The 72,089-nt window shown below is 35.7% G+C and overlaps 1 long non-coding RNA gene across 2 annotated transcripts; it reads right to left on the reverse strand.

Moving 5' to 3' along the window:
* Positions 1–1,278: 1,278 nt before the first annotated feature.
* On the reverse strand, positions 1,279–48,589 carry LOC136038742 (uncharacterized). 2 transcript variants are annotated; one of them, XR_010620285.1, is made up of 3 exons: positions 47,797–48,589; positions 24,569–24,775; positions 1,279–1,406 (listed from the first exon to the last, which is right to left on the reverse strand). It is a non-coding gene; the product is annotated as an uncharacterized LOC136038742 (long non-coding RNA). The 2 variants fall into 2 exon arrangements; XR_010620284.1 differs by lacking the exon at positions 1,279–1,406 and adding an exon at positions 13,104–13,319.
* Positions 48,590–72,089: the final 23,500 nt, after the last annotated feature.

Raw genomic sequence — 72,089 nt, forward strand, 5'->3', positions numbered from 1 at the left:
ACCCATCCAAGGTATGATGGTGGCTAATGACCCATGAGCCATCGCTACTTGTTGTTAAATTTTATGGTTCGATATTTGTAAATAGATTGGTAGCAGCTTAGATTAGTAGCGTAAAAATTTACTTGAGGATTAACACAATTTCTCTGGAAATTAATTCCTTTTGTGAAGTAATAAGTGACTAAAGCGATCAACTACAATTGTCAAGAAAATGAATAGTAAGATATTATCTAGGATAAATCCGAAACTGAATTTAATGCGCAAATGAAAGAAACCGTTTTTTTTAGATAATCGTCAAAGCATTGGCGTTTATTTAGTAAACAGCGAAGTGCCACCCATGTCTGTTTCTTTTTTTTTCTTTTTTCCCTGGCCGTTCCCTGTGGAAGGAACAGTCGTAAAAACTTGGGAGGGGGTTACTTCGATTGGAAATTGGGAGTATTTTTAAAGGGCCTTTTAGAAAGGCTGAAAGTAATTGTCAGGGAACCAGTCCTCTCTCACACGCTTTTTCCTTGGTTATCCCAGGGAACCGTGATGATTTTGGATCAAAACTTTGAGATAGCTATTTCGTTCGGAAAAGTCAAAGGACTAATACCTACACTTACGGGATTGGAATGACCCCTGCCTTCCCAGAAGCAATTACCGTATATTTAGATTATGAATTGTACTATTGTGTCTTATTAGAAAACATAGGTGCGGTTTATTTTGGCTGTCCGATCAGCTTAGAGTTCTGAAGGATCGTTCCCTTGGGCACGTTTTTCCGAGAATATACTCCTGAATTCCACAAATTTTACTGAGCACACATGTAACTTATTGCGTGATTTTTGAATTCCTTGTTCGCGTGACAACAAGTTTTCAGGTGACAAACAATTTAGATATGACAGTAGAATCAGCTCCCAGCCCGTCACCAGGGTTGCCAGGGTTGCCACCCCTAGTGATCTATCACTATTTCTAGTATTTTTTTTGGAGCCTAGTGATTTTCTTCTAGCTAGTGATTTATAATGATTTTTGTTTTTAAACTAGTGATTTTTCCTAAATCTAGCAAATTTTCACAATATAGCGTGTAGATTCATGATTCAATCGAATAAGTTTATACAGGATGCTAATTAATAAAAAACACAAAATAGTGATTTACTATAGTTCCTAATACGTTCCAGATTAGCATTTATGGAAATATACCGCCTTCAAAACTTCTAATTTCCCACCATATGTGGATATCAGATATAGACCCCAGAGCGTTATCATCAAGATATCAGGTGAACCTAGTTAATCGCAAAATTGCCAAAATATTCTATACTTTTTCTATTTCACAAAATTTGCTCAGTAATCTATTAGTTCTAAATTAGATTTTCTTCTGTTAAAACATCTGAAAGTGGAGTGAAGGGTGGACATGAATACATCCTCTACTACATCTGTAAATAGAACAGAAATGGATATTTTTCTAAATGAAAAAATAAATCATTGAAAAAGCAAATAGGACTTTGTGTTTTTTATAATAAACTAGATAGATTAAATCGATTGAAGTTTGATGATTGAAGTCTGTCGGGAATAAGGGGCTCTGGGGATTGTGTAACGATTAAAATTTTTACTTCTAATATATAATCAAAACCCCAATAATTCTCCAAGTTTTCTTATATGTAATTAAACACCTCATAAGTACAAATAACGTCCTATTCTTTAAGTTTTTGGATTTATGTGCTAACATATCACGCAGTTTGTGGTAACCAACTGTAAGAATGGAGCAGTAAGGCTGAATAGTAACCGAAACTCTAGAAACTAATTTTGATATCAATCGATACATCATTGACTTGTTATGTTGATTCCAAATATATAAGATTCATTAATTTTAGCTTTACCCATAACAGGCCAAGAAACTAATAATTTGCCTGATTTTCGAAAGAGGAAGGAAACACCACTAAAAGTCAAAGAATTCTAATTAAAATCAAACCATTAGATTCGGTGTATTAGAGAACCCTACCGTAGAGAATTATAGCCCGTATCTGCGAAAGTGTTGAATTTTGTGTTATTTGCCAGAAGAAAAATCACGGATGCTTGCTAATTTTTTTTCCAGGAGTTATCGTATCGAACCAACGGTCCTAGAACAGCGAGAGAGGCTCATTTAAATGGAAGTTAAAATTTCTGGTGTCTCTTTGATTTGATCAAAAATTAAATTAATCTTTAATTTAATTTTGTTTTAAATTAATCTTTAATTTAATTAATTAAAGTTTTAGTTATTAATTTAGTTTTAAATTATTAATTTAATTATTAATTTAGTTTTAATTAATTATTAAAACTTTAATTATTAATTTAGTTTTAAATTAATCTTTACTTTAATTAATTTTTAATTAATCTTTAATTTTGATCAAAAATATTTTACGGCTACTAGCCCCTCTCTAGCGTTTTTTTTCCCAAAAAATTGTCCGATCGAAAGTTTGAGATAGCCAATATGTTTAGCATAGTTAAATGGTTGCAAAACTATACCTTTCGATTTAACATGACCCAAGCAGCCCCCAAGGATAGATTTGGAGATGAAAATATGCTAAGGATGATTTTATACGGATAATAAGGATAAATTACTATCTATGAAAACCAGTTTCATTGCCACAAAGACTAATGACGGGTGAAAAATAACAAATACAAAAATACACAAATAATAAAATAGACAAATAGCAAATAACACAATGCATTGAACTTGTATAACTTGGGCTATATGTTGGCACATTAGGGTGGGGGGGGGTGTTAGTAAGGTTAGGCTAGGTTACTTTGCCCCTACACTCCCCAAATGTGAAAACTTATAGCCCAAAGTAGATTAAAATATATCCTAAAGAATTATATTTTCATCATATTTTGACATATTTCATTAGGATTAAAATAACTTTACTTCTAGGGTGTGTTCTGTATAACTATCAAGAACCTATTTTATTTTTATTAAGGAAGTAATAAGAATGATTCTTATCGAAATTTGTGAAGGATGGGGACGCATTTTTACCATGAAAATATGAAAAGGCCATTTTCAAAATTAGCTGGTGTCCCAGTAATTATACTAGCTCAACTAGAATAAAAAGAAATAGTTTCAATATTTTTTTTGGGAAAAAAACTGGAGTCTTGGATCAACAAGAAATTAAAAAAGAGTCAAATGTTTCGATTAGATCACCGATAACCAATTTTCAGTGATCGGGGCATAAACCAATGGTGGTTTTTCGAGAAAATACAGGGAGGAAGCAAAGGTTTTCTATATACTACGGTTTCTTTATTTTTAATACCTGTTGTCCAACAGGATGTACTGCTAGTAGTCAATATCTAAACTGCCTATTAAAGGTTTTCTAATAACCTGAACCTAAAATACATTTGTTCGATTACTACCGATAGTATTTTATGTTCTCGATTTTGTTTGCTCTGGTTTGGGACCCTTAAAGCTAATTTATTATCGATACATTCGTGGAATCTCGGATGATGGAGTCTTTTGATTACTTCATCAGTATTTAAAAGAATGGCTACAGCTGATAACATCGAAAAACTATATCAGAAAAATTGCTTGGCTGTATATAATTGAAATTAACTTTGTTATAGATAAAATCAAGTACCTGGTTTAAATTGATATAGGTTAGTTATTGAAAATTGCTTTCATATGCCATATGTTACTTAAACGCACATTAAAAGCACAATTATTATTTATACAGCCTTTTGAAAATCAACTCTGTCGGTTTAGCTACAAGAATGGTATATAGTGCATGGCAGTAAGAATCAAAAGTGGTCAAATGGGGACTAGCCCCCAGCCCACTGTTGTATTCCCTATGCCCATCCAATAAAAATCTGAGATAGCAATTTTGTTAAAAGTAGTTCAAACATCAATAATAAAAACTCCGGGATCGTCAAAATCCCCTAAGACCCAAGGCAGGCGTTGTAAGTTATGCCTCAGGGGCATATGTGGTTTTTAATAAAGGGGATACTCGTATAAACTTCAGGGAGGGTTTATTTTTTTGGAAACTGAAAGTTTCAGTTCACTTTTAAGGAGTCCAAAGAGATCAGAGGGCAAGTAGCCTCCCCACGCCCATTTTCCCAAATACATCCCATGAAATTTGAGATAGTTATTTTCTTAAAAACAGTTGATAGATCATTTAACTCCTGGGTTGAAAAAACCCCCCAGGGCCTGGGGCAGGTGTTGTGGCCCTTTGGGTATATGTGGTTCTTATAGAAGGATTGCTTGTATAAAGTTCAGAGAGGGCTCATTTGATTGGAAATTGAAAGTTCTAGTTCACTTTGAAAGAGTCAAAAGAAACCAAAGGCCAATTAGCCACCCCCACACCCTTCTTCCCCCAAACCCATCCGATAATAACTTTCAGATAGCTATTTTGTTAAAAAAAATACTTCAAAAATCAGATAAGAAAAACTTTGGAGTCGACACAAACCCCCAGAGCCCGGGGGCAAGTGATTAAGTTATGTCCCAAGGGTATATCAGGTTTTTATGTAAGGGAAGGTCGTATAAACTTCAGAGGTGGATCATTTGATTGTAAATTGAAAGTTTTACTTACTTTTTTATTATTCAAAAGGGATCGGAGGGTATTTACCCCCCCCCCCCCCCACACACACATACCCTTTTTTATGCAAATTTATTCGATCAAAATTTTGAGATGGCCACTTTGTTCGAAATAGTCCAAAGATCAGATAACAAAAATTCCGGGGTCAACACACCCCTCCCCCCTAAAGACCAAGGAAAGGGTCGTAAATTATGCCCTGGGGCATATAAATTTTTTATGGAATAAGTGATCGTATAAAAATCGGGGGGGGGGGGGAACTCAAACGATTAGGAATTGAAAGATCTAATTCCGTTTTAAGAGTAAAAAATAATCCGATTGCAACTAGTCCCCTTCCGCCTCCGCCAACATTCTTTTCCCCAAATGCGTCCGATATAATTTCTTATATGGCCATTTTGTCCAAAATTGACCAAAGATCATATAACAAAGACTCCAGGGATAACATAGCCAACCAAAACCTGGGGGCAAGCGTTGTAAATTATGCCTGGGGGCATATAAGGTTTATATGGAAGGGATGGTAGTAAACTTCGGAGGCAGTTCATTGGATGGTAAATCGGAATTTTTAGAGCCTTTTTTAAGAGTCAAAAGTTATCGGAGGGCAACTAGCCCCCCCCCTTTCCTCCAAATGCATCTTACGAAAATTTTGAGGCATCTATTTTTTTTCAAATTAGTTCAAATATGAAATAATGAAAACTCAAGGGTCAACACAGCCCCCCAGAGCCCGGGGGAAGTGTTGTAAGTTTTGCACTAGGGGCAGATACGGTGTTTTATAAGGGGTGGTCTAATAAGCATCAGAAGTGGCTCTTTTTATTGGAAATTAAAACTTCTATTTACCTTTTCAAGTCATCAAAAGGGATTGGCGGGCATATATCCCCCCCACCCACCCTGTTTTCCCAATCTATCCGATCAAATTTTGAGGTAGTCATTTCGTTTGAAATATTTCAACGATCAGATGAATAGACTTCGGGATTCAAATACCCCCTCCCCCCGAAACCTGAGGAAAGGGTTGTAACTTATACCCCAGGAAATATGAAGTTTTTACGGAAAAGGTGGTCGTATAAACTTCGGAAGGGATTCAAATAATTAGAAATTGGAGGTTCTAGTTCCTTTTTTAAGAGTCAAAAGTGACCCGATAGCAACTAGCTTCCCCCACCAACCCCAAGGAGACAAGTCTCCAGTTTTTTCTCCAGAGACCCTTCATATGCAAGGGGTGGCCTTATAAACGTCGCAGGCGGGTCATTCAATTGAAAATAATAATTTCTAGTGCCCCTTTTAAGAGTCAAGCGTGGTTGAAGGGAATAAAGCCCTCTTCCCTCTTTCCACGCCCTCTTTTCCCCAAACTTATCCAATCAAAATTTTAAAATGGCCATAATTTCCGAAATAGTCAAGAAGGACTGTAAGTTATGCAAGCATTCCCTTGTTCATACATAAGGTTTTTATTAAAGGGGTAATCATATAGACTTTGGAAAAAACTCCTTTGATTTAAATTGAAAGTTCTACCTCCTTTTTAAAAGTCAAGGGCAATCAGACGATAGGAGCCCTCCCACCCCCTCACGCCCTTTTTCTAAATGCTTTCCATCAAAATTTCAAGTTAGTAATTTTTTTCAAAATCTTCCAAATGTCAAATAGCTACGGTTCCGGGTTTAAGCCCCCCAGCCCTGGGGGAAAGGACTATACGTTATACTAGTAGCCCATCGTTAACATATAAAGCTTCTACTCAAGGCTTAGTGATATAAACTTCGGAGGAAGTTTATTCGATCGGAAATGGAAATTTATTGTGCCCTTTTTAAGAATCGCAAATAATCAAAAAGTAACAAGGCCCCCCCCCCTCCCCATGTGTTTTTCCCCCAAAGGTTTTTTATAAAATTTGAAATAGCCATTTTATCAGAAATAGCCCGAAAATCAAATAAATTAGGGGTTGAGATATCCTTCATAGCCCCTAGGGGAAGGATGGTAACTTATGTAAGTTGCCTATTATCAGAATATAAGTTATTTTGTGGAAGGGATGGTTATATTAACTTTGGAGGTGGTTTATTTCATCGGAAATTGTAACTTTTAGTTCTTTGCTTAAGAGTAAAAAGCGATCAAAGGGCAATTAGCCCACGCCCTTTTCCCAAAGGGCGTTCGGTCAAAATTTTAAGATAGACATTTTGTTCAAAATAGTTACAGGCTAAATAAATGTGCTTCTGAGTTTGAAACCCCCCAGCCCCGAGTAAATGGCTCTGAGTGACAGAACTTGCTTATTATTGCGTTGATACTTTGTTTAATTTGATACCTTGTTTACCTAGATGCTTTCTTTACTTTGATACTTTGGTTCTTTGATACTAGTTTTTATACCTTGATGAAAGTTTCACGTTGAAAAAAATGATTTTGAAATAAGACATTTTCTAAAAACTTGAACTTTTTGTAATAAAAAATGAACTAAAATTAATTTTAAAAACTTTTTGAAAAAGAAGTTTTTCAAAGAAAAGTAAAGACCATATTAAACTCAAGGTCAGCACATACAAATACCTGTTAAAATTCGAACTAGAAACGACAAAAAATTACTATAAAAAAATAAATGAAACCCAAAACCAACAGGCATTAAAGAAACAATCATTGCAATAAAAGATACAAGTTCTAATATGAAAGAATAAATTGCAAGATATTACTAATAAAAAAAAAATTAACCCAAAACAAACAGAAACTAAATAAACAATCACAGCAAACAAACTTACAGTAGATACTAATATAAATGAATAAATAAACCTTAAAACCAGTGAAACTTAAATTGAATATGCAAATCGAGCTTGAAACGAACAAAAATCACTACAAACAAGAGTTTAAATTTTGCCTCCTACTCTCACTGTAAAAGTCTAAACCTATTTCGTCATTAGAGCTTAACTGAAAACTATATATTTATCTTCAACAGTCTTGGAAAGTACAAATAAAAGCAAACAGAATATTGGATATGCAGTGATATCAATTATTGGAAGATATTCAGTTCAATATTTTATTTCGCTCTAATTTTTATTTTCATTTTCAATGCTGTAATAACTGGAAAAGAAAATATTTGTAATAACGGAGTAGGCTTTAGACTTTTAGCTGTATCTATCTTGAACAGCCTATATATATATATATATATATATATATATATATATATATATATATATATATATATATATATATATATATATATATAAGAACTATATAAGAATATATATAAGAACTTCGACATTTCCCCTTCCCTATAAATAAGTTTTACTTTCTTCCAAGTGCGTTTCTAACTGTAACTGATTTTTTTTTTAAGTAAAATATATTTATGGTAGTTCTTGTCAATCTTTCTTAAATACATAGGCAAAATATACCATGGTAAAAAGAACATTCTCAGGTATTAATTGAAGATTAATTATCTTAAACTGCTAATGCTTTACCCAAACTTCACGTTATTGAATTTTACGCGTTACGCTAAGTGTGAATTTAATGGGTGCCGTAAATAACTACTGCGGTTGAATAGTCCTTAGTACAGTGAGTGGTCAACCACACAAAGCAACATAAATGAAATGTAAGCAAGAGTGTTATATGTTTGTCGCAGGTGGGACACCTTTTCCCCCCTATATAACTAATTTCAGCCTATTATTAGTAAGTGTTTGGAGACCAACTTCTTTTACAACGGTTTTTGCAGAAGGCTCGGTTATCAGGTCGGATTCAAAAATATAACCTTTATTTTTTGAAAACTGTATATAATTCTTGCCTTAGGCCAAAAAGGATGGTTTTTGCAATAATTGAGAAAAAACTTAGAGTGGGTGAACTGAAGCGCATTTTTATAGTCATTGTTGGAGAGGGCTCTCTCTGAAATTATACATCCCAGCTTTCTTTAAATTGAGCCATGTTTCTGTTTTTGACTGGAAAGCTAGTTTATAGCAGGACAGCAGACAGGCACCAGTTTCGAAGCAAAATGGGACCAACATCGGAAAGTGTATAAGTTGTGTAATTTTTACCTTGTCTAATCTTACGTAAAATTGGAGCTTTCCCTTTGCTTCTTTCTAAGTATTGACACTGTCAAAACTACACGAACAGACTGGGTCAACTGGGTCCGGAAATACACCAACTGTATATTTGCCAAAGCTACAAACAAGCACATGAGCGATTGCATAAGAAATTGTTCTTACTCTCTGTTTTTCCTCTGGAAATATGCTCTGTGACCCAAACGTTATGATGTGTTGGATTCTGTTTCTGGGAAAGATTTTAGGGAATAACACTAGCGCCGTGAGTTTGTATCTCCCCTTCCAATTTTAGTGCAGAACATACTGAAAAGCTTCGTCCCTGCCATCAGTGCTACATATAGTGATTTTGTTGTGTTGTGATGCATGGTTATCTCTGCTATACTGAAGTTGAAAAGACATTTTGCAAATGTAACATTTAGACATTTAGACATTTAGTAAATTTAGTAAGGGTACTGATGGCATCTGCGGGGCTGCTCTTGATTTTAGTTTTGATCTCCTGATTGACCACCTGAGCCTACTCTCATTTGCTACTTCTCATCTGGAACAGTACCGAAATAATTTTGTGAATGTAAACTGACCCCGTGCTAAAGCGGGGCAAATTTTCCCACTTTTGCAGTTCCTATAAACCTCTTACTGTGTCGAATATTTTTCGTAAGTTTTTCGAGTTGCTAACATGTGACGAAATTCGTTCAAAATGTTACGTTCCTTTACGGCAGTTTGGTTTCAGACAGGAGTAGGGTGCGGTCATGTCCTGCAGCTTTATGTGCTGTACTTTAAGATGCTGATGCAGTTAGTGAGTCGTTAATTCTTACTAGCCAAGATGTCCACCGTGCATTTGATTCACTTATCCATGAATATATTTTGTAATTTGCTTATAAGAAGGGGGTAAATCCTTTGGTGATAGGTGTGTATCGGGATTTCTATGGTAACCTCATGATCCGGATTTGCAATCCTGGTTAGAGTGATATTTATGTTTTATTACCTGTTTATAAGAGAGTAACACAGAGATAATATCATTTTGATATCATTTGACACTTGACATCATTTGACATCATAGATACACTTACTTTCTTTATATCTATTTAAATTGTAAAAGCAGAAGTAGTAAAAGTAGTAGCCCTAAAATTTTCAACCTAATTCCTCCAGTCGTTCTCGAGATATTGCTGAGGTGCCTTATTGGCATTCCCGAGTTAGTTAAGCGCTTTTGAAAACCGCGTATACGTAACGTGTTTTGATTTAGTTCAACAGTCCCTTCAACATTCTCTGAAAGACTCATCTGAATGTCCTTTGTCTTTTTGGAAAGTAATAATAATCTATATGGAAAGTCAGTAATATATCCTACATGTAAAAAATCAATGAACTGCCTAACTTAGAGCCCTTGCCCTGAGGGTTGTGGGGGTTGACATCTTTAAGAGCATAATTCTGGATCTTTTAATAATTATAAAGAAAATAGATGTCCCAAATTTTGATTGGATGTTGGATTTGGGAAACGACGGCCCTCAAATCACTGTTGACTCTTAAAAAGGGCCCCTATAACTTCTGATTTCAAAATCAAATATCCAATAAAAGTTTATGTGCCAGCCATTCCATATACATTTTTGCCCCAGGGATCTGTTGGGTTGCGTCAATCGTGGAGGCACTGTTTCTCGTCCTTTGGATCATTTTGAAGAAAATAACCATTTAACAATTTTGATCAAATGCGTTTGGGGACAAGAGGGCGTCGGGGGGGGGGAGGGGCAATGAAATTTAAATTTTCAATCAAAGGAACCTCCTCTAAAGTTTATACAACCACCCTACCATAAACACCTTATGTGCTCCTGGGAAATAAATTACAATCCTTGCCCCAAGGTTTTGAGTGGTTGTTTCAATCCCAAAGGGCTTGTTAGATGATCTTGAAACTATATTGAATAAAATGACTGTCTTAAAATTTCTCTCAGATGTATTTAGGGAAAAGAGGACGGGAGGGAGGGGGGCTAGTTGTCTTTCCATCACTTTGACAGTTAAAAAAACTACTGAAACTTCTGATTTCCATGCCCCCTCCGAATTTTATACAACCACCCTTTCCTTAAGAATCTTTTATGCCCCGAGGGCATAGCTTACAACCCTTACACTGAGGGCTGTGAATGTTGTCCTATTCAAGGACATAATTACTGGAACTTCCAACTACGCTGAACAAAATGGCCATCTCAAAATTTTGACTGGATGCATCAGTGGAAATGATGAGCGGGGGGGGGGGGCTGGTTACCCTCCGATCCTGCTTGACTATTGAAAAGGGCATTAGAACCTTCAACAGAGTATGCCCTTTCGAAACATATACGACCACCTTTTCTATAAAAACCTTATATGCTCCAGGGACATAATTTATAACCCTTACTCTGTGGGCTGTGGGTGGGGAGGTTTGTCATCCTTGAAGACATAATTACTAGACCTTTCAACTACGCTGAACGGAATAGCTATGTCAAAATTTTGATTGGACGTTTTTGAGGAAATGAAGAACGTGGGGGAGGGGGGCTGGTTGCCATCCAAACCCTTTTGTCTGTTAAAAAGGAAACTAGAGCTTGCAATTTCCAATGAGCTCTCTCCAAAGTCTATACGATCAACCTTTCTATAAAAACCTCTTACTCCCCAAGGGTGTACCTTACAACCCATATCCCGAAGGCTAAGGGGGGCCTCCTCTAACCAGGAATGCAAATCTGCACCAAGAGGTTACCATTTAAATCCCGATACAATCCTATAACCAAAGGATTGGCCCCCTTCTTACAAGCAAATTACAAAATATATTCATGGACAAGCGGATCAAATGCACGGTGGACATCGTGGCTAGTAAGAATTAACGACTCATTAACTGCATCAGCATCTTAAAGCATCTTAAAGTTCCGGTTTCCAAGATTTTTGGCTTCCCCCTCCAACTCCCCCCAACGTCATCGGATCCGGTCAGGATTTAAAAAAAGAGCTCTGAGACACGAGGTTCTAAATGTCAAATCTCATTAAGATCCAATTACCCGTTCGTAAGTTACAAATCCCTCGTCTTTTCTAATTTTCCCGAATTCCCCCCTACTCCCACCGCAACTCCCCCCAGAGAGAGCCAAACCGGTCTGGTTATGTCAATCACGTATCTAGGACTTGTGCTTGTTCTTCCCACCAAGTATCACCACAATCTCTGTACTCTAAGCGTTTTCAAAGATTTCCAGTTTCCTCCTCCATCTCCCCCCAATGTCACTGGATCCGGTAAGGATTTAAAATAAGAGCTCTGAGACTCAAGATCCTTCTAAATATCAAATTCCACCAGGATCCAATCATCCGTTCATAAGTTAAAAATACCTGATTTTTTTTCCGAATTACCGAACTAGATCCCCCCAAATCCCCCCAAGAGAGAGGATTCGGCCCATTTATGTCAATCACGTATCTAGGACTTGTGCTTATTCTTCCCACCAAGTTTCATCCTGATGTCTCTACTCTAAGTGTTTTCCAAGATTTGCGGTTCCCCCTCCAACTACACCCCCCCCCCCCATGACACTAGATCTAATATCCAGACTGGATTAAAGACTGGGTTAAAATAATAGATTTGAGATACAAGATCATTCTAAATATGAAATTTCATTAAGATCTGACCAGTCTTTCTTAAGTTAAAAATACCTATTTTTTTTAATTTTTCAGAATTAACCCCCCCCCCCCTTAAACTCCCCCAAAGACGGTAGATCCGTTCCATTCCAACCAAGTTTCATCCCGATCCCTCTATTCTTAGCGTTTTCCATAATTTCAGGTTTCTCCCTTCAACTCCCCCAATGTCACCGGATCCGGTCGGAATTTAAAATAAGAGCTCTGAGACACGATTTCCTTCTAAATATCAAATTTTATTAAGATCCGATCACCCGTTCGTAAGTTAAAAATACCTCATTTTTTCTAATATTTCCGAATTAACTGGAATAACGGATTAACGGAGCATCTTCTATGTTCTTCTTCCGTTAATTTTCTAAAGAGAAGCAATGGTATTTCTTTTTATGATGAGTGTTCGACGTACACGTGGTGGTCCTTCCGGTGTTCTTGCGTGCATAGTAAATAAAAAACTCATTTATCTCCGGTAGGCTACAGTATTTTTCAGATAGACATATTTTGCTCTCTGGCTAGGCAATACAGTGCTTGTAAACTGTTATTTGCCGTGTAACAAAAATACCATGTTATACCTGAATGCTTATGCAAAAGCTTGCACACAGCTGCAGAAATTACTTGAGGACGTCAGTTCAAACGGTCTACAGTGGGTTGTTTTGGGGGATATGAATACTGATTTAAATGCAATTTCCCCACGTTCGGAAATGTTTCTGGATATTTTCCTTAACCCGTGCCGTGTCGTTAAAAATAATAAAGGTTAAACGTACATGCATCATACCGGGTCGACATCAAATATTGATCATTGTGTATTAAGTGCGTGCCTAGCTTCTTCTGTGGTTCATGTTGATGAAGATTACTGTGACACTGACCACCTTCCCAATTCTTTGACACTTTCTTTGCCTTCCGTTCCTCACGCTAATATCCCAAAAAAGAAAAACTGGTTCGAAAAATCAAAGCGGAAAAAGAAAAATTGGAGTGTTTATTTAATAGCGCTTGCTTCCCTTTTGTCTACTGTGACTGTGCCCTTTTGCAACCGAATACTACCACCATTGCCCGAATAAAAAACTTGATTTGAATATTTACTATTCAAAAATAATTTCTAGTTTGAAGCAAGCGGAAGGTGTGGCAGTGCCTCTTGATCGAAGTCGCATTATTACTCAGCAACCAGTGTGGAACATTTACCCAGAGCTTAAACCTATAAAAAAATAAAGCATAGTTTAGGCTTCGAATTAGGGTAACGCGTGGTAGACCTCTTTCGGGAAAAGTGTTTTATATTAAGAAGTCGACAATGATTGTTTATATAAAAAAAAAAAAACATCTCAGAAAAACCCGTCTTAGTCGGAAAAGTTTCCCTAAGAATAAGAAAGATCGGAAAAATGTTTCAAATAGTTCCAAGTTTGACGAACATAATACTTAATATAATATTTCTTCGTCTCGATGGCTGTCACGCTACTCTCAAATTTTCTCGGAGTTAAATCATTCTATCTATCTGTCACATCTTAGACCATTTTCCTGTTTCTTCCATGTGTGATTTTTCCGATTCGTTGCCTAGAAGGAGCCAAAGAGCGGGTTTTTCCTCTTTAAAATTTAATGAGCAGGGTTTACGTATCCTTAGGTCACGGTTGGCGGGTCGTTCGCAGAGTATTTCTGAAATTGAGTCTGATATAGATTCTTTGTTTAATTTATTTTATGATTCTTTGACAGAAATTACCTTGGATTATAGTTTGATAGCGCAGATTCAAGTTGTTTGGTACATGGTCTAGTAACATTGGGATTGGGGCACTAAATTCCCTCGTAAAGTTAGCTTGTCTGTCATTTCGATCACTAGGCATGGACTTAGGCGTGTTTGGGCGATCTTTCATGTGTTCTCTCTATAAACGACTTGGATCATTAATTATTCTCTCTGTATAGTCAATTTTTATATTCGTGCGATGCTGTTTGATGCTGTTTGATGCTGTTTTTCATTCCACTGTGAAGTACTTTTGGACTTTCTGATGCACAATTAACACATGCTGCAATTGGGATGTGGTTGGCAAAGTGACTTCCCATTAGCAAACTCACTGTGCCAATAAGTTTGTTGTGCATGCGAAATGGTCTATGTTTGAGACTGAACCACTAGTATGCACAAACATGAAATCTTTGTCTTTTGAGAGCACATAATACCAACTTTCAAGTGCACTTAGGATCAGCTGGGACCAAGGAGACGAGTCGTCGACTAGATTACAGTTGCAGTCTCAGATTATAACGCGCATTCCAGTTTAGACAGCAGTGTAGCCTTGAGGCATTTCGCAAGAGCTCGCACCGCTTTCGAGAATCGATTATTTGATACTTCGTCACTCTAGTTTATAGGAAGGTAGACATCGACAGTCAAAAGGTTACCAGCCCTCATAGCCATAAAGTTTTCAGCAGCATGAAGACTCTCAGAATCAATGGCAAAACTGCATGTGATCACTAGTTCACCAGAGAGCCTCCCATGCTGACAAGAATTGGCTGGTACAAAATAAAGTGCCTTTCTGAAAACTTGTCTGAAAAATTGTCTGAAACCTTGTGCAGCCTGAGCCTACTATTTGTCAGCAATTTTTTTTGGATGCACAAAATATCGCAACGCTGACATAGTTCTTCAGTTACAGGGATTCTGTGAGACACACTTCCACTCATATTCAAAGACACAATCCTAGAATTATGCTTATGGATCAGAGAATTTTTGTTTTCTGATTTGCCTTTTGTTTTCCGATTAGTTTTTTTCAAATCAGGGCATTGGAATGAGTGACTTTTGGCAGGCTTTTCATAGCCATATCTGGCTGATAGCGGGAGGAAAAGTACAACTTATTGGTTAGACTAGCACTACACACCGCTGAAACGTGACCAAATTTCTGGTAATTATAGCATCGTTTTGGGAGGTACACCAACTCTTCAGTTGGAAAACGTTCAAAATCCACTTTTGGCGGGCTTTTCATAGTCATATCTAGCTGATAACGGGAGGAAAACTACAAATTATAGGTTAGACTAGCACCACACTGCTCTGCCCCTTTGAATACTGAAATGCAGGCTTTCACCGTGTCGGCATCATAGGCATCATATGTGGTTGCAATTTTTTTGATCACGCCTATAAAACTAGGGATTTCACCTTACCTTCTACACTTTGGATTTTTGGTTGATAGAATAAACAATGCTGTCTACCTTGTCTTTCATTTTAACAAGTTGCAATTCAGATCGGTTTCTTTTCAATTCAATATCATCGACCGCTAGGTCGTCTCCAAAAATGCTCGTAAAAATTTGGCATCCTTCTTCTGGCATATTAGTGGGGGGGGGGTGAGTTCTTCAGAACTAAAGAATAGGGTAGTGGAGAATGTCTATCCGGGATGGAATTAGGCTGGCTTCCGTCACTTATAGGATTGCCGGGCGGTCATGGGAGTGGAACTTGGTTGTACCGCTCGAGAAATCCCAAAAACTACCGTTGCATTTCATTCACAGATGGTACAACACATGTGCTTACTTCTGCTCCAATGGCTGGTACTTCTTGGGGATTAAATATAACGAACTTGGGAGTTTTATCCTTTCTTTAGCGCATCGTGCAAGTCACTTAGCAATATCCATTAAATTATTCTCACCTTGTACGTATTTCGTGAATCGATCACCAGTTTCGGCCTTCTTAGTTAACAGTTCTTTTGCCTTTGAAATTGGGTCTCTATCAAAAAATTCCACAGCTCGTTTTCAAAACACTTCCTTTTTTATTCCGATGGCCATTAATCACGACATATAGTTTAACAAGGCAATTAATGTTGCCACTGTTAGGCTTCCCAGCGCTTCAACTCAAGAAATGGTGCCAAAACGTTCCATTTTCGGTGCCATATGGCACCTAGAGATGGTGTTACCAAGAAATGTTTACAAAAATAACACACAGATAAAAATATTAGCTTTTATATGAGCCACCACACATCTCTCCACGATAATGTGGAACCTTGCTAGCCCTAGCAGATGAAAAAGATGACATAAGTTATATATATGCAAAAAAGTGGTTTCCCTCGTGGTTCCAGGTGGGGGACTGAAATTCCCCTCTGTAGGGCTTATGACCATGGTGATTCTAATCGTACACTTGAAATTTCAATCCGCCATCATTTTTAAGGTTTTACTATTAAGATTACCCGTAATTCGTGAATTAGCTTGGATTTTTACAATTTTTGGCCGGGGTTCACTATTAAATAGGATGCAACTATCACTCCAATCAAGAACAAAAATATGAAAATTAAACTAATAGCCTGGTAAAATTATAAAAAGGAACATTGGCCAGACCCATTTCTTTTTCTCCTAAGTCTCAACTCAAATTGCCAACCAGTTGAACAATGGCCGTCTGAAGAAGATGCTTATTATGTAATAACCATGTTTGTAAAGTAATGGTGTGCAAAAGTTCCACCCAAAAAAACTGACTGAGCTCACTCATGTGAAGATGCATCAAGATTCAACACACCTAGGTATTTAAGTGTCAAAATAATTATCACTTTTCTATTTTTAACAAATGATTCAAAGTAAGGGGAGTTGATAGAAGATCACGACTTTGACTTAATTGCTAACTTTAAGGGGATTTCAACCTAAGTTGACTACAGTAAATCATGACTTCGGTAATATATACTTTTTCGAATACACATAGTGCGGTCAAATTTTTTCGACGGTAGAAAAAAAGTCCTTTTAGAAGAATATTAAAAAATCATTTTAATTTTTAAATGAACGGATATTACCTTATATAGGAGGGTGCTCTAAGCCCCTCAACCTTTCCGCCTTCACTCTAAAGTTTGATTAATACTGTCTTGCGGCATCTGCGACTGCAATTAAATGAAAAAAGACCAGAAACAGTTCGTATTAACGAACTAAAAGTAAAGAGCGACTCGGACTAATTGTAGCCAAAACATTAATATAATTTATTGTTTATGGTGCTTCCGAAACTGCAAAATTCATCAAGATCTGTCAAACAAAGATAATTCTGTATTCCATGAATTAAATATACTCCACTCCTATAGGCCTTCAACCGCTGATGATGAGATGCAGATGAAAAAGCCTTGTAAAGCTTCTACAAAAAAAATATTTCCTTTTCCAGCTTTTATGGAGAACTGGAGTCATTCTCAGAATCAGCTTTGTAACCTTTTTGAAGTGTGAGGTATCCTTTTTTGAAGTGGTTGGCGTCCAGCATGCAAATAGTGTGTTTGATTTACTTTAACATCTTTCTAAATATATTCTGGAATTTTGCCCTTAATGTCCTTCGCCTTAGTTGCAGTAGCAGTTTTAGCAGAAGTAATTGCAGTAAGAGTGTAAGCGTGAACATAGTGAACAACAGCCCCCTCTACATTACCTGAAAGTTTCCAATTAATGCCCAAACCCTTTCGCGGGATACTTGTGATATGCCTTTTTGACAGCCTACTTGTATATGGCATACTTTGATTTAGTAGTAGTGGTAGTAGTAGTAGTAATAGTAGTTTTAGCATTAATAGTAGCAATATTAATGGAATCGAGTTCAATTTCCTCCTCAACATTATCTGAAATTTTCAGCTTAATACCCTTAGACTTAGTAGGAGTAGTAGTAGCAGTAGAGCCAGCAGTAGTTTTAGTGCATACTGTTTTTTAATTTAGTTTTACATCTCGATGAACTCTCATTGACACAGTTTCAACCTAATACACTTAGCTGTTCTTGAGATATCGTCGATATGTCCCTTTGACATCATGCATGTACAAAATGTGATTTGGCTTAGTTCAATTCCCCCTCAACACTCCTTGAAATTTTCATCTTAATACCATTAGCCCTTGTAGCATAAGTAGCCGTAGTAGTATTATTATTATTTTTATTATTATTATTATTATTATTATTAGTAGTAGTAGTAGTAGTAGTAGTAGTAGTAGTAGTAGTAGTAGTAGTAGTAGTAGTAGTAGTAGTAGTAGTAGTAGTAGTAGTAGTAGTAGTAGTAGTAGTAGTAGTAGTAGTAGTAGTAGTAGTAGTAGTAGTAGTAGTAGTAGTAGTAGTAGCAGTGGTAGTAGTAGTAGTAGTAGTAATAGTAGTAATAGTAGTAATAGTAGTAGTAGTAGTAGTAGTAGTAGTAGTAGTAATAGTAGTTTTAGCATTAATAGTAGCAATATTAATGGAATCGAGTTCAATTTCCTCCTAAACATTATCTGAAATTTTCACCTTAATACCCTTAGACTTAGTAGGAGTAGTAGTAGCAGTAGAGCCAGCAGTAGTTTTAGTGCATACTGTTTTTTAATTTAGTTTTACATCTCGATGAACTCTCATTGACACAGTTTCAACCTAATACACTTAGCTGTTCTTGAGATATCGTCGATATGTCCCTTTGACATCATGCATGTACAAAATGTGATTTGGCTTAGTTCAATTCCCCCTCAGCACTCCTTGAAATTTTCATCTTAATACCATTAGCCCTTGTAGCATAAGTAGCCGTAGTAGTATTATTATTATTATTATTATTATTATTAGTAGTAGTAGTAGTAGTAGTAGTAGTAGTAGTAGTAGTAGTAGTAGTAGTAGTAGTAGTAGTAGTAGTAGTAGTAGTAGTAGTAGTAGTAGTAGTAGTAGCAGTGGTAGTAGTAGTAGTAGTAGTAATAGTAGTAATAGTAGTAGTAGTAGTAGTAGTAGTAGTAGTAGTAGTAGTAGTAGTAGTAGTAGTAGTAGTAGTAGTAGTAGTAATAGTTGTAATAGTAATAGTAATAGTAGTGGCAGTAATAATAGTAGTAGTAAGGTTGTAATAGTAGTAGCAGTAGTAGTGGTATTAGTAGTAGCAGTAGTAGTTGTAGTAGTAGTGGCAGTAGCAGTAGTGTTAGTAGAAGTAGTAGCAGTAGTAGTAGTATTAGTAGTAGCAGTAGTAGCAGTAGTAGTAGTAGTAGCAGTAGCAGTAGCAGCAGTAGTAGTAGAAGTAGTAGCAATAGCAGTATTTTTAATTGTAGTAGCAAGTATCAGTAGTAGAAGTCGTAGTAGTAATAGGAGGAGTAGCCGTGATATGTAAATTCGTTTACCTTTCGGTAAGTCGACATTTCCCTCAACATACCCTGTCAGTTTCAACTTAATCCTCTAAGCTACTCCTGAGCTATTGCTGGTACTCCCCCTGGGCAACCTTCATGCATATAGTACAGGGGCCTTACATAAATCCCTAAAGTCCATAATGGTCCCTAAATAACTATGGTCCCTAAAAAAGCGTTATATACTCTGAAAATTTTGATACTCTAACTTATTCCTAAGAAATTCATAAACAATTTTGACAACCTAAAATCAAAGAGTGTAGTTTTATTTAGTTCAACATCCACCTAAGCATTCCCTTTAAGCCCCACCCTGCTATCCTTAGCTTCAGAAGTAGTAATATTCGTAATAGTAGTAGTAGCATTAGTAGCAGTTTTTACATAGCGCCTATTTTTTTTAGTATTATCGCTCAACATACCCTGAAAGTTTCAATTTAATACCCTAAGCAGCTCCTGAGACATTAGTGATACATTCTTTTGAGGACCCGCATGCACAGAGTTTATTTTGATTTAGTTCAACAACCTCTCAACATTTCCTGGAATCCTCACCTTATTAGCCTTGGCTTTAGTAGTAGATGTTGCAGGTATCAACACTAGTAGTAGTAGTAGCAGCAGTAGAAGTAGCAAGATTGCCTTTTTGCCTCTTATTTCACCTTTTATTGCAAATAATGCCTTTTGATTAGTTCAATATCCCCCATAAAGTGACCTGTAAGTTAAAACTTAGCACTCTGGTCCGTTCCTAAGTATTGTCGATATGCCCTTTTGACAACCTTTGTTCATATTGTGGGCCCAAATTCCCACTCATTACCCCCTATAATTTTTATCTTCATTCCCCTTTCCTTAGTAGCCACAATGCATTAAGTTGTTCCTAATCTATTGCTTGTATGCGCCTTTAATCACCCTTCATGCACATGGTGCATTTTGATTTAATTCAGCACCTCCTCAGTATTCCCTGAAGTTCCTCCATAATACCATTAGCCTACCACTAGCAGTAATCACAAGGGCATTAGTAGTAGTAGTAGAATGCACATAGTGCCATTTGGTTAGTTTGACATACATCCCCAACATACCCTGAAAGTTTCCACTTAATGTTCTAAGCCATTGCCAAGATATTACTGATATACCTTTTGACAACATACGTGCACATAGCGTACTTCGATTTAGTTCAACATCTCTCTTTCATTCCCTGAAAGCTTAACCTTAATCCCTTAGCCTCAATCGTAGTAATAGTCGTGGTAGTAGTAGTAGCATTAATGCATCTTTTGTTTTAGACAATACTCTGGTGGAAATCGCATTATTAGATGTTGGATTTTCAAGAGCCCCCTCAGGTAATTTTCAAGCCCTTAACTACAAAAGGCTTGTTGTAGTTTTTTTTTACACCTGCGTTAAAGTTCATTGTGGCTTTACCTCTTAAAAGATAAGCCTCTTAATTATAAAACTGAAATCTAAAAAAAAGAAAATAGTCTCCAAGGAGTGCAACATTTAGGAACCCCTCCCATAAAGGGTCTGAGAGGTGATGGTCCTGTTCTTGTGGTAGTTTTTGTTTGATTCAAGATTGTTTTGGGTATTTATTCTACAGTACTTCCTGGGCGTTTTAGGTTCCCTTCATTCACCTGTGGTAGCACTTGGTATTTTTAAGTTTGGCGCAATTGTTCATTTTAATACCTGTTCATTTTGTTTTATTTTTAGTATTCTTTCGTAACGAATCCATGCGAGCATTTACTTAAAATTAATTCTTCATGGATCTGTAGAGACATAATTTGTTTCACATTTATTATTCTGAAATGAGGTCCGTGTCATCCCGGGACTAACTGAGGTAATTTTTTGGCTCAGGGACTTGTGGATGCAGTTTTCAAGCGGATCGGAAGAACTAAATTAAGGGTTCCCTACTGAAACATCATGAGTCTGATAATATTTTGGTCTGGGATGATCATGAACATTTAAATCAATCGTTTTGTTTAGGGCTTATTGAAAATATCTCGTGGCCTCGTGGTCTCGTGGATCGGAAAAAAGTTTCTAGCCCTAATTTCGTCAAGTAAACTTCTTTCTCAAGTTTCGTCTTTTGGACTTCAGTCCTTCTGAAATTAAACAAAAAAACTAGTTTTTTAAACTGAAAGTAAGGAGCAACATTAAAACTTAAAACGAACAGAAATTACTCCGTATATGAAACGGGTTGTCCCCTCCGCAATCCCTCGCTCTTTACGCTAAAGCTTTTAATTGTTTTAACAAGCAGAATTGTGGCAAAGAGTCAAACTTTAGCGTAACGAGCGAGGGATTGCGGAGGGGACAACCCGTTTCATATACGGAGTAATTTCTGTTCGTTTTAAGTTTTAATGTCGCTCCTTACTTTCAGTTTAAAAAACTAGTTTTTTTTATTTAATTTCTGAACGTTTTTGAATTAATGCATTTTTGATTTTGGCTCTCCGCGCATAAATTATTAAAATGAAATTTTCATATTAATTCTTTTTTGGCTAAATGGCTTTCTCTTAGTTTTGATCAGACGATTTTGAGAAATAAGGGATGAGGAAGGAGGCCTAGTTGCCCTCCAATTTTTTGTTACTTAAAAAGGCAACAAGACCTTTTAATTTTTAACGAACATTTTTATTAGTAAAAACTATACGTAACTTAAGAATTAACTTACGTAACAAAGTTTTATATTCTTATATTTTTGATTATGTATATGAGGGGGTTTGTCCCCTCGTTAATACCTCGCTCTTTAAACTAAATCTTAAGTTTTGTCCCAATTCTTTAAGAATGACCCCTGAATCAGAAAGGCCGTAGAATAAATATTTGAAATTACTAAAAATACTTTAGCTTAAAGAGCAAGGTATTTATCTCCTCCTACATACCTCGCTCTTTATGCTAAAATATTTCTAGAACCCCTCATATGCATAATAATCTCTGTTCATTTTAAGTTTTAATTCTACTCGTTACTTTCAGTTGAAAAAAGTTTTTCATGTTTATTTTTTCATTTTTTTTTTTATATTAATGCTAGAAAATCCCGCGCCCTTTTCATTGAATTTCTCTTCCCCCATGACATGCTAGAAAATCCCGCGCCCTTTTCGTTGAATTTCTCTTCCCCCATGACATATTCCTCCAAGGTAAGATCCTCCCACATAGCCCCCTCTCCTCAACTCCACCCCCAAACCAAAAAAATCCCTCTGAAAACGTCTGTACACTTCCCAATAACCATTACTGTATGTAAACACTGGACAAATTTTGTAACTTGCAGCCCCTCCCCCCGGGACTTTGGGGGAGTGAGTCATTCCAAAGACATAGTTATTATGGTTTTCGACTATGTGGAACAAAATGGCTATCTCAAAATTTTGATCCGTTGACTTTGGGAAATGAGCGTGGGAGGGGGCCTAGGTGCCCTCCAATTTTTGTGGTTACTTAAAAAGGGCACTAGAACTTTTCATTTCCGTTAGAATGAGCTCTCTTGCGAGATTCTAGGACCACATGGTCGATACGATGACCCCTGGGAAAAAAAACAAAAAAACAAACAAATAAACACGCAACCGTGATCTGTCTTCTGGCAAAAAATACGAAATTCCACATTTTTGTAGATAGGAGCTTGAAATTTTTGCTAAAGGGTTCTCTGATACGCTGAATGCGATGGTGTAATTTTCGTTCAGATTCTTTGACGTTTTGGGGGTGTTTTCCCCTATTTTCCAAAATAAGGCAAATTTTCTCAGGCTCGTGACTTTTGATGACAAAGATTAAATTTGATGAAACTTATATATTTAGAATCAGCATGAAAGTTCGATTCTTTTGATGTATCTTTTAGCATCAAAATTCCGTTTTTTAGAGTTTCGTTTACTATTGAGCCGGGTCGCTCCTTACTACAGTTCGTTACCACGAACTGTTTGATACAAATACAAAGGTATGCGGAGAAAAGCAGGTTATTGGCTCATTTTTGGACCCAATTTTCTGGTGAACTAATAGGCCTAATTTTTCATTTCATTTTCCAATGTTTTTTTTTCCTTTTTTTTACCCAAGGACTTGCGGATGTAAATTGTAAGCCGCTAAAAAAAGTTTTTTTTAGCTCATTTTTAGGGGATCTATTCCTCTAGCCTTTTTTTGTGAATATCAGAGTTATTTATCCCAGTAACTTATACTGGTAAATTCAGCTTCAAATTATAAAAATAGTTTTTTCTGCCCTTTATTAGCCCCATTATTTAGGGGACAAGGTTCTTCCTTCAATCTTATCTTTTGGATATTAAATATATTTTTGGGGGTTTCCTGCCTCAAAAAAAATATCAACATAAGTTTTGATCCTATTGAATCAAAATGTTTATGGTCACTTTCGGAGCCTACTTTCAGGGAGCCTACGGATATAAGTTTCAAGCTGTAAAGAAACAAAAAGTAGTTTTTAGCCATTCTTCAGGCTGCATTTCTAAGCTTACCAACGCTCTTCTTTTTTTCTTCTAATTTCCTTCCATGCATTGGGGTTCGCTTAGCTCAAGGACTCAAGGATAAAATTTGCAAATAATTTGTAAAAGTATCTAATGGTCGATTTTCAGACCCCATCTAGGTAGGTTCCGTACTTCTATCCCACACTTAGTTCATGGTGTAAGTTTTCTTGGCTCAGGGAAGTACAGATATAAGTTTCCAACAGAGAAGAGACAAAGGTTTTGGCCTATTTTCCGGCTCCTTAACCCTCCCCCTTCTACCAATAAAAGTTTAGATGCCCTTGGGCTTGTAATATACCCCTAAGAGCTTCAGGCCGAGGGGAAAGCCGGGGTCAGACATGCTTACTTTTTTCAGCTATTATTTCTACCTGTGAGAAATGGTTAATTTGAATAATGTAATACCCTTGCCCTGGAATTACACAGAAATTGTAAAAAAATTCTAAGCGGTGTTAGGGGAAACCCATGGGCAAAGAGGCATGGGAGGGACCTGGATTCCCTCTGAGCACTTTCAGCTCCTAAAGAGACTACTAGAGAATTTCTCTTCTAATGAGTCCCTCCATAGTTTTTTCGACCACTTCGTTCTTACGAGATAGCCAGAGGAAAAAGTAGTACGTAAGGAAATTTTGTTCTTTAATGAGTTTCCGCAAGCGCTTTGACTTCGGAGGCAAATCCACTTTAAGGGCTAGGCTTCAGAAACCTACAAATTGGTCAATTTGCCTGCCAAAAATCTAGTAGCTTTGTTGGCTGGTAGTTCTTATAAATTGAAACATTAGAACCTAAATGCGTTTGATGATTGTGACCTCTATGGATAATTCATGGTTATAATAATAGCAACTGAGAATATTCTTTCACGGGTCTTTTTCCCATGCCATTTTTATTAAAGTTAAATACATGAATTTTAAACACTTAAAGAGCTCATCTGTAGCAATAAAATCGTCAAGAGAGACCAATAAACATAAAACATGAGTGATGATTATGAGGATAAATGTATCATATGTTATTTGTATTTGTAGCTTACCTTCTTAATTATACGGCTTTCGTGACTCCATTTTTGCTTACAGCCCCACTAATAGCATATAAATATTGTTGTGGTTACAATTGAAGTAAGACAATTTTTTCCTCCAGTATATAACAAAAGATACTTGATGCAATTTAGTCCGATTTCGGGGCCATATTTTGCTTCTCGGTAATCCATTGTTTTTGGAAATTTAATGGCACAAGATAGCTGAAAAATCAAACGGTGGTTATTAATTGTATAGAATTAAACCAGTAGTTTCAATAAATTTCAAGGATATAGGATTTTCCAGAAGATTTTTACAATAATCGCCCTGACGGTGTGAAGCAGCTAAGAAACATGAGAGCTACCCATATAAAATTGTTATATTTCTTGCTGTTCCTGGTGGGAGGTGGTAAAACTAGTTAAGGATATTTGACAATGGTAGTTTCAACGAATTACTTTTTCTTCAATCCCATTTTTGAGGATTTTCAGGCTCTTTTTCGAAATCACCAAAAGATTCTTCTCGTATTTACAAGTTACAGTTCAGTTAAATCATGGTTGCAGAGGTAACTGCAACCTAGTAAAGGCCTAGTAAAGGGTATAAAATGTTCGTAAACAATTAAAAAGTTCTAGTTGCCTTTTTGAGTAACCAAAAAATTGGAGGGCAACTAGGCCTCCTCCCCCGTTCCTTTTTTGTCAAAATCATTCAATCAAAACTACGAGAAACCGTTTAACCAAAAAATAAATATACAAATTTCGGTTTAATTATTTATCTGCGGAGAGCCAAAATCAAAGCATGCACTAATTCAAAAACGTTCAGAAATCGAATAAAAAAAAACAAATTTTATTAACTGAAAGTAAGAAGCGGGATCAAAACTTAAAACGAACAGAAATTACTCAGTATATGAGAGGGGCTGTTCCCTCCTCAACGTTCCGCTCTTTACGCAAAAGTTTTTTACTGTTTTGAAAAGTAGAGTTGAGAGAAAGAGTCAAACTTTAGAACAAAGGGTGGGGCATTGAGGACAGAACAGCCTCTTTCATATACGAAGTAATTTCTGTTTCTTTTAAGTTTTAATATCGCTCCTTACTTTCAGTTAAAAACAACTGTTTTTTTTATTTAATTTATGTAGGGCTTAAACTGTGGAATAAGCTTGTCCCAGTTACCAAAGAATTGCCCATTAATCAATTTAAAACAGAGCTGCGTGTGGGGTTACTTTGTAGATATACCTTTGAAACAGATTGAGATTGATGGAATTAATATTGGCAACAATTGTTTATTGTTTTTTTTGTTCTTTATTTTTATTATTTTTTTCTTTTCTATTTTTTTTCTTTTTGTTAGTAGCACACCCTCGCAATCGACGCCTTTGGTGTGCTACCGATTGATTTTTTCTCTGTTATTTCTTTTGGATAATAAGTTAACACTACCACTAAAGAAAATAGTTATGGTCCAAAACACTAAACTGGAGATTACAATAGCCCATCCCGTATGTTCCCCTCCCAGCCCCCTTAGTAAGTCTCATTAATCCGTTGGGAGAATTCACTATGAACTCTTTGACACGGTCAGACGACGTTGGAGTTCGCAAAATGATTTTTAAAATATCGAATGTCCTTAAGAGGAAGAAATTCATAGAATAACAAATAATTGAATCTCAAAATTACAAATGAATATTCCTTGACATACCCCATCCCCTTCTCCTAATTGCAAAAGTTTAGCTTCGCCAACTATAGTTTACTGCTCTTTCTCTTTATAATATCAAATAAAAAAAAAAACAAGTTTTTTTAACTGGAAGTAAGGAGCGACATTAAAACTTAAAACGCACAGAAATTACTTCGTATATGAAAGAGGCTGCTACCTCATCAACGCCCCGTGCTTTACGCTAAAGTTTGACTCTTTCTCTCAATTCTTCTTTTTAAAACAGTAAAAAATTTTAGCGTAAAGAGCGGGGCGTTGATGAGGTAGCAGCCTCTTTCATATACGAAGTAATTTCTGTGCGTTTTAAGTTTTAATGTCGCTCCTTACTTCCACTTAAAAAAACTTGTTTTTTTATTTAATTTCTGAACGTTTTTGAATCAATGCATGTTTTGATTTTGGCTCTCCGCAGAGGAATGATCAAAACGAAATTTGAATATTTTTTTATTTTTTTTTTTGCTAAATAGCTTTCTCGTAATTTTGATCGAATGATTTTGAGAAAAAAAGAGCGGGGGACGAAGCCTAGTTGCCCTCCAATTTTTTGGTTAATTAAAAAAGCAACTAGAACTTTTAATTTTTTACGAATAGTTTTATTGGTAAAAGATTTACGTAACTTATAAATTAGCTTACGTAAAGAACTTTTGTATTCTCATGTTTTTATTACATATATGAGGGGATTCGCCCCATCGTCAGTACCTCGCTCTTTACACTAAAGCTTAAATTTTATCCCAATTCATTAAGAATGACCCCTGAATCACAAAAGCCGTAGAATAAATAGTTGAAATTACTAAAAATACTTTAGCGTAAAGAGCGAGGTATTAGAAGGAGGTGAGCCCCTCATACGGGTAATAATTTCTGTTTGTTTTAAGTTTTATTGCTGTTCCTTACTTCCAGCTAAAAAAGCTTTTTCACATTTATTTTTTAATTTTTTTTTTTAAATAATGCTAGTAAATCCTGCTCTCCCTTCATGGAAATTTTCTTCTCCCATGACAAATTCTCGATGGAAAGTTCCCCCAGCATATCCCTCTCTTCTCAACCCCTCCCCCCAACCAAAAAAATCCTCCTGAAAACGCCTGTATACTTCCCAATAACCATTACTATATGTAAGCACAGGTCAAAGTTTGTAACTTGTTGCCCCTCCCACGGGGACTGTGGGGGAGTAATTCGTCCCCAAAGACATAGTTATAAGGTTTTTAGACTACACTGAATAAAATGGCTATCTCAGAATTTTGATCCATTGACTTTGGGAAAATAATTAGCGTGGGAGGGGGCCTAGGTGCCCTCCAATTTTTTTGGTCACTTAAAAAGGGCACTAGAACTTTTCATTTCCGTTAGAATGAGCTCTCTTGCAACACTCTAGGACAACTGGGTCGATACGGTCACCCCTGGGAAAAAAACAAAACAAAAAACAAAAAACAAAAAAAACAAATAAACACGCATCCGTGATCTGCCTTGTGGCAAAAAATGCAAAATTCCACATTTTTCTAGATAGGAGCTTGAAACTTCTACAGTAGGGTTCTCTGATACGCTGAATCTGATGGTGTGATTTTCGTTAAGATTCCATGAATTTTAGGGGGTGTTTCCCCCTATTTTCTAAAATAACGCAAATTTTCTCAGGCTCGTAACTTTTGATGGGTAAGACTAAACTTGATCAAACTTATATATTTGAAACCAGCATTAAAATGTGATTCTTTTGATGTAGCTATTGGTATCAAAATTCCATTTTTTAAGAGTTTTGGTTACTATTGAGCCGAGTCGCTCCTTACTAGTTCGTTACCACGAACTGTTTGAAAAGCTTTCATTGACTCAATGTTTTATAATAGCCAATTACAAACGTATTTGCTGAATAAGGTTCGATAACTATTCATTTGGTGATGACATAGCTCTCTATAGTCTTTGGGAAAAGGGCTGTAAGTTACACAACTTGGCCCTACAAGAACAAACAGATTGAATTCGATCATCAGCCGCAATTGTTCAGTTACTAGCGCATTATACTTTAAATCAGAAGGGCAAGGGTTCAGTTCCTTAATCAGGCAATTTTATTTCAATTATGGTCCTACCTTATATATGATTATTTTTCAGCTAATTCACTATTTTTGTTATTTTTTGTCAATGTCAAAATGCTCCATACACTATTTTTGGAACAAATTATGCCTTGGACCCCAGCCCCTTGCCACTTAGGGGCTGTATAAGTGTAGGCATATGGCTATGGAACCACTCAAAGTTGTATCTCCAAAGAAGGATTACTTATTGTTAAATTTATTTATTCATATTATTACTTTTTTTACTATTTAATAGAAAGAATAAAACAATTTGTAATGTATACAGATAAATCATAGCACTAAGAACCTATCAGCATTTTTTTTTCTGTGATATTTTTCTGGTTGTCAGGTTACTTTCCAACCTTTTCTTGTTTATTGCTATTCCACACTTGTATGTTTTTTGGTGCTTATCAGGAGGGAGGAGGGGGAGATGTTTCGTAAAATAAGTAAGAGATAGGCCTACCAAAATTTTGCTTAGGTTTCGAAAACCTTAAAAATCTTCTTCAGAAAAATGGTTACTCTTTCCTAACCGTCGAGGTTGCTCACCATCAAAAATCGGGTACATCATTTCGTGTAGCATGGATTTCTCGGCATTATTTGAAAAACGATCAGAAATTAAATAAATTTCTTCCAATTAAAAATAAGGAGCGACATTAAAACTTAAAACGAACAAAAATTATTCCATATATGAGGGTGCTGCCCCCCCCTCGAAAAATTAAAAAGGTCATTGCAGTGTTGCTTCTGCAAAGATTAATTTAAAAAAAAAAGTTTTTTGAGGGAAATAAAGAGCGAAGTTGAAACTTAAAACGAACAAATGCTTCACAGTCTATCTAACACATATCAAGAAAGCTAGTATAAATAAACCAAATAATCATATTTCCCAATATTTGTAGGATTATAGAAAACTAGTGCTTTACTGAAAACACAAAACAATATGGGAGTTGGTACAGTAAAATTAAACCGATTAAGGCCACCTTTTACAGTATACGAATAAAGCATTTTTTTTAAGTAATACTAAAGTGTATTTCTTACAATTTAAGATTGTTTATTATTTACTATTGGTATTATAGATGGTGAGACCAAATGTTACCTGATAAATCAATCCAATATTTCTGTATGCTGTTCAGTGACTTTATGGTTATTAAAAAAATATTTATTTTTATGCTTCTATTTTTAAGATAATTTTAATTATATACTGGAAGTTACTGACTATGAAAAGCTTTATAGATTAGTATGTAAGTAAGTAAATAATTTTATTGTCCGAAAATTCACATGGAATTAAAACATATAACAAAGGAAAATATAACTGACTCCGTATTTACACATTATATGCATTAGCAAAACTACTGGCAAAAGATGGCTAGCTAGAGGTTCGCTCTTTCCTTAGCGTTTTTCCGACAATTCTCGGCGACATGTTTAACACAGACTGTAAGATCGGATACTCCATAATTACGCATTATATAGGAGTTAATCGTCCATGGTGGAAGTCTCAGAAGGAACTTCACGGATGGAAAAAACAGAACTCTTACTTTTGCACACTGAGCGAACGACAGGTATTTCCAAAAGGGTGCTATATGCAATACATGTGAAAGGGCAATGGCATTATACAGCGGCGCAAGATATTAACGGCAGAACTGATGTCTGTTACCAATAATTGACGCATAAACAATCCAGATTTTCACTTATACGTGGTACACAAGCAGCCTCCCGGTGGAGAGGAGGCTTCAACCGATTGGTAAGCTAAAGTAAGTAATACTCTCAGATTGTTTCACAACTGAATTACCCAAAGAAATTAAACGACAAACCTACGTTATTGTATTCCCTATTCAACATCAAAATTCTTCAATAGTCGATCAGCGGACCTGTTCAAATTAAGGAGGTCGTCAGCATACGTCATCAACGAGACATCAATCCCTCTTGAAACACAGGAAGTAGCTACTCGGGTTTGTGCCGGCAGAACACTATTGTTGAAGAAACTCGGAGACACAGCCGAACCTTACCTGACTCCTTTACGGACCGCTACTACAGCGGATTCGACTGGATTTGAGGGTATTTTGATGTGCGCTCTAAGGTTATTGTAGGTATAACATAATACTCTCACAATACACAAATTTAGACCTTGTTTATATGCTTCTAGAAAGATCTGCCTGTGTACAGACGAGTCAAAAGCCCGGCTCACATCAAAAGAGCCAATAACTAGTGGATCACCCGTTGTCTCAGAAGCAAAGAGAATAGCAGCAAGGGCCAACAGAGCATCAGCGCAACTGAGCAAACTGGTGGTTTGCATTTGGCAACAGTGTTTAACACTTGACAATATAAGCATTCCTAGAAGCTTGCATAAAACCGGCAACACTGTAATTGGGCAATACCAGGAGTATATGTTAGCTGGCTTTCCTTTTTTCAGGATGGGCGTAAGTTACCCTGTACAGAAAACTTCGGGTATAAAATTAACAATGAATATGATCTGGTACAATAAGGTTAACATTCCATACAAAATACGACTACCATTCACAAGGTGAAGTGCACACAAACCGTCAACTCCGCACAATTATTTCTTATTCAGCCTAAAGGCATTTGAAGTTAAATCCGAAACAGATACGGTCCAGTCCAGGAAATTCGAATTTGATTGCACAGATTCAAGTTGCTCGGTATATGGTCTACCTATACTGGGATTTGGGCCCTAAATTCACTTGTAAAGTAAGCTCGCCAGTCGTTTGGATCACTAGGCATGGACTTAGGCTTGTTCGGTGATCTTTCATGTGGTCTTTCCATAAACGACTTGGATCATTAATTATTCTCTCTGTATAGTCATTTTTTACACTCATGTGATGCTGCTTGAGCACTTTCTCAAATTTACGTTTTGTGTGTACACAGAGACAATTCAACACACCTGATTTAGGACGACTACTTGCCCTCCACACCGAGAACCAGAACTTAACATCCTGACATTCTTTCACTGGCTTTTGATTCTTTGAGAACCAAAGGATTTCAGTACCTTTACGAATTTTTCCTAACGGAAATAGCAGCCTTTTCTGAGGTTAGCAGTGCATGGGTGATTTCAGCCCAAAAGGCATTAACCATATTTTATTTTCCTGGATATTCCTTTGCATGTTGGCTTGTAGTAGACTAAATGGCACGCTGATCTTCTGAAGAGTTGTGTCCAAGCACAGTCCAATAAAGCGGGAAGTCAGCCTTTGGCCAATCTTTTATTTCATGTCACTTTGAAGTACTTTTGGACTTTGGGATACCCACATTAGCACATGCTTCAATTGGGATGTGGTCAGGAGAGTGACTTCCCATTATCAAACTCACTGTGCCAATCAAGTTGATTGTGCATGTGAAATGGTCTATATTTGAGACTGAACCACTAGTATGTACAAACGTGGAATCTTTGTCTTTTGGGAGCACACAATACCGACTTTCAAGTGTACTTAGGATCAGCTGGGACCGAAGAGACGAGTCATCGACTAGATTACCGTTATAGTCTCCGATTATAACGCATTCCAGTTTAGACAACATTGTAGTCTTGAGGCACCTTGCAAGAGCTCGCTCTGCTTTCAAGAATCGGTTATCCGATTCTTCGTCGCTATAGATTACAGGAAGGTAGACATTGACAATCACAAGATATTTTTGTACATAAGGATATCAGTTGTATGAAGCCTCTCGGAATCAACGGTAGAACTACATACGATCAATAGCCAACTAGGAGACCTCCCGCTTTGACGAGACTTGGCTGGTACAAAATAAAATGTATGATTGTCTGAAAACTTGAGTAGGCTGAGGCTATCATTTGCCAGCAAATGTTCTTGGATGCACAGAGTATCACTACGCCAACATAGTTATTCAATTTCTGTGAGACACACCTCCATTCATATTCCAAGACACAATCCTAGTAATCTGTTCATTCATCGGAGCGTTTTTGTTTTCCGATTAGTTTTTTCATTACAGGGCACTGGAATGACTGACATGTATGTTTTGTCGACTTACATGCTGCAAATCCAATTGGTTTCGTCCAAGGGGTACTAGCATTTGACGTATGACCTCGGACACTGCAACGTGGACAAATCAGGGGACCAGAGCACACCGCTGCAATGTGACGAAATTCCTGGCAATTATAGCATCGTTTTTGAAGGTGTACAAATTCTTCCTCCGGAAAGCGTTCAAAATTCAGGTTTTTGTTGTCTGGCTACGTACTCACTTTTGACTCCAAAGTCAATATTCTTGCTTTTAATAATTGGTTTCTGTGTTTTCAGTAAAGTGGTAGTTTTTATATAATCCTATATATATATGGAAATACGATTATTTAGTTCATTTGTACTAGGTTTATTGATATATGTTAGATAGACTGTTAACCTGTAATTTTTGTTTGTTTTTAAGTTTCAACTTCGGTCTTTACTTCCCTCAAAAAACTTTTTTTTTAAATTAGTCTGAACAAAAATCATGGGTTGAAATGGTAAAAATTTGCCACTAGGCTGTTCTTTAAAACCTCGATTACTACGCTGCATCAGCTGCAGTAAACATGATAGTGTAGATCATGTCTTCGCAAAGTAAAGACTTAAGAGTCTTAGAAACGTCGCCTTAATTAAAAAAACACCTTAAATTAACTGACTAAAATTCCTAAAACAAAGCTTTCTTGTATAACCAATTGCAAATAATTCTGTAATTATGTCTCAAATTAAAAACAAGAACTCATATAATAATTTGCTCTTTTTAATGTTTCTACTGAAATTTTGTTTTTGAATAATATTTGGACATAAAAGCAACTTGAAATGTATGTTTAAGAAACCTCAAAAAGAAAACATCAGGCTCGCCCAGTTCAGAAACAACGACATACGTATTTGCTCTTAGAATAAATTCATGGAAAACCTTCTTTGCTTTCTCCAGATGATTTTAACATTAAAGTTATAGGAAGCAGCTTTAAAATTCTAGGTCTTTTTATCGATTTTTATCAGAGGCAATGCTATAGCGTTGGCTATAGTAAAGGCCATAAGGTTTCAATATTTTATTATTTATCCATTTTTTCCTCATAGGTACTTAATATGTAAGGGTGGTCATATAAACTTCGGAGGCAATCATTCGATTGCAAATTGGAAGATCTACGGCTTTTTTTAAGATTCAAAGTTATCAGAGGGCAATTAGCCCCCGCCCACCCTTTTTTGCCAAATGCTTCGGATAAAAAATTTAAGATAGCCATTTTGTAAAAAAAAAATTGAAGGTCAAATAACAAAAACTCAGGGGGTCGACACCCCCCCCCCCCCGAGCCTGGGGCATGTCTTGTAAATTGTGCCCCACGAGACTATAAGGTTTTTATTGAAGGATTTTTAAATAGTTCAAATATTAGATAAGCCCAACCCCCACCTCACAAAAAATAACTTATTAACGATATTTTATTCCAAAACTTGTGGAAGCTGCCCTCTGGCCCTCCTTGGCCAGACCCTTTTTCCAAAAACAAAAAACAACAGATTATTAACGATATTTTATTCCAAAATTTATGGGAGCCGACCCCTGGCCCTCCAGGGCCCGATCCTCTTCCCCCACCAAAAAAATATAAACAATATTTTATTTCAAAACCTATGGGAGCTGACTCATGGTCCTCCAGGCCCCGACCCCCCTTTCCTAAAAAATATAAACGGTATTTAAATTTCAAAACTTATGGAAGCTGACCTCTGACCCCCCTTCTCCCGAATCCCATCCCTCTCCCCCTCCCCCACAAAAAAAACAAACAACAAAACAAAAGCGATATCTTACTTCAAAACTTATTTTTATTCGTTTGCCTGTGAGTCCAAGCAAATTTTGTCGCATATTCTGCATACAAGTCCAGTGGACATTTTTCGTCACGCGTCAACCCAAAATCAACCCAATCTTTCATCCCTTAGTTCTATGACTATCTACCTTAGTTCTGCCCTAGGAATGACGTATGAACGGATGATAGATAGACTTATCTATCAACAAACGAAATGTCATAATTTTTATACAATCGTGGTCCTCCATTGCCCAACCCATGGCCCGAATTTGGAATATTGGTAAAATATACTAAAATTCACCTTTTTCATTCTCTTTATTTGTAATACCTTCCCTGTGGCTGCTCAGTAATACTTGTGAGAAGGTGGATTTTTCAGGGGAATTTATCCTGGGGTTTTCACATTAGTAATTTTTCACGAGCTGAGGATACCCATCAAAGTCTACGAGCCTGAGAAAATTTGAATGTTTTTGAAAAAAAGGGCGAACATACTCTAAAAGTCAAAGAATCTTAAATGAAAATCACAACATAAGATTTAGCGCATCAGAGAACACTGTTATAGAGGTTTCAAGCTCCTATCACAAAAAATATGTGAAATTCTGTGTTTTTTGCCAAAAGAAAGATCACGAATGAGTGTTTATGTTTTTGTTTTTTCCTAGGGGTGATCGTATCGACCCAGTCATCCTAGAATATTGAGAGAGGGCCATTCAAACGGAAATCAAAAGTTCTAGTGACCTTTTTAAGTGACATAAAAGATTGGAGGGCAACTAGACCCCTTCCCACACCCCTCTTTCTTAAAAATGTCTGATCAAACAGTTCGTGGTAACGAACTGTAGTAAGGAGTGACCCGCCTCAATAGTGACCAAAACTCTAAAAAACGGAACTTTGGTACCAATAGCTAAATCATAAGAATCGCATTTTAAGGCTGATTTTAAATATATAAGTTTCATCAAGTTTGGTCTTACCCATCAAAAGTTACGAGCCTGAGAAAATTTGCGTTATTTTAGAAAATAGGGGAAAACACCCCTTGAAAGTCATAGAATCTTAACGAAAATCACACCATCAGATTCAGCGTATCAGAAAACCCTACTGTAGAAGTTTCAAGCTCCTATCTACAAAAATGTTGAATTTTATATTTTTTGCCAGAAGACAGATCACGAATGCGTGTTTATTTGTTTGTTTTTTGTTTTGTTTTTTTTTCCCAGGGGTGACAGTATCGACCCAGTTGTCCTAGAATGTTGCAAGAGGGCTCATTCTAACGGAAATGAAAAGTTCTAGTGCCCATTTTAAGTGACCAAAAAAATTGGAAGGCATCTAGGCCCCCTCCCACGCTAATTATTTTCCCAAAGTCAACGGATCAAAATTCTGAGATAGCCTTTTTATTCAGCGTAGTCGAAAAACCTAATAACTATGTCTTTGGGGACGACTTACTCCCCCACAGTCCCCGTGGGAGGGATTACAAGTTCAAAAGTGTAGTTTTTTACTGTTTTAAAATGTAGAGTTAAGAGAAAGAGTCAAACTTTAGCGTAAGGAGCGGGGCGTTGAGAAGGAAAAGCTCCTTTCATATACGGAATAATCTCTGTTCGTTTTAAGTTTTAATGTCGCTCCTTACTTTCATTTAAAAAACTTGTTTTTTTTTATTTAATTAATATTTTGAGATAGCCATTATGTTCAGCATAGTTGAAATGTCGAATAACTATGCCTTTGCAAATAACATGACCCCTAAAGCCCCTGGGGAAAGGTCTGTAAGTAATAAAATTTGCCCATTATTTACGTATAGTATTTCTTATTGAGAAGTATGCATACATTTTTTCGCGTGGGGGAGCGAATTTTTCACAGGGAGAATTTTCCATGGGGAAGGATGTTTCTAGGCTGTGAATATTTCAGAGGAAATTTACACTGAAAGAATTTGTCAGAATTCCTGTATAAAATTCTTCTTATGTCTTGCTTTCTCTTTCCCGACTCACTTTTACACATGGAGATGCTAAGGGCAATTGTGCAGGGTAATTTTTCACGAAAATTGAATTATTTAGAGGACATATCCGTAGGGAAGAGGAAATTTTCGTGGAAGTTTTGCTAGATTCCCTAGCATTATTTAAAAAGTGATCAGAAATTAAATGAAAAAACAATTTTTTTCAATTGGAAGTAAGGAGCAACATTAAAACTTAAACGAACGGAATTTTTTACGTAAATGAGGGGTTTTATCCCCTCCTCAACCCTTCGCACCTTACGCTAAAGTTTAAATATCGTCCCCGATTACTTACAGGAACAACTCCTGAAACACTAAGTTCGTTTAATTAGAACAATAGATAGATAGATAGATAGATAAGTGTATTTCAAAAACCCGTGGGCCATATACACAAAAATATAAATAAATTACAAACAAGCAAGGAAATTAACAACGGTACGAACACTAGAACAATAAGAAGCTTTTTTTCTTAAAGTGCTAAAAAAACTTTTACATGAAGAGCGGGGTGTTTAGGAGGAAGCCCCCCTCATATATGTAACGATTCCTGTTAGTCTTAAGTTTTAATGTTGATCCTTACTTTCAGCTTTTTTTTTTTTTTTTTATCAGAAGGCAATGCTATAACGTTGGCTATAGTAAAGGTTCATAAGGCTCCAATAAATTGTTTTTTTTTTTTTTTTTTATCAGAGACGCTTCGTATGGAAGGTATGGTCGTATAGACTTTTGAGGGGCTCATTCGATAGGATATCGAAAATTCTAGTGCTCTTTTTAAGAGTCAAAGTGATTGAAGAGTCAAAGTCAAAGAAATACTTGCACAAACGTTAAGACGGGAAATAGAGACTAACTGATTTAGCTCCCCTGAGAAAATCCATTATGACTGTTCACTCTAATGGAAATTTCAAATCGAGCCTTCAGGTGGATTGTCATCTTGAAAAATTTGAGAAGGGTTAGGCTTGGTGCTGGATGTGCAAAATACCCCCTAAGGTCAAAATAAAGTTATAAAAAACTTGCACAACAAGTTTGATGTTTCCTGAAAAGGAGTTGAAATATGTCTTTTTTTTCATTGAATACCACCTTCAAAATTTTTCTGCTTTTGTGAACCCCCCCCCCCCTCCCTTCAAGAAAGAAGAAGAAACAAGAAGCATATCACGGAAGGTAGTTAGTCACATCACGGTGCTCCAAAATTGTCGGAAGGAAACTCATAAAGATATGCCTACAATATCATTCTTAATGATCAGATGAATCAAGCTATAATTCAAAGGTTGGGCAGGCAGCATAAGACCCGGAATTCTAAAATGGGCGGAAATCTGGCTCTTCGCCTGCCATGATGGTCATCCCCAGCCACAGGCGGAAGACGATACCACGCCTGTACTCAGAGCAGGTTTTTATTCAAGAGAATAACTGAGGAACAGGTATATTTGCATATGGGTGTGGGCCAAGGGCTTCAACACTTGTTTTTATTTGATTTAACTAATAACTAAGCCACGAAAGAAGCTTAATTTTAAAGACTAATTTAAAACAATGAAGTAATTGCTCTCTAGCAAAGAAAACAAGATGAACGTTGTTTAGTATGTTCACTGAATTACAATACTGAAACCCTCTGTTCTCTAATCAAACAGTTCGTGGTAACAAACTGTAGTAAGAAGCGACTTGGCTCAATAGTAACCAAAACTCTAAAAAAACGGAAGTTTGATAACAATAGGTACATAAAAAAAAATCGAATTTTAATGCTTATTTTAAATATATAAAATTCATCAAGTTTAGTCTTACCCATCAAAAGTTAGAGCCTGAGAAAATTTGCCTTATTTTGAAAATATGCAAAAACATCCCCTAAAAGTCATAGAATATTAAAGAAAATCACACCATCATATTCAGCGTAACAGAAAACCCTGCTGTAGAAGTTTCAAGCTCCTATATACAAAAATGTGGAATTTTGTATTTTTTGCCAGAAGGACACGGATGCGTGTTTATTTGTTTGTTTGTTTTTCTTTTCCTTAGGGGTTATCGTATCGAACCAGTGGTCCTATAATGTTGCGAGAGGGCTCATTCTAACGGAGATGAAAAGTTATAGTGTTAAGGACCTTTTTAAGTGACCAAAAAAACTGGAGGGCACCTAGGCCCCCTCTCACGCTAAGTATTTTCCCAAAGTCACCCAATCGAAATCCTGAGACAGCCGTTTTATTCAGTATAGTCGAAAAACCTTATAACTACGTCTTTGGTGACGACTTACTCCCCCACAGTCCCCGTTGGAGGGGATACAAGTTACAAACTTTGACCAGTGCTTACATATAGTAATGGTTATTGGGAAGTGTAAAGACGTTTTCAGGGGGATTTTTGGGTTTGGGGAGGGGTCGAGAAGAGGGGGATATGTTGCGGAACTTTCCATAGAGGAATTTGTAATCGGGGAAGACGTTTTCCATGAACGGAGCGCAGGATTTTCTAGCATTACTTAAAAAACAATGAAAAAATAAATATGAAGTTTTTTCAACTGAAACTAAGGAGCAGAATTAAAACTTAAAACGAATAGAAATTATAACGCATATGAGGGGTTCAGCTCCTCCCAATACCTTGCTCCTTGCGATAAAGTATTTTTTAGTAATTTCAACTATTTATTCTACGGCCTTTGTGATTCAGGGGTCATTCTTAAGGAATTGGGACAAAATTTAAGCTTTAATGTAAAGAGCGAGGTACTGATGAGGGGGTGAACCCCCTCATATACTTAATAAAAACATGCAAATACAGAAATTCGTTACGTAAGCTAACTCGTAAGTTACGTATATCTTTTACTAATAAAAACGTTCATAAAAAATTAAAAGTTCTAGTTGCCTTTTTAAGTAACCAAAACATTGGAGGGCAAGTGGGCCTCCTCCCCCGCTCTTTTTTCTCAAAATCATTTAATCAAAACTATGAGAAAGCCATTTAGCCATAAAAAAATGCAAATTTTGTTTTAATTATTCATCTGCAGGGACCCAAAATCAAAATATGCATTAATTCAAAAACGTTCAGAAAAAAAAAAAAAAAATTTTAACTGAAAGTAAGGAGCGACATTAAAACTTAAAACGAACAGAAATTACTTTGTATATGAAAGGGGCTGCTCCCTCCTCAACGCCCCGCTCTTTACGCTAAAGTTTTTTACTGTTTTAAAAACTAGATTTGAGAAAAGGAATCAAACTTTAGCGTAAAGAGCGGAGCGTTGAGGAGGGTGCAGCCCCTTTCATTTACAAAGTAATTTCTGTTCGTTTTAAGTTTTAATATCGCTCCTTACTTTCAGTTAAAAAAATTGTTTTTTTTACTTAATTTAGTAACTAAAAATGGAATACGTATAAGATATTTTCCATATTCATTTACAACCCTATTTTGCATACGAATTTGCAATCCATTTTATTTACATTAAGATGTTTTCCATATCCATTTTAACTATTAAAAAAGTGAATAATCACTATTGAAAATACGAGAAAGGAAGAGTAAATATTAACTTAGATAATGACAAGGATAACTGGTTGTGTCGATTGCATAAGTCTTTTTAGTATTAGTATTTTATTTTAAGCATTAGTATCAGGGTTTAACTTAGATTTGTACTTTTTTCACCTTCTTTCACACCTTCTTTCACCTTCTTTAACAGTTTAAATGGTTGTATCTTGCTTTTAAATTTTTGCCTATTCTTTGTTATAGATATTTTTCTGTGCAATTTTTTGTTTTCTTTCACCTTCTATGGCTCTAAAAACAGTTCTAGGTCAGTTCTATTTTTGAGTTATTCACTTTAATGGGCGATGGAACAAAATATCAAACAGTTTAGTGTAATGGCTGCGAGCCTGAGAAAAACTACCTGATTTTCGAACAAGTGGAGAAATATCCCCTTAAAAGTCAAGGAATCTTAATGAAAATAAAATCATCAAATTCAACGTTTCAGAAAACCTTGCTGTAGAAGTTTCAAGCTCCTTTATACAAAAATGTGGAATTGTGATTTTTTTTGCCACAAGAAAGACCACGGATGTGGGTTTTTTTTTTTAGGGGTGATTGTATCAAACTAATTACCCTAGAAGATCGGAAGAGGTGCATACGAACAGAAATCAAAGCTTTTAGTGCCCTTCTTAAGTGACCAGAAAGATTGGAGGGTAACTAGCCCCCGTCCCACGCCCTTTATTTCCCCAAAGACGTACGATATTTGAGATTACCATTTTCTTGAGCATAGTTGAAAGATTCAATAAATTTTCACTATCGCAGTTGCAGTCACAGTAGTATTAGCAAAAGTGGTCCTGAAAGTTTCAAGTTAATACCCTCAGCTGCTCGTAAAATTTTGTAGATACACCCTTTTGATAACCTGGATAAAAATGATTTTGCCACCCTAATTCTGACACACCCAGGATAAAATTTTACCCACTTTCCCAATGATAACTCCTGTATGTAAACAATGTGCATATTGCGTATTGTACCTGCCTTTTCTGGAGGGTCGTGGGGGAAATGTCATCCACCGAGCCGTAATTATTAGACAATTTGACTAACATGGGAGGAACTTTGCTCTGAGGAATTTTCTTCGGGGGGGAGGGACATTTCCAAGGAGGGAAGCTGGATTTCTCGGCATTATATGAAAAACGATGAAAAATTAAATAAAAAAAGAAGGTCTTTTCAATTGAAAGTAAGGGGCAGTATGAGATCTTAATAGTAAGATCTTAGCTGATTCATCAGCTAAAAATGAGCCTTCTGTGTCACCAATTTACCTATTAGATAATCATTTGCTGAATGGTCTACAGTCAATATTAGGAAACAAATGAAATAGATTGAAAAGATATACGGTTCAGTCTGTCGATCAACTGCGCTCATACTTCACATTGTGATACAGTGGTAGTTAATAGGTAATCAGTTGATGTATGATTTTGATTTGTTTAGTACTCATTCAAGTATACGCTATATTTAATTTAAATAGTTATAATGATTGGTCATAGTTTGATTAGATTTTATAAAGCATTTTAGTAAATTATTGCTAAATGTGTTGTTTCATCCTTTTTTTTATAATGATGGAATTATTATAATCTGAATTTTCCTTTCTGTGCTGGCTTAATTGATAGCTAACTATACCACGAAGCTCCAATTCTCTGTCACACTGTAGGCTCTGGCTCAAGAACGAGCAAAATCATTCTTTTTGGGCTTATGCAACACTTGTATTCAGGTTTACAAAATGTGTTGTCATATTCGTTAATCTAGCCTGGGGTCCACACTTTCTACAAAATTGTGGGGGATAAAAAACCTTGCCGATTTCTCGTAATCAACCGATATCGCTGGCATGAAAAAAAGGACCAAAACAAGGTGATAGACAAAACGTAACGATATTATTGCAATAAATCAAAGATATCCAAAATCAGTGGCGGCCTTGAAGGACTGGGTTTCCTGTTTACATTTATCTATGTATGCATTTTTTTCCGAAAACAGCTCCATGTGTTTTTTTAAACTAAATTATTTAACAAGATAATTAAGTCAAAAATAATTACTGGGGAAAACCTGGAAAAGATTTAATATTATTCTGCTCTTAGAAGACAAGGGGCAGCGAGAATTACATATATACAAGCCTGTCACGTGACGAATAATAATCGGAAATAATAGACAACAAAATATGCGCTTAGAAGACTTATGGCAATAAGTTTCAAAGTGAATTTCAAACACAAATGGTTCACAACAAAATCATTGGTTGAAAGGCAAGTGACAATGAGAATCACAACGAATGCCAAACGAAAATAATTCAAAACAAAATATGCACTTATATGACTCGTGACAACGAGCAACAAAACAAACCGGAAACAACAATGATTCACAATGAAAAATCTCCGGCTAGTAGACAAGCTATGGCGGAATCATTAAAAATCGCAAATAAAAAACTGAATTATGTAACAAGATATTAAAGCGAAAATAATTACTAGGGAAAAGCCTGGAGAAAGTCACGTCAAGCAGCGGTTAAAAGACAACCTACAGCGAGAACCATAGACAAGCCAGCCACGTGATGAATCCCAAACAAAAATGATATTAATAGAAATATGTGCAAAGGAGACCTGTGAAAGCAGAGATAAAAAAGAATCAAAAATAGAATGACTCACAACTAAATCTTTGACTAAAAGTCAAGTCACAGCGTGAATCATAACGAACCCCCAGATAAAATGACACACAATAAAATTAGACGCGTGCAAGATTGCACAAAGTGACGAATTACTCCGAATGGATAAAGTCAAAAGGTATGGAACAAGCAACAGCGATAATCACATTTAATCGCAAACAAACATGCTGCACAAGAAACTCTGCGTTCAAAAGACTTAAGTAAAATTACAATGTCATGTGAAAGTATACAAGGTGATGAATGAATCCGAAAAGATAAATCAAAAGGCATGGGAAAATGTCTGGGGTGAGGATGAACATAAAATGAAATTACTCCGTATATGAAATGGGTTTTCCCCTCCGCAATCCCTAGCTCTTTACGCTAAAGTTTTTAATTGTTTTAAAAATCAGAATTGTGGCAAAGAGTCAAACTTTAGCGTAAAGAGCGAGGGATTGCGGAGGGGAAAACCCATTTCATATACGGAGTAATTTCTGTTCGTTTTAAGTTTTAATGTCGCTCCTTACTTTCAGTTAAAAAACTAGTTCTTTATTTAATTTCTGAACGTTTTTGAGTTAATGCAAGTTCGATTTTGGCTCACCACACATAAATTATTAAAATTAAATTGGCATATTAATTCCTTTTTTGGCTAAATGGCTTTCTCTTAGTTTTTGATCAGACGATTTTGAGAAATAAGTGGTGGGGAAAGCCTAGTTGCCCTGCAATTTTTTGGCTACATAAAAAGGCAACTATAAGTTTTAATTTTCAACGAATGTTTTTATTAGTAAAAAATATACGTAACTTAAGAATTAGCTTACGTAACAAACCTTTATATTCTTAAATTTTTATTAAGTATATGAGGGGGTTTTTACCCTCGTTAATACTTCGCTCTTTACACTAAATCGTAACATTTGTTCCAATTCTTTAAGAACGACCCCTGAATCCGTAAGGCTGTAGAATAAATAGTTGAAATTACTAAAAATACTATAGCATAAAGAGCGAGGTATTAATCTCCTCCTAAATACCTCGCTCTTTATGCTAAAGTATTTTTAGAATCCCTCATATGCGTACTAATCTCTGTTCATTTTAAGTTTCAATGCTACTCCTTACTTTCAATTGAAAAAAACTTTTCCATGTTTATTTTTTCATTGTTTTTTTTATAGTAATTTTAGAAAACCCTGCGCCCTTTTCATTTAATTTATGTGCCCCCATGACATATTTCTCCAAGGAAAGATCCTCCCACATAGCTCCCTCCCCTCAACCCCACCCTCAAAACCAAAAAAAAATCCCCTGAAAACGCTGTACACTTCCCAATAACCATTATTATATGTAAACACTGGCTGAAGTTTGTAACATGCAGCCCCTCCCCCAGGGACTTTGGGGGAGTAAGTCATTCCCAAGGACACAGTTATTGTGGTTTTTGACTATGCGGTGAGCGTGGGAGGGGGCCTAGGTGCCCTCCAATTTTTTTTATTTAAAAAGGGCACTAGAACTTTTCATTTCCGTTAGAATGAGCCCTCTTGCGACATTCTAGGACCAATTGGTCGATACGATGACCCCTGGGGAAAAAACAAACAAACAAATAAACACGCACCCATGATTTGTCTTCTGGCAAAAAATACGAAATTTCACATTTTTGTAGATAGGAGCTTGAAACTTCTACAATAGGGTTCTCTGATACGCTGAATCTGATGGTGTAATTTTCGTTAAAACGAACAGAAATTACTCCGTATATAAAATGGGTTGTCCCTCGCTCTTTACGCTAAAGTTCGACTCTGCCACAATTCTACTTTTTAAAACAATTAAAAACTTTAGCGTAAAGAGGGAGGGATTACGGAGGGGACAACCCATTTCCTATACGGAGTAATTTCTGTTCGTTTTAATTTTTAATGTCGCTCCTTACTTTCAGTCAAAAAAACTAGTTTTTTTTATTTATCTAAGTAAAAAACGATGTCGGAACAATGTATTACTTTTTTCTTAGGTCTTAGACCAAGGCACTTCGCATCGAAGGATTTGTCGTAGAAACCTTAACAAGGGCTCATTCAATTGAAAATTGAACGGGCTAGTGCCCGTTTTAATAGTCAAAAGTGATTGGAGGGGAAATATCCCCCTCCCAAGCCCACCATTTCCCCACACACATCCAATCATAATTTTAACATAGCCATTTGTCGAAATTTCTGGAAAATATGTTGTTGAGGATGACAACTCCCCAACAGCCCTCAAGGCAAGGGCTGCTAGTTATGCCCTGGGGGCTTATAAGGTTTATATAGAAAGGGCGATCGTATAAGCTTTGGAGGGGGCTCATTGGATTGACAGTCAGAAGTTCTAGTACTCTTTTTAAGATTCAGTGTGATTCGAGGGTGGATACCCCAATGTCCTCGAAATGCATCCAACTGAAATTTTAAGATAGGAATTTTTGTTCAAAATAGCCCAAAGATCAGATAACAAGGCTTTTAGGGTTGAAACAAACCCCCAGAGCCTCGGGAAAATTGTTGTAAGCTATTCCCCGGGGTTTTTTAAGGTTTTCATGGAAGAGATGGTTGTATAAGCTTTAAGGGAGTCTTAATTGGTTGAAAATTGGAAGTTATAGTTCCCTTTTCAGAGTTAAAAGCGATGGAGGGCAAATAGCCCCCCCCTCCGACTACTATTCTTTTCATTAGACGTAACTGATTGAAATTGTGAGATGGTCATTATGTTCAAAATAGTCCAAAGAACACATAGCAATGCCTTTAGAGTTGACACAACCGCCACAACCCTGGAGCAAGGGTTGCAAGTTATGCCCTGGGGGTATACAAGGTTTTTATTGAACTGATGTTTGCATAAACTTCAGCTGGGGCTCATTCGATTTGATATTAGAAGTTATAGTGCCCTTTTTAAGAGCCAAAAGTGATTTGATAGCAGCCAGCTCTCCCCCCCCCCTCACGTCCATTATTTCCCTCAAAACATTCAATCCAAATTTTGAGTTAGCAGTTTTGAAAGTAAAACAGTTCAAAATAGGGATGATACCTTTTTATTGAAAGTGAATAGATATAAAATTATTTAACTGGATATTTCGAACACATATACAGTGTTCATCATCAGCAGTAAAACTAAAAGACATGAATAAAAATAAACAAAATATATACCTAATAAACTAATTACATATAGTTTATTGCTCTTATTTTTTTCAATGCAACAGCGGAGGCTAATCTCTTTGACCTTTTCGGTTCCGGTTCATTAGAATTATCTGACATATTACGTGGACAGAGGTCATAGCTCTTAGGTGAGGTGATATTTACTTTATTTGGCCTCAGTAAATTATCATAAATTGAGTTTAATCCAAATTCACCTGTATCTCTGTTTATGGAAATATTCTTGAAGAGAATCTTTTTAATTTCGATTATTTCCCTGAAAATTTGCCTCAAACCCTGGTCCCTAGAAATCAAAGAAACTTTTTCAAACAAAATAAAATGATTTGGAAAATTAAAGATATGTTCCGAGAGGGCCGACGTGAAATCTTCAGGTTTGGTATTTTGCTTTAAAGACGATGAAATAGAATTATGATGTTGTAGCAACCTCTTTTTAAATTCTGGTTAGTACGTCCCACATAAGAGCTTCCACAAGTACATGGGATTTTATAAACCCCTTTTTGTTGCTCTATGGAAGTCCGATCCTTTTCAGAATTTAAAAAACTAGCCAAAGTATTACTACCTCTTAAAGCTACCTTTAAACCATTATTTTGTAAAATTCTTTTAAGTTTTTCACTCAAACCTGGAACATATGGTAGAGAACAAAAAATATCTTTTTTTTCTGTTGTTTCCAGAATATCGTCAGAACATTCTAGAAATTTTTTCCTTCTTTTCGAAAAAGTCTGGTCAATTAACCAACCCGGATAATGGTTACTTATTAAAATCTCTTTTAACAACAATAATTCCTCCTCAATGAATTTTGGAGAACAAATTCTAAAAATGCGGTCAGTTAAAATTGACCGCATTCAATGTCTTTGAGGATGACAACCACCCCACAGTCCTCAGGGAAAGAGTTGTAAGTTATACCCTGGGGGCATATAAGGTTTTCGTAGAAAGGGTAGTCGTATGTACTTCAGAGGGGTCCCATTGGAAAGGTAATCAGAAGTTTTAGTGCCCTTTTCATGAGTCAAAGTAGTCAAAAGGCAGTTACCCTCCCCCCGCGTACACGCTGTCTTTTCCTGAAATGCTGACAATAGAAATTTTTGAGACAGCCATTTAATTCAAAATAGTACAAAGATCATATAACAAGGCTTTTCGGGTGTTTACAGACCACCATATCCTGGAGGCTAGGATTGTAAGTTATACCCCAGGGGCATTTGAAGTCCTTATGGAAGGGATGGCTGTATAAATCTTGGAGGTACTCATTTGTTCCCCCCCCCTAACTACCCTTCTTTCATGAAACACATCTGATTCAAATTGTGAGATATTCATTCTTAACAAAATAGTCCATAGAATATATAACAATGCATTCAGGGTTGACACAACCCCCACAGCCCTGGGGCAAGGACTGTAAGTTATGCCCTGGAGGCATGTAAGGTTTTAATGTAATGGATTGTCGCACAAAATTCAGATGGGGCACATATGAATTCAAATTGGAAGTTATAGTGCCCCCCCCCCCTCACGCCCATGATTTCCCCCCAAGAGAACATCCAAACAAATTTTCGAGACATCAATTTTTTCAGCATTGTTGAAAGGTTCAGTAATTATGTGTTTGGGGTGACAACCCTTCCACGCCAAGGCGTAAGGGCATGGGCTGTAAGTTAGGCAATTTGTTCATTTTTTACCTATAGTATATGTTATTGAGAAAAGGTCTGTATGTTTGACCACTACTTTCCCAAAATACGAAGGGTAATTAACGTGAGTCTTTCAAGGAATGTTGAACTAAATCAAAACATGTTTTTTGTATATGGGTTGTCAAAAGGTCATAGCTCAGGAGTGACTAAGTATATTAATTTAGAACTTTCGGGAGATGATCAATTGACCAAAAAGGCAGTATTTGTACGTTACTACAATTGCAACTACAGCTGCTTCTACTACTACCACAACTACTACTACCACTACTATCACTAAAACTACTACTTCTGTAGCGGGTACTACTAAGGCTGAGGATATTGAGATAAACATTTGAGGAAACATAGATGGGAAACGTTGAATTAAATCAAAGCATATTATGTGTATACATATTGACAATACGAACGTACCGCAACTTTTAAAACGGATTATCGTATCAAGAGGAAACTTCAGGGGTATCATGAGTGGGATATTCAGTTGACCAAAAGGCAAAATGAACCTGCTACTACTGCTATTAATACTGCTACTACTACTGTTACTACTTCTGCTAATAATATACTATTACTGCTACTACTGTTCCTACTACTACCAACTATGATACTACAAAAACTACTACTATGACACTAGTACAATTAAGGCTAAGCGTTGAAATTGAAAAATAAACAGAATATTGAGGGGGGGGGGGTTGAACTAAATATAAATACACTATGTGCAAAAGGGCGTATCTCAAGAATGGATTTGGGTATTAAGTTTGAACTTTCAGAGAATACTTAAAGGGAAAGATCACAAACAAATACAAAATAGAAACAATAGGGAAAATCTTTTTAAGACAGTGGAAATCAGTTCTGTGAATATTTTGGCCCTATGTCCAAGGGCCGTCTTCAGCACAATACGAGAACAAGAGAGAAAATATGTATATATAAATAAACTTACATTAAATTGTGAGAATTAAAACTAAATATTGTTATTTGAAATTTTTTTTAAAAACAGCCCTAGCATCCTTACTTCAACGAAGTTCAACCAGGACTGACAAAAAGAATGAAGTTAGAATATAAACTCATTCAAACTAAAGATAACAAAGTGATTAATGAATGAATGAATGAACTTTATTACCCGTAAAGTATAAAAAACACAAAGTACGGAGTATTATAAATAAACAAAAACAAATACGATAAAAAGCGAAGAAAAACAAAATTCAAACTAACAAAAGACAACATGGACTAATTAACCAGTATCAATATGGAAAAAAGGCTGCAGAGGGTCATAAACGTGAATAAAGTTGATAGTCTTTTTACATAAATCATCACTGGCAGACCGAATCCGAGAAGGTACATCAATTAAACCAAATCGAGCAATTATTTTTTTGTTTCGGTGCCATCTAGGAAGCCGGAGGAAGAATTTGCAATATCTGAAATAAGCTGTACGTAGAGTATGTCGATCTTTCTTACGAAACAGATGAGCCATGCCTGATAAAAACAAAAGCACAGGGGCGCAATAAGCGTTATAAATCATGCACAAACCGTTGCGGTTGTAACGGCTTTTATTTGGGGATATTTTTCCGTAAGTGACGCGTAGGTTTTTCACGGCTTGATTCACTAGGGATGAACAGGTAGTGCAAAGTGTTGGGCCGAAACACAGACCAAGCCAACTAACTAAAGAAGAACATGGTAGAACTGCAGTCCCAGCAACGAATGGAGCGACCGCATAAGGGCTATTAAAACAAATAAACTCGCATTTAGGCGCATTTCTCAGAGCCAACCTTGCTTTTTTAGCAGCTTGTCTCAAAGGCCTTTTCGTAGCTGGTTCAGTACTATTATAAATCGGTTTAGTAAAATATTTTGTTAGATCGTTTTTAATTAAATTTGAGTATAAAAAGTTTAGTGAGTATTCCCCTAAGTCCCTGTTCAAAGAAATATTATTATTTATTTTGAGATTAATTTCGGTTGATTCTCGAACCACCTGTTTTATCCCCAAATCATTACTGATGAGTCAAGATTTTTCAAAAAGTATCGTGTGGGACGGATTATTAAATATATGCCAACCTAAAGCGGAATCAAAGGAGTTGTTGGAACTATTTGGAATTAATGCCTTGTCTATGTCTTTTTTATGCTGTTGTAACCGTTTTTAAAAATTCTGATGGGTTCTGCTGACAGCAATTTCCACAATCACAGGGTATTTGATAGACCCCTCTTTGGCGAGTAACTGGGGTCTTATCTTTACCAGAATTTAAGAAATTAATGATTTTAAAATTATTAGTAAAAACTACTTACAGATTATTTTTTGTGCAAATATTTTTTTATTTTGTTGTGATCTTTGGGATATACGGAAGATAGACAATATTTGAGGGCTTATCAGTAGCCTCACATTGTGAAATATCTTCTTCGATTTTACAAGAATGTATTTTTATTCTACGGTTAATTATTTTATTGACAAAAGGAATGGGGTATCCATTACCAAAAAGAATATCTCTGATAAAGTTTATTTCTGCATTTATATACGAATCGGAGCAAATGTTCAGGGCACGATCAATGAGGGAAGTTACAACTGCTCTTTTAACTTGTGGGGGATGATTTGAATTAAAGTGAAGATATCTATTGTTTTATGTTGGCTTTCGATAGATAGTAAAATCCAGTTTATCAGCATTACGAATAATCAACACATCTAAAAACGGTAGTTTATTTTCAATTTCAACTTCTAGGGTGAACTGCAAATTTCGGTCATAAGTGTTGAGATGATCAAAGAAGCCCCGAAGTTCAGCTTCCCCATAATTCCAAAGTGAAATTACGTCATCTATATAACGACCCCAATAGACGTGTTTAAAAAATAATAATATAAAAATAATAATAATAATAATAATAATAATAATAATAATAATAATAATAATAATAATAATAATAATAATAATAATAATAATAATAATAATAATAATAATAATAATAATATAAAAATAATAATATAATAAAAATAATAATATTGATAATTTCTTTTTGGTAATGGATATCCCATTTCTTTTGTCAATAAAATAATTAACCGTAGAATAAAAAGACATTCTTGTAAAATCGAAGAAGATATTTCACAATGTGAGGCTACTGATAAGCCCTCAAATATTGCCTATCTTCCGTATATCCCAAAGATCACAACAAAATAAAAAATATATTTGCACAAAAAATGCGTAGTTTTTACTAATAATTTTAAAATCATTAATTTCTTAAATTCTGGTAAAGATAAGACCCCAGTTACTCGCCAAAGAGGGGTCTAACAAATACCCTGTTGTTGTGGAAATTACTTTTTCGGCAGGACCTATCAGAATCTTGAAAAACGGTTACAACAGCATAAAAAGACATAGACAAGGCATTAATTTCAAATAGTTCCAACAACTCCTTTGATTCTGCTTTAGGTTGGCATATATTTAATAATCCGTCCCACACGATACTTTTTGAAAAATCTTCACTCATCAGTAATGATTTGGGGATAAAACAGGTGGTTCGAGGATCAATCGAAATTAATCTCAAAATAAATAATAATATTTCTTTCAACAGGGACTTAGGGGAATACTCACTAAATTCTTTATACTCAAATTTAATTAAAAACAATCTAACAAAATATTTTACTAAACCGATTTATAATAGTACTGAACCAGCTGCGAAAAGGCCTTTGAGACAGGCTGCTAAAAAAGCAAGGTTGGCTCTAAGAAATTGCAATTAATCACTATGTTATCTTTAGTTTGAATGAGTTTATATTCTCAATTAATTCTTTTTGTCAGTCCTGGTTGAACTTCGTTGAAGTAAGGATGCTAGGGCTGTTTTAAAAAAAGTTTTTAAATAACATTATTTGGTTTTAATTCTCACAATTTAATGTAAGTTTCTTTATATATACATATTTTCTCTCTTGTTCTCGTATTGTGCTGAAGACGGTCCTTGGACATAGGGCCGAAATATTCACAGAACTGATTTCCACTGTCTTAAAAAGATTTTCCCTATTGTTTCTATTTTGTATTTGTTTGTTATAACAAGACAGTGTGGTCTTCGTCGCTAGAGAAAGATCAATTGACAAAGAGGTAATATATGCATGTCACTGCTAACATTACTACCATTGCTACTTTTACTAATACTACTACTGCTGCTAAAATACTCCAACTACTACTTCAATTGCATGAACTTATAAGGCTTAGAGTATTAAGATGAAAAGGGCATCAAGAGGGGACCAAAAGCGCAAATCAGCAATATTTTTGTCACGGCTTACCGTGCCCAGGTGAAACTTCCGGTGTAAAATGAGAGGGATGTTCAACTGATCAAAAGGCAAGATAATAATGCTACTACCGCTATTATTACTGTTGCTACTACTGCTACGACTATTACTAATGCAACACTAACACTGCAACCTCTTCTCCTAGTTCCACTGCAACCACTGTGAATACTAGTACTATTAAGGCTAAGTCTATGACGGTAAATTTTGGGAGAATATTGATAGCAAATTCGAGCTAATAAAATACATTATGTTCACTTAGACTGTCAAAAGAACATATCTTAAGAATTGATTTGTGTATTAAGCTGGAACATCGCATGTTGAAGGGGATGTTGAAAAAACAAAAGATGATATGTATATACTGCTAATAATGCTACCACTGCCACTACCATTATTGCTACTACACAAGCTAAGGGTATTAAGGTGAATTTTTCAAGGAATGTTCATGAAGATGTTGAACTAAATAAAAACGAACTATGGTCGAACTATGGTAAAAAGGTGATAAAGCGATATCACCATAACGGCTTACATTATTCAATTAGAGGTTATGTTGTTCTGATTTTGAACTAGCCAGAAGATACCATGAACGCTTTTAATACTACTTCTACTGCTGCTGTAACTAATGACGCTAAGGACAATAACTTGAAACTTCTAGGGAACATTTAGGGGGAGTTTCAATTAGAGGAAAAAACAATATGAATGCCAATATTAAAAGGGACTATAAGCAATATCATAGACAGCGCTACTCTATTAGTGACACCATTGGTATTTTAAAGGAGCTAATTTGATTGGAAATTAAAAGTTCTAGTGCCCTTTTTAAAAGTCAAAAGCAATTTGAGGGCAATCAGCTTTCCAATCCAGTTTCCCCGAAATAAATTATGTCAACATAAAAAGAACAGAAATTGACCAAAAGAAAAAAAAACATTATCCACAAAACAATTTTCTCAAGGAAAAGTAAAGAACTCCATTAAACCAAAAATGAGCAAAAATAAAATGAAATAATCTAGCAAACGTAAAACTACCACAAATCAAAATCAATGAATAAATGAAACCCAAAACGGACATAAATTACAATAAATAACCGAGTCAAACTCAAACGAGCAGAAATTAACGTGATGAGAGCTCAAGGCTCATAACCCCTATGTTTTGTCAAGGCCAGAACATAATTTGAACTTTACTAGAAAAAAAAACTTGGATGTTTTTGCTTTTATAACTTTAATAAATAAAAAATTATAAAGATTTTAAAGAATAAATATGAGCATATGTATGTTAAAGTAGCAATGCACATGCATTTGTATTTTTGTCAGTAAAGTGCAAATTATGTCATCAATCATCAATAAAGAGCAGTGATATTGATGGATCGAGCCTGAGGTTCTTACTTTTTCGTAAGAACCGTGGGGGATAGAAACTTTGCCAATTTCTCATGATTAGCTGAAATTAGCAGGATAGAAAAAGAAGGACAAAACCGAATTGTTGCTCCCAAAACACAATTAACGAATTAGCAAACTAAAGATATTCAAAATGAATGATGACTTTGATGGACCCTATTTTCTGCTAATTTGAAAGGGTAAGGTGTAAAAAAAACGATGTTGATAAGAATTCGCCGCATATTAAATTATTAAAAATAAATGAAAATAAATAAATAAAACTTTTTTGTCACGTTAATTTTTTTGTCTATTTTGTCACGAGCTATTCCTTTAAAAACTTGAATACGATGAATGAGTGATGCCAGATGGGAAATATTTACACCATTTTGGTGCTTTTTGGGGTTACTGCGTGTTTAGTTCATTGACAAAGCTAAAATGAATAGCTTATTAAGATTCTTGACATCATTTTAGCCGATCTAAATCTATCAAACAGTTCGTGGTAACGAACTGAAGTAAGGAGCGACCCGGCTCAATAGTAAACGAAACTCTAAATAACGGAATTTTGAGGCTAAAATATACATCAAAAGAATCGGATTTTCATGCTGATTTTAAATATATAAGTTTCATCAAATTTGGTCTTTGTCGTCAAAAGTTACGAGCCTGAGAAAATTTGTCTTATTTTAGAAAATAGGGGAAAACACCCCCTAAAAGTCACAGAATCTTAACGAAAATCACACCATCGCATTCAGCGTATCAGAGAACCCTATAGCAAAATTTTCAAGCTCCTATCTACAAAAATGTGGAATTTCGTATTTTTTGCCAGAGGACAAATCACGGGTGCGTGTTTATGTTTGTTTTTTTGTTTGTTTTTTTTTCCCAGGGGTCATCGTATCGATCAAGGGGTCCTAGAATGTTGCAAGAGGGCTAATTCTAACGGAAATGAAAAGTTCTAGTGCCCTTTTTAAGTGACCAAAAAAATTGGAGGGCACCTAGGCCCCCTCCCACGCTCATTTTTTCTCCAAAGTCAACAGATCAAAATTTTGAGATAGCCATTTTGTTCAGCATAGTCAAAAACCATAATAACTATGTCTTTGGGAATGACTTACTCCCCCACAGTCCCTGGGGGAGGGGCTGCAAGTTACAAACTTCACCAGTGTTTACATATAATAATGGTTATTGGGAAATGTACAGTCGTTTTCAGGGGATTTTTTTTTGGTTTTGGGGGTGGGGTTGAGGGCAGGGGGCTACGTGGGAGGATCTTTCCTTGGAGGGAAGATATGTCATGGGGGAACAGAAATTCAATGAAAAGGGCGCAGGATTTTCTAAAATTACTATAAAAAAAAATGAAAAAATAAACATGGAAAAATTCTTTCAATTGAAAGTAAGGAGTACCATTGAAACTTAAAACGAAGAGAGATTATTACGCATATGAGGGGTTCTAAAAATACTTTAGCATAAAGAGCGAGGTATTTAGGAGGAGATAAATACCTCGCTCTTTATGCTAAAGTATTTTTAGTAATTTCAACTATTTATTCTACGGCCTTTCTGATTCAGGGGTCATTCTTAAAGAATCGGCACAAAACTTACGATTTAATGTAAAGAGCGAGGTATTAACGAGGGTACAAACCCCCTCATATACATAATAAAAATTTAAGAATATAAAAGTTTGTTACGTAAGTTAATTCTTAAGCTACGTATATTTTTTACTAATAAAAAAAAATCGTTAAAAATTACAATTTATAGTTGCCTTTTCGTGTAACCGAAAAATTGCATGGCAACTAGGCCTCCTTCCCCATCCCATATTTCTCAAAATCGTCTGATCAGAACTAAGAGAAAGCCATTTAGCCAAAAAAGGAATTAAAATGTAAATTTCATTTTAATAACTTATGTTTGGAGAGCCAAAATCAAACATGCATTAATTCAAAAACATTCAGAAATTACATAAAAAAAACAAGTTTTTCTAACTGAAAGTAAGGAGCGACATTAAAACTTAAAACGAACAGAAATTACTCCGTATATGAAATGGGTTGTCCCCTCCGCAATCCTTCGTTCTTTACGCTAAAGTTTGACTCTTTACCACAATTCTGCTTTTTAAGACAATTAAAAGCTTTAGCATAAAGAGCCAGGGATTGCGGAGGGGACAACCCATTTCATATATTTCTGTTCGTTTTAAGTTTTAATGTCGCTCCTTACTTTCAGTTAGAAAAACTAGTTTTTTTATGTAATTACATAAAGGGTGCTATCCGCAGATTAAAGTTTTTTGTGTCTTTTTTGTAACTTAAAAACATGACTTTTCAAAGGAAAAGTGATCATGATTCGATTATTTATTGTTATGGTAATTTAAAAATTGATAAAGCATTAGCCTTAATCTAAGAATTACGTATCACTTCTCTGTAAGTTAAATATACTATTTTAGTTATCATTGTGCTAACGATATTTGTGCGTATTTTAACATTAACCTCGGATGGCTAGCAAAAAACACTACTCGTTACTTTTTGCAATTAATGTGAAAGACATGGTAAACTGTCCAGACATCCTTGGTTAAATCTTCTTTTTAGGAACTAGGTGGGGTCGCATTCCATTTTAGTCTCGACCAGACAGCTTTTTTGGGTTAAATTTTTGTTTTATATACGCATTTTCAAATTTGCGCTGAAATAGTATAACCTGGTCATGAAAGTCTAGTCTTAATTGTTTCTTCCTTGAAAAAAATTAAAGAAATTTCACTGCATCATATTGGGAAAATACACAAGAATTGGACAAGGACATCCATAAAGTTCTGATAGGCCTACTTGTTGGAAACTAAGTTGCTTCGTAATGACATGCAAGAGACTTACGTTTTAGGTTCTCAAAAACAACTGAAAATTTAGTAAGCGTCTCCCCCTGAAAAAAGCGATCTTCCGTGAATATTTCAGCTTTATTTTCGAAGTTCTTCTCAAGACAGTGTGGATGTACTATTTCTATAGCCGGGCAAGAAAAGTGTCTTTAATTTCCCGCCCTGTTTCACCTTAAGTAGATTCGAGGTTCCGTTAGGGCTGGAAGGGTCAAAACTTTTAGGTGGACAAGAAACACACAGTGGCGCCGATTAACAAAAATATAAGGGGGGGATCCGGAAATTTTTGATCTTTTTAAAATGAAGATAAAATCAAGCAAATATACCTAAAAGGAAAAGCAGAGGTGACAAATAAAACGATCGGTTGGCTAGTCTTGCTTCTTTAATATAGCACATAGCTAAAATAGAAAATAGCTAGAATATAGAAATAAGATGTATTTTTCAAAGTATACGAGGGAGCAATTACCACCTTCTAGTCACCTTCTAGCCTGGAAACACACTTTTTTAGCCCTACATCCCCTCGTTCTAAATACAAAATATGAAATCTACTTTCTCGTCCTCCCAAATACTCTTCAAATTTACAATCGATCCCTAAGATGTTCCTAAGTTATGCAATTACTTAATTTTAATATCGTGAGTTATTGGCAGTGGCAAGAATTTTTTCCGGGCGGGGGCATTTTTCGGGAGTGGGGAGGGGCAAAAACTTTTTAAAACGCATCAAAAATTCCTTATATACATTTTTGTTACCTTTCTACAAGTCGGAAAAAATTCAGGGAGGGGGTTTAAATGGCCTAACCCCACTCCCATCTGGACACACCCCTGCCTGGGTTAATATGGTTTCTTTCGGTCCTGTTTGCTACTTTACAGGAATAGATTTTAGTCTAGCTCTTAGAGGCAAAAATTTCAAACAGATCGGAGACCAAGTTCTTAGGCCCTCTCCCTCTAACCTGAACATAAGGTTTGACGTCCACTTATCCTTCCCCCTGAAGTACTCCTAAACAGTTGATCTCCAGAGATGTTACCATCAGATGTATCTTGAAGTGGTCATACGATTGTGGGTTCTCTTAGAGTTGATGCTCTTGGAGCTGAGCATGAGGAAGACACATCCCCCAAAAAGGAAGTTAGAAGTAGAGAAATTGAAATTTTGACTAGTGAAAGAAGACTTCTGCCTGAAGTTACAAAACTAGTTGGCGAGCCTGGCACGTTGCGCCTTTTGATCATCCCTCTTATCATTTCCTGAATTTTCCAAATTAATATACTCAGTTATTCCGTGTATTGTACCCTTTCGACAATCTGTATACGCATAACATGTTTTGATTTAGTTCAACATTCCCCTCAACAGTCTCTAAAAGGCACACCCTGAATGCCCTTTGTCTTCTTGGAAAGTAAAGTTCAAACATGCATACCAGTAGTGTCCCCTCACTGGTTTCAAAGGGAACCCTGCTTTATCCCTGCTTTAAACAATATTCCTATCCCTACTTTTAACAATATCCCTATCCCGTTATTCCAGAACATCCCTATCCATGGATTTTACGACATCCCTATCTCTGGATACCGCGACAACCCTAGTTTTAATGACAGCCCTATCCCTGAATCCCACGACAGCCAGCGGGTGCATGTTACGTCATAGAGAATGTTTTCTAAGACATGCAGGTGCATCTTACATAATATGTGAGTGACTACCTACGCTGAGGATGAGGTATTCTTGCGTGACTAGACGGATTTTTTGGGAGTGACGAAATCTCGCGTGACATGCTAGACTTCGGGCTCGTGGGGAACCCTGCTTGTAACTGAGCACAGCGCACACGCGGGTGTTACGTAATGGTGGCACACATGCGAGATATCACGTAATGGAAGCACATATGTATGGTATTAAGCAATGACGGTGCACACGGGGTATGTGACGCAATCTTAGACACAAGTGCATGTTACGTAATATGTGATTATTTCCCTACGTTGAGGATAAGATGTTCTTGCACGATTTGATGGATTTTTGGGAGAGACATGATCTTGCGTGACATACTAGACTTCGGGCCCGTGGGGAACCCCCCGCTTGTAGCTGAGCATGGCGCACACGCGGGTGTTACGTAATGGTGTTGCAGACGTGAGATGTCACGTAATGGAAGTACACATGTAGGGTGTTACGTAATGACTGTGCACACGGGGGATGCGACGCAGTCTTACAAGTGGGTAGTGCATATTTGGGATGTTACGTAATGACAGCGCACACACGGGAAGTCACGTAATGATGGTACACACATCGGTGTTACATAATTCTTTAAAAGGTTTTTTCTCAGGGATTTCTTTTTCTTTCAAGGCGTTTCTCTGAGGCAACCTTTATATTCTAATGATTTTTGTCCCCATTAAGATTCGATAGGCCTATTTCCATCCAATGGAACTTCGCCCTAGACAGCTGGACCAGCAATCTAATTCTAATATTGTGGTTCAGGAAATATATTCTACGAAAAAAACAATTTCACACGTGGAGAACTCCCATGACCCGCATACTAAAATGATTGGGCTATTGATTAAGTGTTTGCTGTGACTGCAATAACTGAGGTACAGAGGGGAAAACCAATTACTAAAGTCTGGTGATATTTGAAGTGTGCATGCTTGCTAAGTAGTGCTTTAAAAGGGTATAATAAACCCAGACAAAGTGATTCCTCACTTGTTAGCGATACGATTCTTGTATTTTGGAGGGTCCATCTTAGAGAGTTTCTAGAGATATTTTCTTAGAGAATAATATAAGGTTGTTTGAAACATAGGAAAATACTCCTTCTTAGAGAATCTTTAGAGATGTTTTCTTAAAGGATGATCTAAGTTTGCTCAAAATATAGGAAAATGGAAGCGTAAGACATGTGACTTAATTATATATTTTATCCATTTTTTCCTGGTATTATTTTATACTAATTCCCTGCCTCTGATAATCAATGGCTAACAAACGAAACCCTCTAGCGAGTACTGTCACATATATGACATTTTTGAGGCATTCTTATGCAAAAATATACGTTTATACAAGAATGGATCGTTTAAACATAACGAAAAATTCTCGTTAGCGTTTCTTCTGATGACTCCTAGTGATTGAGGTTAGCGTGGCAAAATATAGCCTTCCTAATGACATTTTCTGGTGTAGATTTTCACACCTAATGATTTTTTCAAACTTTTGCCCTCGAAATAAATTTACAAATTTAAAAAAATGAACAATATTTTTTTTTAACAGCGGAAACTTGCCATTTTATTCATAGATTGCAATGTTCTATGGCAATGCCAAGCACGTGACACTCAATGCCTGACAAAAGACACACTCTAGTATGTATTATTATATACATGATATTCTTTTACGGCATTTTCCTGTAAAAATATTTGTTTACGCTAGAATCGATTGTTTAGACTCAATGAATAAAATCCCGATTAGCGTTTCTTCTGATGACTCCTAGAAATTGAAACCAGCGTGGCACAATGTACCAGCCTCAGATAAGACCCTTCTGACCCACATTATTACACCTAAGGGTTTTTTCAAACTTTTACCCTCAAAATAACTTTAAATGCTAAAAAATAAAATTATTTTTTATTTGAGCAGTGAAAGATTGCCACTTCATTGCTAGATTGCGATATTCCACAGGAATTCCAAGCCCGTGACACTCAGTGGCTGACAAACGACACCCTCTAGCATACATTATCATACAAATGACATTTTTTTCGGGTATTTTCCTGCAAAAACATTCGTTTACGCTAAAATTGATCGGTTACTCTTAATGAAAAAATCCCCATTAGTGTTTCTTCTGATGACTCTTAGCATTTGGGACCAGTGGGGCACAATATACCAACTTCCCATAAGAACTTTTTAGCACACATTAATACACCTAAAGATTTTTCAACCTTTTTCCATTGAAAATAAACTAAAAATACTATTGTTTTTGTTTGAGCAGCAGATACTTTCCATTTCATTGCTAGATTGCGATTTTCCATGACAATTCCAGCCCATATCACTCAATGGCTGGCAAATGACACCGTATAGTAGGCATTATCACACATATAATGTTTTTTCAAGCATTTTCCTGCAAAAATATTCGTATACGCTAGAATTGATCGTTTACACTTAATGAAAAAAAATCCCCATTAACGTTTCTTCTGATGACTCCTAGCATTTGAGCCCAGAGTGGCACAGTGTACCACTCCTGATGACACTCTTTTGGAGCAAATTATCACATCTAAGATTTTTTTCTATTTTCCTTCCTCGAATATAAATTTAGAAACTAGCTGATTTTTGTTCGTGAAACTTTTTGGATGTTGATTTTTCTCTTCGTGAAACTTGTACATTTCTTTTTTTCTTTGTGAAACTTATTTTGCTCATGAAACTTATTGGGTGCTGATTCTGTTCAAGAAACTTGTTGCGTTCTTATTTTATTTATGGAACTTGTTGCGCGATTATTTTTTTGTTCTTGAAGCTTGTTGCATTTGATTTTCCTTCTTGAAATTTGTAAATTGATTTTCTTTCCTCGTGAAACTATTTTTTTCCTAGAACTTATTGTGTTCTGATTTTTGTTCTTAGAACTTGTTTTGTGCAGATTTTTGCTCGTGTAGCTTGTTGCATGTTGATTTTGCTCCTCGTTTCAAACTGATTTTACTCATGGAACTTGTAGCTTGTTGACTTGTTGTAGCTTGAACTTGTACATTACTTTTTCTCCCTGTGAAACTGATTCTGTTCTGCTCGTGAAAATTATTTTGTTCGTTGGAACAAAATAAACTTATCTTGTTGCGTGCTGATTTTTTGTTTATGGAGCTTGTTGCGTGCTAATTTTTGGTTCTTGAAACTTGTTGCATGTCGTTTTCTCTCTTCGTGAAGCTGGTACAATGATTTTTCTCCTTGTGAAACGGATTTTGATTCATGAAACTTGTTGAGTGTAGATTTTATTCGTGGAACTTGTTGCATGCTGGCTTTTATTCGTGAAACTTGTTGTATGTTGATTTTTCTATTCGTGAAACTTGTACATTAATTTTTCTCCTCGTGTAGCTGATTTTGTTCATGGATCCTGCTGCGAGCTGATTTCGTTCATGGAACTTGTTACGTGCTGATTTTTGTTCGTGAAACTGATTTTGTTCATGGAACATCTTCTTATTGATTTTTGTTCCTGGAACCCATTGTGTGCTGATTGTTTTGTTCTTTGAAGTTGCTGCGTGCTGATTTTTGTTCGTGAAACTTTTCATTGATTTTTTCCTCATATAACTGATTTTCTTCGTGGAGCTTGTTGCGTATTGATTTTGTTAAAAAAAACTTGTTGCGTGCTGATTTTGCTCGTGTAACTTGTTGCATGTTGATTTTTCTCCTCGTGAAACTGATTTTGCTCACGGAACTCTTAGCTTGTTGAATTATGTTATTGCAGCTTGTTCCGTACTGTTTTTTGTTTGTGGATTTTATTGCGCGCTGTCTTTTGTTCTTGAAACTTGTTGCATATTTATTTTTCTTCTCGTGAAACTTGTACATTACTTTTTCTCCCCGTGAAACTGATTCTGTTCATTCAGCTTGTTTTGTGCTGATTTCTGTCAGTGAAACTTTTTGCGTGCTGATTTTTTTTCGTGAAACCTGTTCCATATTGATTTTTCTCTTTGTGAAACTTGTACATTGATTTTTCTCGTCGGGAAACTTATTTTGTTCGTGGAACTTGTTGCGTGCTGATTCTTTGTTTATGGAGCTGGTTTGCATGCTAATTTTTGGTTCTTGAAACTTTTTTTTATGTTGTTTTTTCTCTTCGTGAAACTGGTACAATGATTTTTCTCCTTGTAAAACGTATTTTGTTCACGAAACTTGTTGAGTGCGGATTTTGTTCGTGGAACTTGTGGCATACTGGATTTTGTTCTTGAAACTTGTTGCATGTTGATTTTTTTATTCGTGAGACTTGTACATTGATTTTTCTCCTCGTGTAGCTGATTTTGTTCATGGAGCCTGTTACAAAATGATTTTGTTCATGGAACTTGTTGCGTGCTGATTTATGTTCGTGAAACTTGTTGCATAATGATTTTTCTCCTCGTGAAACTGATTTTGCTTATGGAACTTGTAGCTTGTTGATTTTTTGGCTATTGGAGCCTGTTGCGTGCTGTTTTCTGTTTGTTGATTTTAGTTCACGGTGATTTTTTGTTGTTATTGAAACTTGTTGCATATTGATTTTTCTCCTCGTGAAACTTGTAATTTTTTTCTCCCCGTGAAACTGAGTCTGTTCATTGAACTTGTTTTGTGCTGATTTCTGTCAGTGAAACTGGTTGCGTGCTGATTTTTGTTCGTGAAACCTCTTACATATTGATTTTTCTCTTCGTGAAACTTGCACATTGATTTTTCTCCTCGTTAAACTTATTTTGTTCATGGAACTTGTTGCGTGCTAATTTTGTGTTTATGGAGTTTGTTGCGTGCTAATTTTTGGTTCTTGAAACTTGTTGCATGTTGTTTTTTCTATTCGTGAAACTGGTACAATGACTTTTCTCCTAGTGAAACGGATTTTGTTCATGAAACTTGTTGAGTGGGGATTTTGTTCGTGGAACTTGTTGCATGCTTCTTTTGTTCGTGAAACTTGTTGCATGTTGATTTTTCTATTCGTGAAACTTTCACATTGATTTTTCTCCTCGTGTAGCTAATTCTATTTATGGAATACTTGTTGCTTCGTAAAACTTGTTGCATAATGATTTTTCTCCTCGTGAAACTGATTTTGCTCATGGAACTTGTAGCTTGTTGATTTTTTGTTATTGGAGCTTGTTGGGTGCTGTTTTTTGTTTGTGGACTTTATTGCGCGCTGATCTTTTTTGTTCTTGAAACTTGTTGTATATTGATTTTTCTCCCCGTGAAACTTAATCTGTTCACAGAGCTTGTTTTGTGCTGATTTCTGTCAGTGAAACTTGTTGCGTGCTGATTTTTGTTCGTGAACCCTGTTACATATTGATTTTTCTCTTCGTGAAACTTCTACATTGATTTTTCTGCTCTTGAAACTTATTTTGTTCATGGAACTTGTTGCGTGCTGATTTTTTGTTTATGGAGCTTGTTGCGTGCTAACTTTTAGTTGAAACTTGTTGCATGTTGTTTTTTCTCTTCGTGAAACAGGTACAATGATTTTTCTCCTTGTGGAACGTATTTTGTTCATGAAACTTGTTGAGTGCGTATTTTTCACATTGATTTTTCTCCTCGTGTAGCTGATTTTGTTCACGGAGCCTGTTGCGAGCTGATTTTGTTAATGGAACTTGTAACGTACTGATTTTTGTTCGTGGAACTTATTTTGTGCCGATTTGTCCTCGTGGAACTCTACGCATACTGATTTTTTCTTCATAAAACTTGTAAATTGATTTTTCTCCTCGAAAAACTGATTTTGTTCATGGAACTTGTTGCTTGATGATTTTGTTTTTATGGAAATTGATGAGTGCATATTTTTGTTCATGAAACATTTTGCATGTTGATTTTTTCCTTTCTTAAAACTTTCACATTGATTTTTCGCCTCGTGAAACTGATTTTGTTCATGGAACTTCTTTTTATTGTTTTTTGTCCCTGGAACCCATTGTGTGCTGAATGTTTTGTTCGTTGAAGTTGCTGCGAGCTGATTTTTGTTCGTGAAACTTGTACTTTGATTTTACTCCTCATGAAACTGATTTTCTTCGTGGAACTTGTTGCGTGTTGATTTTGTTCATGGAACTTGTTGCGTGCTGAATTTTGCTTATGAAACTTGCTGCATGTTGATTTTTCTCTTCGTGAAACTTTTACATTCACTTTTCTCCTCATGAAACTGATTCTGTTCATGGAACTTATTAAATGCTAATTTTTGTTCGTGAAACTTGTTGCATGTTGATTTTTCTCTTCGTGAAATTCGTACATGGATTTTCTTCTTGTTTCTCTAAACTGATATTTTATCCTCATGAAACTGATTTTGTTCACGAAACTTGTTACGTGCTGATTTTTATTTTTGGAACTTGCTGTTTGCTGATTTTTGTTTTTGTTTTGATTTTGTTTCACTTGTTGCACATTGATTTTTCTCTTCGTGAAGCTTTTACATTGGTTTTTCTCCTCGTGAAACTTATTTTTGTTCATGGAACTTGTTGTGCTATTTTTGTTCGTGGAGCTGGTTGTGTGTTGGTTTTTTCGTGAAAGTTGTTGCATTTTTATTTTGCTCATCGCGAAAATTGTTCATTGATTTTGTCTTCGTCAAACTGATTTTGTTCATAGAATTTATAGTAAGTTAGGAACCTTTAGTATGACGGAATACCCAACCTGCACGTGGTAGGTTAGGTTTAGTTAGGTTAGATTGCTCGGTATCCCCTGTAACCAATCCAATGAGCCCCCTCTGAAAATTATGCGATCACCTTTTCTACATATACCTTATATATCACAGGGGCATAACTTACAATTTCTCTTAGGAATCTGGGGGGAGGTTTGCCATCCTTAAAGGCATGATTTTTAGACTTTTCATTTACGTTGATCGAAATGGAAATCCCAAAATTTCGATTGGATGTGTTAGGGAAAATAATGGGCGTGGGAGGTGGGTTAATTGCCCTTGAATATCTGCCTACAATTAAAAAGGGCTCTAGCCCTTTAAATTCAAATCAAATGAGCCTTTTTTGAAGTTTCTTTGACAACAAATGGACATCTCAAAATTTCTATCAGATGCATTTCGGGCAAGTACGAGGTGGGGGGGGTATCCACACTCCAATCACTCTGATTCTGAAAAAATTCCCTAAAACTTCTTTTGGATTAGAAATCCAATATTCCCCTCCGAAGTTTATACGGTCATTCTTTTTATATATAAACATTATATACCCGAGGGCATAACTTACAACACTTACCTTGAGGGCTGTAGGGGGCAAGATAACATCCTCAAATATATAATTATCTGAAAATTTCAATTATGTGGAACAAAATTGTTATCTCAAAATTTTGATTGGATGTGTCTTGGGAAATGTGGGTTTGGGAGGGGGTTAATTGCCCTCCAATAACTTTCGACAATTAAAGAGGGCACTAGCCCTTTCAATATAGAATCGAATGAGCACTTTTTAAGTTCTTAGGCAGTGCCCTGGTCTAAAACCAAAAAAATAAAAACAAGAGCTAAGAGCTCATATGGCATTTGGAACCAGGCCGGAAGAGCCAAGAGCGCATTTGGCATGAGATCTAGCAAAATTCTAAGAATCAATAGGTTGATTTAAAAGGACAATCAGAGGCTTAATGCTGGTCGGGATTTAAAATAAGAGGTCTGAGTCACGAGATCCTTCTAAATATCAAAATTCATTAAGATCCGATCACCCACACGTAAGTTATAAATGCCTCATTTTTTCTAATTTTTCCTCTACCTTCAGCCCCCAAGATGGTCAAATCGGGGAAAACGACTTTATTAAGTCAATTTGTGCAGGTCCCTAACACGCCTACCAATTTTCATCGTCCTTGCACGTCCAGAAACACCAAACTCCCCAAAGCACTGAACCCCACCCCCTAACTCCCCCAAAGAGGGCGGATCCAGTATAGTTACGTCAATCACGTATCTACGACATTTGCTTATTTTACCAACCAAGTTTCATTCCGATTTCTCCACTCTAAGCGTTTTCCAAGATTTCTGGTTCACCCCTCCAACTCCCCCAATGTCAACAGATCTGGTCGGGATTTAAAATAAGAGCTCTGAGACATCAGTTCCTTCTAAATACACATTTTATTAATCCGGTCACCCGTTCTTAAGTTATAAATACCTCAATTTTTTTGATTTTTCCGAACATCCCCCAGCTCCCCCAAAGTTAACGGATCCATTCCAATTATGTCAATCACGTATCTATAACTTGTGCTTATTCTTCCAATCAAGTTTCATCAAGTTTCATCCTGATCTCTCCGCTTTAAGCGTTTTCCAAGATTTCCGGTTCCCCCAACTCCCCCCAATGTCAACGGATACAGTCAAGATTTAAAATAAGAGCTCTGAGACATGATATCCTTCTAAATATCAAATTTCATTAAGATCCGATCACCCGTTCGTAAGTTAAAAATACATCATTTTTTCTAATTTCCATGATTTAACCGTCCCCCCCCCCAGATGGTCGAATCGGGGAAACGACAATTTCTAATTTAATCTGGTTTGGTTCCTGATACGCCTGCCAAATTTTATCGTCCTAGCTTAGCTGGAAGTGCCTAAACTAGCAAAACTGGGACAGACCGACAGACCGACAGAATTTGCGATCGCTATATGTCACTTGGTAGATACCAAGTTCCATAATTATAGTAATAATAATACATGGTGCCCACATCGGTTTTTACTTATGCTGCGTTATTGCCCTACTTATGATGAGAGGCGAGGTCCACCAGAGAATGACGAATCGCTTATTATTCTGTTTAAGAGTAGAATGGGAGACCAAGAAATCCAGAATTGGATCTAGGCAGTTAGGAGGTCAGAGACGTTGAAGTTTCATGCCCAGGTTAAAGATGTATCTCGTTTCGAGTGTTATTTTAAATTAGATTTACCACCCGAGACAGGGGCATGGTTTCGTATTCGAGCGAATTATCTAACATTAAAAATAGAAAAAAGGTTTTGAAAGAAAAATGGTAGCCTCATATACAAATTACTCATAACCCAGATACTACACAGGAGATGAGGATGTGGTACACATTTTGGCTGGCTGGTCAGCAGCTTTTGGATTTAAGAAGTAAATTGTTCGAAGGTGATACCCTTGAGTTCCCAAGGATCCTGCAAACCATTTTAATAAGCACAATCATCCAGGTTTGTAAAAATGCTAATGAAGTGATAAAAAAAGGACAGCAACACATTTTCTTTTTTGGGAGGGGGGTTGTGGATATCATTATTATTTATGTTTTTGTGATGTATATTATTGAATACTATGTTGTATATATATATATATATATATATATATATATATATATATATATATATATATATATATATATATATATATATATAGTTGTCTCTCTGTCTGTCTGTCTGTCGAGTGACGTCACTGTCCGCACATTACGTCTGAATTATTTCGTCATATACCAATTCAAAAACGAATGTAATCAAGCCGAAGTATCTGAGTTGGTAGAGCGTTAAGTTTCAGGTTCTAGGTCCGAGAGGTTCCAGGTTCGAACCTTGAATACAAAAGAAGAAAAAAACTAAAAAAGGTAAAAACTACAAAAAAACAAAAAAGAAAATACTAAAAAAAACTATAAAAGCTAAGAAACTAAAAAAAACTAGAAAAAATGTAAAAAACTAAAAACTAAAAAAGAAAAAAAAACTGAAAAAAACTAAAAAAAGGTAAAAACTACAAACAAAAACTGAAAAGAAAAAACTAAAAAAAGGAAAAAAAACTGAAAAATAAAGGAGAAAAAGGAAACTAAAAAAAAATAAAAATAAAAATAAATAACTAAAAAAGGTAAATATATTCAAACCGAAGTAGCTGAGTTGGTAAAGCGTTATGTTCCAGGTTCTAGGTCCGAGAGGTTCCAGGTTCGAACCTTGGCTTTAGCATTGATACAAAAGAAGAAAAATAACTAAAAAAGGTAAAAACTACAAAAAAACTAAAAAGAAAATACTAAAAAAAACTAAAATAGCTAAAAAACTAAAAAAAACTTAAAAAGAGGTAAAAAACTAAAAAAAAAGTAAAAACTACAAAAAAAAAAAAGGAAAAAAAGTGAAAACTAATAAAAAAACTAAAAAGAAAAAAAAAACTAAAAACTAATAGAAAAACTAAAAAAACTAAAAACTGAAAAAGAAAAAAAAAACTAAAAAAAGGAACGCTCAAAGAGAAAGCGACCGGGACACAGGGAATGTTCGATTAGCAATCACGATCAACAAAGCACCGGGACACAAATAACGACCGGGACGCAGAGAACATAAATGACGACCGGGACACTCAAGGAGAAATTACATACCAGGACACCGGGACACAAATGACGACCGGGACACAAATGACGACCGGGACACAGGGAATATAAATGACGACCGCGACACTCAAAGAGAAATTACAAACTGGGACACCGGGACACAAATGACGACCGGGACACAGGAAATATAAATGACGACCGGGGCACAGGGACAAAACTACAACGGGGACGCCGGTGGGCACAGGGGGATATATAAATGACGACGGGGACACAGGGAATGTTCGATTAGCAATCACCATCAACAAAGCTCAAGGGCAATGATTAGAATAATGAGGTATAGATCTAAATACAGATTGTTTTTCCCATGGACAATTATATGTTGCATGTCCAAGAGTCGGTAAACCTGACAATCTATTTATATGCACAGACAATTGGACAGCCAAGAATGTTGTATATTCGCAAGTTTTACGTAGTTAAAAACATATATATATCTATCTATATTCACAGGTGGGACACAGGGACACAACTACAATGGCGCGTAACTAATATGGCGCGTAACGACTTACGCGCGCGGGGGGGCTTGGGGGGCACGAAGCGCCCCCACCAACTAGGTGTAGGGGTGGCGCGAAGCGCCACCCCAACCCCAACAGCTAGTATATATATATATATATATATATATATATATATATATATATATATATATATATATATATATATATATATATATATATATATATATATGCCATGGATGTTCTGTGGTAGCCACAACACTTGGCTGGGTAAAGATTTGAGAATTTAATGTGGCGAAACCCTATAGGCATGTGTATTCTCCTGATGAGCCCTTGTGTTGGGTTGTTGCCTCTGAATTATTTGTCTTTATTGTTTCTATTGTTTGGTAAATGACGACTTATACTTATTGACGACATGACTGCCTGTCCATGTATTATTCTTTATGGTTGATTGTGTATGGCTATGCTGTTTGACCTATGTGATTGTATGGATGAGTAAAGGCCTCATTCAAGTGCTGGTCTATGTTAGTCACTAATTTAAAACAGTTAAGGCCTCATTCAAGTGCTGGTCTATGTTAGTCACTAATTTAAAACAGTTTTCATTTTCTCCTTCTCTCTCTTTCATGTGTTTTTTTTTTTTTTTTTTTTTTTTTTTTTTTTTTTTTTTTTTTTTTTTTTTTTTTTTTTTTTATGTGTTTGTGCTGTTGCATTGGTGATTTCCCTTTTCATGATATATATATATATATATATATATATATATATATATATATATATATATATATATATATATATATATATATATATATATATATATATATATATATGTATGTATATATACATATATCAATGCTCAAAATGTTGGGTTGTTTCCAAACATATTGTAAAATCTTTTTGTCACGACGTTGGGTTAACATTCTCGTTTATTAATAAGTCAGTCAACTTTTATTTCTATTGAATGTAAATTCTCCTAAATCAATGTTCGACGTTGACGTTTCAAGCATAAATAAAAAATAGTTTTGTATTCACCATTAAGTTAGGTTTTGTTGTTCAGTGAAAGAGTTAATCTTCCCAAAAAGTATCACGGAAGAGTTGGTCTCTAGGAAATACAGTAATGAAAAGACGAAAATTTTGTCAGAAAAGTCATTGTATTGAGGGGGCTTGGACCCAAGGGGTCTGATATTGACCCTTTATATAAAAGCCCCTAAGCAATCAGAAGTCAATATGGGGCAACTGGTGTATTGGTATGAATATGGGAGAGAGGTGAGAAGGGGGGGTTCTACTAATATGTAGATAAAAACTTGTCTTGATCCTAAGTATTCATGACCTTTCTACGAAATGTATCTAAGAATCTGTTTAAAAAGGGCTATTTGAATAAATTACATCCTCTGCCAATGAGTCTACACCGACTGTATCAATCCTGGAGTCGTGTGTTTATACTTACTAATGGTTCTAATCGAAATGCCCATCTTGAAATTTCGAACCGATTCCATGTGGGGTTAAAAGGGGAGAGGGGAAAAAGGAGTTGAAATGATAGTTGGCTTCTAACTGGGATCTTATTGAGGACACTAGGTATCAGAATTGGTTATCAAATGAGCATTTTACCAACTTTTTACAACTCTTCGTTCAAATTAAAGAGGCTTCTGAAAAGAAAACTAAAATAAAAGGACAATAAACGGGAGATAAACCAATTTTATTAACTAATTTTTCTTTTCATGAAAGTAAAGATACGCCATAAAACTTAAAACGAGCAAATTTCCCTACTAATAAGTGAGATTATTTCAATTTGTTGGTAATTTAAATTAAAGAGTAGTTCTTTCAAGTAATTAAATAAAAAAAAAAAGTTTTTTTGAATGAAAGTAAGGAGCGACATTAAAACTTAAAACGAACAATAATTACTTCGTATATGAAAGGGGCTGCTTCCTCATCAACGCCCCACTCTTTACGCTATAGTTTGACTCTTTCTCTTAATTCTTCTTTTTAAAACAGTAAAAAACTTTAGCGTAAAGAGCGGGGCGTTGATAAGGAAGCAGCCCCTTTCATATACGAAGTAATTTCTGTTCGTTTTAAGTTTTAATGTCGCTCCTTACTTTCATTAAAAAAAACTTTTTTTTTTTATTTAATTTCTGAACATTTTTGAATCAATGCATATTTTGATTTTGGCTCTCCGCAGAGGAATAATTAAAACGAAATTGGCATCTTTATTTTTTTTTTGGCTAAATGGCTTTCTCTTAATTTTGATCGAATGATTTTGAGAAAAACAGAGCGGGGGAGGAAACCTAGTTGCCCTCTGATTTTCGGTTATTTAAAAAGGCAACTAGAACTTTTAATTTTTTACGAATCTTTTTATTAGTAAAAGATATACGTAACTTATAAATTAGCTTACGTAAAGAACTTTTGTATTCTCATGTTTTTATTACATATATGAGGAGGTTCGCCCCCTCGTCAGTACCTCGCTCTTTACACTAAAACTTAAATTTTGTCCCAATTTATTAAGAATGACCCCTGAATCACAAAAGCCGCAGAATAAATAGTTGAAATTACTAAAAATACTTTAGCGTAAAGAGCGAGGTATTAGGAGGAAGTGAGCCCCTCATATGGGTAATAATTTCTGTTCGTTTTAAGTTTTAAAGCTGCTTTTTACTTCCAGCTGAAAAAACTGTTTCATATCTATTTTTTCATTGTTTTTTTAAGAAATGCTAGTAAATCATGCGCTCCATGAAGTAAGCGCAACCCCTGCCTCCAGCCAAAAAATCCTCCTGAAAATGCCTGTACACTTCCCAATAACCATTACTATATGTAAGCGCAAGTCAAAGTTTGTAAATTGTAGCCCCTCCCACGGGGACTGTGGGGGAGTAAATCGTCCCCAAAGACATAATTATAAGGTTTTTTTACTACGACGAATAAAATTGCTATCTCAGAATTTTGATCCGTTGACTTTGAGAAAATATTTAGCGTGGGAGGGGGCCTAGGTGCCCTCCAATTTGTTTGGTCACTCAAAAAGGGCACTAGAACTTTTCATTTCTGTTAGAATGAGCCCTCTTTCGACATTCTAGGACCACTTGGTCGATACGATGACCCCTGGGGAAAAAAACAAACAAACAAATAAACACGCACCCGTGATTTGTCTTCTGGCAAAAAATTACGAAATTCCACATTTTTGTAGATAGTAGCTTGAAACTTCTACAATAGGGTTCTCTGATACGCTGAATCTGATGGTGTGATTTTCGTTAAGATTCTATGACTTTTAGGGGTTGTTTTTCCCTATTTTTTAAAATAAGGCAAATTTTCTCAGGCTCGTAACTTTTGATGGGTAAGACTAAACTTGATTAAACTTATATATTTAAAATCAGCATTAAAATGCAATTCTTTTGATGTAGCTATAGATACCAAAATTTCATTTTTTAGAGTTTTGTTTGCTATTGAGCCGTGTCGCTCCTTACTACAGTTCGTTACCACGAACTGTTTGAAAGCCAAAAGTAAAAAGTGAAAATAAATAAAAACATAAACTCTGTACTAAAATTAAAGGTTTTTGTTTTCCACAATGCATTGACTATAAATGTGCTCATTTCAGTCTATTTGTTTTGCGTAATAATTTTCCTACTAATGAGTGAGGCTGTTGCCTCCCTGAGCCCCCTCTCTTCTATACTTACATTGGAGGCATCACAAGTAATTTAGTAACATTTTTTTTTATTGAATCACTGATTATCAAGACTTTCTCTATTTTTTGCTTATATTATGGCAAATAAAAAACACACAAATAAAGAAACTTTCACTACACGAAATATAAATCGTTTTCAGTAAAGCACATGTTACATTCTAGCTGTTAGAGAGTTAAAGAGTGCAGTGGCCTCAATTTTATTTTGGTAATTTCTATTCATTTTAAATTTCAATTTATATTACTTTGAACTTCTTTTTGTTTTGGATTCCATGTGTTCCCATATTAGTATCTAAAATTATTATTCTTGAGGGGATCATTTGTTTAAATTTGTTTATCTTAGGTTCAAATGACACATTCTAATTTCTGTTGGTTTTAGCTTTCAGTAATTCATTCAGAGTAATTTATACTCGTTTTCAGTTTGGCTTATTCATTAACTTTATTTCTGCTTCTTCATAGATTTTTAAAATCATCACTCTTTACTTTTCTTTGAAAACTTTTTCAAAAACATTTCTTTATGTTAACTTCGCTTACATTGACATCTCAGTGAAATTATTGCTACTTCGTTGTTTTAAGCTGCTTAACTGAAAGCATATTGGAATATAACAAAGGCTCGGAACTGCAGGTGCTTTGTGTACTCATTAGCTTTTAAACCCTTTGAATTGAAAAAAATTATTATGTAAAACAAATAGACTGAAATGAGCACATTTATAGTCAATGCATTGTGGAAAACAAAAGCCTTTAATTTTAGCACAGAGTTTATGTTTTATTTATTTTCACTTTTTACTTTTGGTTTTTA

This window comes from Artemia franciscana, chromosome 18 (genome assembly GCF_032884065.1).
Source record: "Artemia franciscana chromosome 18, ASM3288406v1, whole genome shotgun sequence".
In the NCBI taxonomy this organism is placed as follows: Eukaryota; Metazoa; Arthropoda; class Branchiopoda; order Anostraca; family Artemiidae; genus Artemia; species Artemia franciscana.